A 72089-nucleotide genomic window follows, 5' to 3' on the forward strand; every position below is an offset into this window, starting at 1 on the left:
TGCAGGACTGTGCTCTTTGCAAACAGCGTTGTTGTTGCCAGAGAACTGTGGACCTCAAAAAAGGCTGCCAGGGGGTTCATTAACAACAGCTGAAGCCGCCTGAGCCACACCTCTGGCCAACACAAGCAGAGCAGAGTGATGAGAGAAGAGCTCGGCCAGATGTGACCCAACAATCACGGTGACACTCTCCATTCCGGACTCCCGGCCATCAGACATGATTACAGCTCTCTGCGTTATTCCAGCGCCTGTCTCGGCCCACACCTTTGATTTCTCATGATTCTCTCCTGCAGACAGAGTAATCGAAGCAGATGCTGAGCTCAGAGATGGGTTTAACCCCATTTTCGGGAAAGTTATGCAGCAAGCAATCTGTGAAATATCTTCTACTTAGTTAAAAAAGTGAGTGACAACTTTTCACCAGGTGCTTCATTTACTCCAGCCATATTTTAGTGCTGACTAAAGGCGGCTCGCTCAGCCAGGTATATTTATCTGTTGGGACACGGTTAACGATCTACACTCACTAGCTATGGTCTAAAGGCAGGCAGGCAGTGTGTGAGTCAGGTTCTATTTTAAGCCCGATGTGGCAGTTACTGATGTGCCTTTCGAGGGAGACCACAAAGTCATGACCAGGTTTCCTTCAAATTCACAGCACAGCTACCTGCACATTTCTGCATCTCTCAACATCTTGTGGCTGTATTGTTCTTTATTGGAAATCGTCAATAGGATACCCAGAGGTAATGTTCGATAAAAGCACCTTCGTCATTAAACGTGCGGTTTGAGTAAATTCATTAACTTTTACACTCTCTGCTTTGCATAATAGCCAGTCAGAGCAGTACCTGGATTTAAGAAAGTAAAGCAATTTAATGACATCAAAAACACCAATTAACATTTGTAACATGCAAAGGCTGAAACTTTACAAAACATCGCAATTTGTCTGATTATGATGCTAATGTTACTGAACAACATGATGGTGGCAGAGTCGCAATACGCATACGTGTATACGTCATCGATCGGGATTACCATGCAACCAGATTACAACACTCTGGCTACAAATAAAGTCATAGTCCATTACAGTTACTATAAAACACTAATCTGATACATTTAAATCTTAAAAGCTAAGGGAACATTTGGACAAAGGTTCCTCAAAATTTGTGACGTTAGTGGTAACTGTAATAACATTTGTTGGACTATAAATTGTAATAAACTGTAATATCTATTTGGCTTTCTAATTAAAATTCTTCTGTACATTTTGACAAAAGTGAAATTGTTGCAAAGCACAATGATTTGCATGGCACGTAAACAGATACACAATATTCTGTCGTGGATTCTATTAAAAGATCTGCACCAAATATGGATTGTAATATTGTATTGATGTGTAATGAGCCATTACAGAAAGCACATACTGATTATCACGATGTATAATGTCAAATGGTTTCAAAAACATGGCATAATATTGAAAAATGTTGTCTTCCAACATCACAGAATATACATTTATAATATGTGAAGATATCTAAGCTCCCTTGTTATTATGTCAGGTATAAAACCACTGGAAAAAAAAATAAGTTAATAAGCAACCTTTATACACATCTTACAACAATGCATTTCAAATATAAAAGTCAGTAATATTTGCTGCAGTTGCAAAATATCAACTTGATATCTCCACATACTGTATTCATGAACTGTTACAAGAGACAAAACTGGATACGATGTCGTGCAATGCATGATGTTTATGTCTTCTGACATTTTTTACTAAATGTACTGCGGCTGAATTTACAAAAGAAAAAAAAAAAAGTCCAAGCCCTCCAAATTTCAATTCTTTTGTGATAATAAAAAACACTCGGCACATACAATATACACTCTATATACACAGTATTTAGTAATGCTCAGTCTGCAACCTGATCAAACAGTGCTTTATAAAATGAAGATGGCAGTGTGCAGTTGACAGTGACGCATTACACTTGACACAAAACTTGTCCTCACTATGGATAATGTCTCTTTCCTCCTTTATTTGTTCCTCCCAGCAGGTTTAATGAAAACTGTGTCCAGGAAGGATGGAAGGCAGGTACGCTCCTCATGCCGGGGTCTGAGCGGAGGCTTTGATCTCGGCGGACACCCTCTTCTCCTTTCGTGCGGCGTACTCTCCGATAAAGGAGCCGTCCTCGTTGAACTGTGCATCCTCGTCACCGTAGTCCACCAGGCTGTCCCCGCTGTCCCCGGCTTTGATCTCTCTGCTCAGTGAGCGCTGGCTGCCCTTCAGTGGCTTCTCATCGTTGTCGCTGCAACGACACAGCGGAGGCTCAGTGGATTTAGAATCACCTTATTTCACCCATGGCTTCACTCTATCGCTTATAGGCAAGGGCATGGTCCAGGCCCGGACTATCAGAGTCTCCGTGATGAGACTCTGTCACTGGCATTACCATTTGCCTCCATTTGACCAGTGGAAAATAATCACACAGTGCACAAGTCAAGACAATTCTAATTGTTGTCCTATTCGTGCATCAATGCAATGGACAAAGCAACGCTGGAGAAATGAGACTTTGAGGAGGACATGAAACTCATGCTGCACATGCTGCAGTCCTGCAATGCATTTTAATTGTGAGCCCATTAAATGGGACGGATGATGCTTAGGGCTACTTACCCTCACATACATATTATATCATATTTAATACTGTAATAGGGGAAAATGTGTCGGAATACGAGCTTCACACCTATAGAAATGCATCCAGGACAAACACATCGGTTCTGTTCTGTTTTCGCATGTAGACATCAGTCTGTAGTAGAAGCAAACTGACATGCCGATAAAGTATGAGGCTAGCTAGAAAGTGTCTCAGGAATATTGTCTTGGTAGTCAGTGTGCATAGCAGTGCTGCAGCAAGCAAGTGGATTGATGTTTTTTGTCACATTAAGGCAAGTCAAACCTGATGCCTTAATGAATCGATAATAAAATCTCAAATACGATCAATCATAACAGGTTAGCAGCAATAAGACAATAATAATGAAAGTGTTGCGTATATTTTTTACACATAGAATTTTCCCACCCTGGAATAAACACTGCACAGTATAAATCCTGTCACACTGAGACATTTCCCCACGTCATCACTTTTGTGCCGTGCAGATTTCAGCAATTGGAGAACAACACTGGGAGTCATACTGCTGTCGACTGTTATGAATTGGACCACTAAAGGATTAATGAAACGTGCCCAGATATTACTGCCCTGGAGATGAGCTGCTTTCAATTACACTGATTGGTTTTAGCCTCCCGCTGCGTTGCTGGACAGCCTTCATTTAGCTCCATCCGGAAAAAGAAAAACCGGCGACATCTGAACAATGAGGCGGCTCGGTTTAGTTCCAATGCAAACAGCAAAAAAAACACCAACACAACACCAGCAGCTGACACTACAAAGGGACAACACCGGCGTTTTTTTTAAACAGCAACACCTGGGACGGTCGTTGCTGTTTCGCACATACGTTTTACTCCGCTCATCAAAAGTCTCGAAGCGGGGGTGTGTGTGCGTCCGTGTGAACCTGATGCATGCTGGGTTGTCTTTTCAGTAAAGGGGAAGAGAGGCAGACAGGAATGCTGAGAGAGAGAATAAGGTGGAAAATACTGCGAAGGGTAATAATTCACACTCTTACACGTGAATTGCATTGGAGGTGGTGCAATAGTGCTCCGAGGGCTGAGCTCACCTGTATTCACAAAACGTGTCGTCATTCATTCCCTGGGACTCCACGTCTGGGTGAAGGTCTTCTTTTTCTTTCACTGCTCACAAAACAAGAGAGATCATATCAGTGATTTCCTCAGGAGACGGCTGCTGCCAATGAAAGTCATCATGTCCCCTCGGTTGTTAAGTTGTTTGAATAAGTTCTAGCCTCAGTCCCCGATTGCCCTTTTTCAGTCGGAATAAAAGTCAAGTGAAGGCCTCAGAAATAATTTGTTGAGAATCTTCCGAACGATTCATTAAAAAAAAAGAGGCAAGTGGACGCGTTTCTATGCAGGTCCTTTAGTGTTACATGATGTTAAACAAGTGCAAACGCCAATCTCAAATGAGAGAAAGGGTCATTGGAGGTGACAGTGATAATGAGAATTTAATGAGAGGAGAAAAACGGAAGGACAAAGCTGTGTTTTGGTCCTTTTTTTCCGCTGACGAGTGAAGTGATAGCTGCCCAGACGACAACCTGATGGCCATTAGCCGCGAATAATAAAGCTGATAAGGACTCTCATGTCCCTAGTAAGTGGAATAACATTAAGATAGCACAAAGCTCATGTCATCAGTCCCTGTGCGGCCGTCCTGTGCTGTATTTGCATATTGTCTCGGTGTGGGCGACGGCTGCGTGTCGGAATCGTGCAAAATTCAAATGCTAGAAATAGAAACGTGCACTTTCCAATCAAAACACAAACCCATTTCAAGCGTGAATTTGCATTCAAATAATTGTGTGGCGCCGCGCCTGTTTGTCTAAAATAACATATCAGTTTACGCGGAGCTGTAATAGCTTCCACCATCAAAATATGGGAAAGTAAATAGAATGGCGCTGGGAGCGGCAATTAGTATTCAGGCCAGGGTGATGTTTGTGTGCTTGTACGTGAACACCTACCGGAATACTTCCCTCCTTTATTTCTGTTGACAAAGCAGGCGATCAACACAATGAGTATGAGGAGAGCGATGGCGCACATCAGGCCGATAAACCAGCCCTGGGTGGATATTCCTCCATGGATGCTGGCAAGACCTGAGGAGAACAATACCCAGTGACTTTGACTCGCCTTGGCCTTTTCATCGGGACACTTGATTGAGTGTTTACATCGACAAAGCCTATCTGATGCAGAGGCGGAGGTGGCAGAGGGAACGCTGTGATGGAAGCGTTCCAATATTAATATTAAACAGCTAATCCGCTTGTCTAATTAATCAAGTAAGGAACGCTGTACAAATGTAATTCCTCCCGGCGCGTCCGCGAAGCTAAATCAAATCCTGGTGACACGGGAGAGGAGCCTGTGTGTGTGTGTGTGTGTGTGTGTGTGTGTATGTGTGTGTGCTTCTCTCCTGTGTCACTATCTTGAGTCAAGGACATACTGGGCGCACCTCCAACTCTGTTACATGACAAGTCACGTAGCTGTTCGGCTTTGCTTTCTTGGAGTTTCTTACTTAGTTTTTAATGCGACCTCATATAGTCTTTAAAGACATTATCAAATTATAATCCCAGCTGTTTGTCATAAAGCACACAGGTCATATACATGCACTACATATTCACGAGTATTACTGGACCTCACTGCGATTAAAGGCCCAATGAGGGAAAGTACTTATGATGGAGACTTTACGTGCCTTCATAAATCGAGGTCTGTTCAGCGTTCTCCAATTAATGCCCGTTTCAATGGCAATAACAATTACAATGTACAAACGCCCATTTATTTCCTTGATTTCAAGTGCGTCCAAACGTACTGAGTGACATCAAAGGTCAAAGTTTACATCTACCTCATAGGCCTTGAGCCTATGAAGGGGTGTTTTCATGGTTTAAACGTCAAATAATGGGAGAAAAGAAGGATTATAAGGTTTGCTGTGTCTTGGATGTGAGGTATTGATCACTGCTACTTCTGTTCTCAAGGATTTCTGGACACTACGCATATCTGATGTGCCTTATTTGAGAAATAAAGAAATCTCCTGCACCTGGTGTTGTAAATGTGACATAAAAAGAGAAGACGAGCTGGGATAACTTCCTGTAACCTTTCCCTCCGCAGAGGATGAATGATCAGGATTAACATTGAAGAGAACACGGATATTTCATATTATTTATGAATGGAATGAGCTCAGACAGAGACACAAGGTTACAGATGTTAGATGTTTCACCTACAGCATGCGGGTAGCTTTGAAACAGAATCACACTGTCCAGAAACTGACAGGAAAAAGGCAACACGAGCTGTCCATACATGCAATCTAAGCCTCCTGGTGCTCGGCCCCCAGACACCCCGCCGATATTTTGCATAGCTGTCACGAAAAGACGAGCTAAAATTCAAACAGGGCAGGGGTTTTTTTGGGAAAAACATGAATATGAGGGAGAAGGGGAAAATTGCCAGTAAAGGGTTAGTAAAGGACAAAGCAGACCAAAGCAAGCAGTTAGGGGTGTGTTGTCATGTAACACAGGATGCGTCTCTTCATCTCCTGTGAAAGAGGCGAGCACGCTCCTCTGTTCCCTCACACTATACTACAAGGAGACATCAGTTATATTTGACAGCAGAGACATCAGGTGAATCTCTCAACAGCACGCATGGCAAGAGTAATGTGGGTATGGAAATGGAATCACAGGTGGTGCCTGCAAAGCTAAATGAAAATCTAGAGGAGAGAGTTGAACGACAGTAAAGTGTGAAAGCGATGGCTACGTTTCAGTGTTTCATATCATTTTTATGTTGCTGTATTGTAATATCACACAGGTATCGCTCTTTTTTCATTTATATATATATATAGAAGAACATGTTTGACCTTGTAAGTATCAGATAAATATTAGGGTAGTCACATTAGCGAAAGTCTGACTTGTTTTCACCTGCACAGATCTTTATTTCAGCTCACTCAGCCTTTAAAGTAGCTTGCCGATAACCGGAACGGATAAATAAAGAACAATAGTGAATAGTGGTTTGTAGTGTGTGTGTGTGCAAAGTACACACTGACAGCAGCTGTGTGAGCTGGTCAACAAAGTGCAATCCACTTCATTTCCCCACGGCAAACATGCAAATCTTCTGCTGTGTCTCCAGCTCAGGTGTACTATTTGCTCTGGTGATAATTCAGTACACAAGGACACCTGCGTCCGCACCGCCCAGCCCAACCTCTGCAGGTGACACTCTCCAGCTAATGTTGATGGATTAGTCTGCACTATGGTAATTCCCATCATTGGAAGTGTGCAGCGACTTCCCAGTGACACAAAGCCCCGATGTAAAAATACCCCAAGGCTGGCTGCTGGTGTTTGTGTCCCTTCACTCCTCAGACTGCTATTAAGCGCTGCTGCAGAAGGCAGATGCTCTCACAGCGGGGAGCCGTTGCCCTGGAAGCCGCCCCTTCAAAGTCAGGAGGCTTTTTCAAAAGGAGTGGCCAGAAAATATTCTGCTATAGGAGCTTTCAACAGCTTCCACTTATCCACTTATCTCAGTGTCCTGTAAATATCACTCTCCCGGTAGGAGCGCCCACCTCCCTGGCGCGCTTCCTCCTCAGGATTTTGTCTCGGCTCAAATGCCGCTGTGGACGACTCCTTGTCCCCCGAGCTGCACGCTGTTTACCCAGCAGAAGATTACATGGAAATGTCAGGTGACTGTTGGGTCAATACGCTGTCGTGTGCAGGAGGGAGCCGGGCCCAACAAATCAATCCCTGACAATTAGACATATTTGTCCCATTCCAATGACTGCACTCTATAGCTCGCACTGTCGGCGTGGGATGTATGGATCTGGTATCCCGGCTTTCCCAGAGGTGCGACAGGGAAATTAAAACAAGCTATTTCATCAGTATGCACTTGTCTTACACCGAGCAACGCAATGCATCCACTTTTAGATGGTTTCATTTTGTCGACATAAATGGCATTTTCATGTTTCGACCGTCGCCATTGGAAACAAACTTTAACAGAGAAATCTGGCTAATCGACCTATAATCACACCCGGATCCTTGCATGACTGTCATTTAAATCATTTCATAGTTTGGTTGACTGTTGTTTTCTGTGTGGTTGAATGTGCTGCGGCTCTACCTATGGCTGAACGAGTGGGTTTGGCCCTTGGGGACTTTGTGGTGCTTGGAGGTGAGGGGGAAGCTGACTTGCCTGAAAAGAGAGACAGATCTCATGGTTATCAATGTGGAGAGGTCTTGGGGAGCTACGATCTATCCACTCTAGTGGGGAGAGGTTTGAGTGTTAGCACGTATAATAGCTCTACGATTAGTAACTCTTCTAAAGGACTACATGTCTACAAAAGTACAACAATTAAAATGATGTCTCACCAGTAAAACTGATTTTTCTTATCACGTGTGTATAAAGCAATGTGAGATGTTGTGATTGCTTAAAAATCTGACTTCATTTTGCACATAATTAAATGGAAGATGGCGGGTGTGTGTCTATGTCTGTCGCTCCGCCAGGCGTTGGCTCTCCAAGCATCATTTGTTACCGCCGCTCGAGTCATACATGTTGCACCAAGTCTGCTGTTGCTAGGATAAAAGTCAATATTCATTTAGGGAGACGCTAATGAGCCACGATTAATATGAATTCGTAATTAGGTTGCTCATTACCATTGCTACAGCGGAAAGGCCCAAACTTTATCCAAAAGGAGGTTGACATTTTTCTAATGAAAGGAGGCATCAAGAGTGCTCTGTGCTGACGGCAAGGGCAAACAGCAGACAAGGTCAATTATGTACAGATGAGTGTTTGGCGTTTACTTATTCATTTTGGAACTCTGCATTACACAACACAATGGCATTGACAGTTCCTGCATTTCTAAATCTAGCCATGCACTCAAAACATAGCAACTGTTAGTATGTCATAGCACCATATACCAGTAATGTTCAGTAGATTCAGAAAGCATTAAAGGGGACATACTGTACAGATTTCCATGTGAATATTTTCATTCAGGGGTCTGTTTTTAAACCTTAGCAATGCTTTAATCTGCAGATCAACATTCTGGCTAGTATAAGTGAGGCGTGTGTGAGAAAAGGACACATCAAAAACAAAGCTTTTTGGGAAGTTCAGGATGAATAAGTTTGTCTTCAGGATGAAAGATTTGGGTGGAGACGAAAGTTAAAAATCATGATGAAATTTGGACTTATCTGTGCAAAACTTTGATCCTACATGAGACGCATCCAAATTGGAGCGATTATGAGCTTATATAACCAAAATCTCACAACTTGATGGAATGAAACCGCCATTTTTTTTGCCTGCATAAATGTTTTCCTTCTTGGTTTGTGAAATTTGACATCCCACACGAAGTTCCACAAGCAGTCCACTTCACTTGTCAGTGAGGAGCGCTGCTTGTGGGAGGTGGAAGAAAAACACAATATGTCCCCTTTAACATCCAAGCAAGCTGTTAGGGCCACTTGCAATGTTGTGAACGCAGAGTTAGAAAAAACTGAGAAAATCCAAATTGAAGAGCGAGGATAAAAAGAAAGGAGGGAAAAACAAGGCGAGGCAGAAGAGAAGAAGCAAAAGGAAATCAGGCACATATCAGTGACACGAGCATGCACGTACACACACACACACACACACACAGAGCAGTGTGTGATCAAAGACGGCGCTTAAAGCACGACACGTTTTAGGAGCATAAGAGAACCTGGGGAGAGAACAAACAATTGATGCAACAGTGCATCACACATGAATGGAGATAGAACAGTTATCAAGCTAAATATTCATGTTCAAGTCTCACACACAGACGCACACACATGGTATCACAACTTAACAAATTTCCTGTTCCATACATACTAATGAGTCTGTCTCCCAGTAATCACTCGCAGGAGCGCTTCAGCTTGCAAATAAATACGCCCTAAGAGCCAATTAAGTTTCTTGATACGATTTGTGCAAAATCCAGTAAACATGGAATAATTGTTCCCATATCCAGCAGCTGCAGTTATCAACCTACGCATTGTGCTTTGACATTTGCATACCAAACCTTAAACAGCGCGCTGTGTTAAGTTTAGATGATACCCGGAGTGTGTTCACTAACACTCGCCACACGTGGTAAATCCACGCGCGGCCTCCAGTCGAGATTTTCAACAGTAATCATTCACACCACAGGTTACAACCTCACAGATACTTGACTTGAGTTTCAAGCCAGTTTGAAATATAGGATACATTCCTGGACGGATGATATGTAATTGAAAATAAAAGATTACGTGCTAGGAGCAGGCTCATTATGATGACTTACCTACCGACTCTTTTGTGATTACAAAATTCAATACCAAAACCTTCAGTTTCCCCCTGCTCAAAGCAATTTTCTTTCTTAGCTGATTGTTTCATAGCTGGCGCTCTCCGTCCAATCAATAAGCACTTGCTCTCTCATGACAGTGACAAATGAAAACTCCACTACACCCATATGAAATTGTTTATCCACAAAAATTACTTACATGGATATGAAAAGCTTGGCCGCCCAGGCATACATCATATCCCCCCCCAGTTCAATGCTATTTTCAAATGCCAAAATGTTTTTTGTCACCCACTTCACTCTGGGCTGAATTCTGCCAAGCCAATTCTGTACCTCAGCCCCCATTTGTGTTCCTATTGTCTCACCCATAAGTCAGCACACCCACCCATGCACTCACACACCAATCCAGACGTACACAACAGAGTCAATTGCTTTCAGGGCCCCCCGACCCGATCACTCACTTGCTTCTAGCGTAGTGGTGCACTCCTCGCTGACGACGGGGCCACATCCCACCGTGGTGCAGGAGCGCAGGTAGAGCTTGTACTTGCTCACGGGATCCAGCTCGCGCACGACCCACTTGGTGGTGGCCGGGTTGGTGATGTCGACCGTCTGCAGCGCTCCCACCTCATCAGTGTCATTGACTAAATATATAAGTATGACAACACAGAGAGATTACGAGTGGAAATCCATCTGTATACATACTGAAATTCTCCACAATAAAAACCTCTTTTCAGCCTCCACTCTGGAACTATTATGCCAAAAATAACAAATGTCAGACGTCATTTGAGTTTTTGTGTCCTTTATTTGCTTTGGCTTGAGACGAGGACAATTATCATTTGCCTTTCTGGCTTAATACCCTTTCAAAGTGTTATTTTGCAGTTGATATGCAGCCTGGTATTGAGCAGTGTTGCAACAACTGAGGTTTGGAGTAGAATATATTTGTGTTCCTGCTGTCTGGATTCTGTCCACATTGTGATTACATGCCATTTCTCACTATGTAAAAAGAGATTGTTAGGCGTTTGTGTGACGTTTATGCTGATTGGAACAGACACACAAACACAACAGGTGTAAGGTGACCTTTGTGTGAAAGAGGTGCTCTGTAGTCGAGGACGTCTCCGTAGAAGAAAGCAACAGAAACGGTGACGAGAGTATATTGGTCCGCTTCTCCAGCGACTGTCCAATTTTTGCCTGTGCTGTGCTGTCAGCAGCCACTGTTATCAGACATCTCATTTTATGTATTATTTCTTGGGAGGGGAGCGGTCTATTTTTGGTAAATGATGTGATGGTGGCAGGGTGGTACAGCGAGGAGGGCACCAGGATCATGTTTCTACACTGTGGATGGATGCTTCCTCACTTAGGCCTGACAGCTTGTGAACCAGCTCAAGGCTGCAGAATCTGACTCTTCCAGGAAATTTCACCAGCGTGTCGGTGGCTCGTGTCGAATCAAGCTGTCCCAAGATTCTACAGTAGAGAAATCTGAGAATAACCTGCGCAGCGTCTGTGTTAGTTTAGCTTAATGGAGAAGAGCGGCTTAATGAATTACAGCCTTTAATCTACTCTCATATATGGAGATTTATTCTATATCAGCAAATCTATGTGTGAAGATGCAAATGCAAATGAAGTTTAAAAATCTAAAACATTGTAAAGTTTGTTGAAGTACTCTGTGCAAATAGGAATATTATAAGAATACAGTGTAGTTCACTCTTAGTATTCTTAAGAAGGATTTGAATCTTGAATTTAGCCTCTACAAGCTCAACAAGGCAAGGCACAGCTCATGGGGACTAATCAATAGTGAAGGAAACTATAGATTTCATTTAAATTTAAAGTTAGGGAATTCAAAAATATATATAATAATAATAAATGGCAAACTGTAAGAGATCATTTCTGAAAGTGTAGATAAATGCTGCTTGTGTGCATGTGTTTGTGTGTGTGATATCCCAGTCTACAATAGATTCTAATAGGAGTGGATGTGAATGGGTCCTTGTTTAGCATGGAGAAGGATCATCTGATGTAACGGCAATTGAGTTGAGAGCAGTTTCAGTCATCGTCCACAGGGACGACTTGATATGACGATCAAAGCGCTTTCCACCAGCACGGTTGCCATTTCAAAGCAGGTTAGTTTTACCATTTCCACGTACGGGCATTCCTGATGTTACAGCGCATCCTCCTAAGAAACTTGTGAGATGCAACGCTATTAAAGGCTGTTTGTGAAGAAGGGCCGTTGCTCAGTCGACAGCTGTGTTGCACTTTAAGATTCGACTCATGTCACTGATGCCATGCTGGCAGCTGGCTGCATTATCCTCAACATTTCGCACATGAGTTCCTTTAAGGGGACTTGAAAAAAAGAAGTCACACTTCAAAGAGTCTATCGGCTTTATTGCGGCGGCGCAGTGAAAACGTCCTCTCATGAAATATTGTGCGACATTCACACCTCTTGTGCAGTCGCCAAATCAAACTTAATTAGCTGGAAAATGCAGCACGGAGGTGTTTGCAGGAAGCTGGTCATTAGCCTCATTATGACTTTTGTTTAAGGACACCATCTTCTAGGTCTGTGGAGAAGATGGCCCCCGTGGACATGGTGGGGTCAGTACCACCGCACTATAACGGGCTGTGACAGAGTAGCCTTGGTCAGCAGTAGCCGAGCGGTCACGACACACCGGCCTGTGGACATAACCCTGACATGTCTCCTATACACACACTCTCACCTCAGCGTGACCGCCCCCCCTCCCCCTCCCTATTAGAGTGAGACAATGATTCCCTCTTCCTTGCTGAGGATCACAGTGAACAGCCACGTCTTTGCTTTGCCCGGTTCACCCCTGAAGAACGGCGCACGCTCGCCTCTTTCATATACAATGAGGGTTAATGTAATGCCACACATTATTAATATTACTGACGTCTTGCATGAGGCGCACTGACACGTACTTAGCTGATACTCCAAAAGATATCTGGTGAGAATCCCATTAGGCTCCAGCGGTGGGGCCCAGGCCACAGACACGGAATGCTTTTGTACATCTGTGACCCTGAAAACAGGATTTTTCTCCGGGACTGCAGGGGGGGGCGAAAAGGTGACACGCACAAAGTAAGCAGTCAAATTCTACAACCCAGTTTCCTCCAGCTATTATTAGGTTTTCTCTTCAGTAGTTGTGAATCAATACACCCCATGCTGTTTCTTTCTAACAGTCCTACCTCCCTCGGGGGTTTTGAAGTGAACGGGATGGCTGCCGGGTCCGTTGCCTCGCCCGTTGAAGGTCATGACGGTGAGGCTGTACTCCGAGAAGGGCGTTAATCCTGGTACCAAGCCGTGGTTCCGGTCCCCGGGGATGGCCAGAGCGTGCTTGTCGCCGTGGCTTTTCTTTGAATCTACCAGACTCCGCATACGCCACCAGTTTATCTGCGCCAGAAAAAAGACACACAGATCAAACTTAGCCATTGCGTACATCATGATCATGTGTGTTTGCTTCCTGGTAATTGAGGAGAAAGTGCAGCTGACAAAGGAAGAGGGCGACACAGTGGGGTGAGGGAGGCCAGCGGTGAGAGTGAGGTCATGGTCATTCCTTTTAAACTGTGACTTAAACCCAAGGTGTGAGATATTTGGAGGTATTACCCTGTAGCCTCCCAGATGTCCGTGTAACTTGTCCTTGTGTACACGAGTCCAGCTAACCTGGACCACGGAGCTGTTCATCACCTCCACACCGACATCATCAGGTGCAGCGGAGGGAACTGCACATGCAAATACACACAATTAGAGTCAACACAATGCTAGTGAGCCGAGGACAAAGACATGACTCATCTTGATAATGACTTGTGTGGAATATGTACAGTCATGTTCAGATATAAACAAAACATCAGATATAAACTTCACATAGAATTACATATACATACCAACAAAGCTATAGCACCTGTCTATATCTATAAGGGAGCCTGAACACTACCTACAGTCACAAAATCACACCAACAAACTAAAGGGAATAAATGTATTCTATCGTCACATCTAAGTGTGGACAACAAGAGGATTAGGAGTTATGACCTGACATGACCTCTTGGGAGCAGATCCAGAAGAAAGCTACACAAAGGACATAGAGTAAACACCTCTACATCTTGATTTTCTCTTTCTTAAAAGATCTGTAACTATTACCACATTTGAGAAAAATCATAAAATGTAGTAGAGAACCTGAGTTTAACAATCAGACAAAGTCACAGCATGTTTTTCATTCAGTGTGCGCAAAGGTGGACCACCAAAAAAAAGACAAAACGTGGATCTCTGTTTTGGGACACAAAAGCATTGCACAGTTAGACCCCTGAGTGCAAATAAAAACCTTGCAAACCGACTCCTTTAAACACAATATTTTACCAGTCCCCCATGAAAACAACAACATAACGTGTCACAGTTAAGCAGAAAGAAATGTGTGATTAAAGCTCAACCTTTTACACTACAAGCTTTTGTCCTGACAGCCGACAGCTTTTTGCTTTGGCAGTTTCAGCTTTCAGCAATCGGTGACCATTGCCAAACTTTAACATGCTTTTACACCAAAAGGACACCGAGAACTAAGACATGTGCACACGTTTGACTACTTACAGTCCTCTCCTGAGTAGCCAGTCAATATTCTGGGCTCGGGGCCCCAGCCTTCGCTGTTCTTGGCTTGGATCTTGATGTGGTAGGGTACAAAAGTGGGCGTGTCTTTCACCACAAAGGAGTGCCTCTTCACCATGTGTTCCTTCCAGTCCTCATCCACATCCTGGCGCCTGTAGCTGACCTTATACTCCAGACCGGGGCCGTTGTGTTCAATGGGTAACAAGGGCTAAATGATAGAAGGCAAACGAGGTTACAAAATAAGACCAACAATGTTAAAAGATTTCACCGAGACTCACGCAATTGCATGAGGCAGTTTTTTTTTTTGTGTATTTCAGCAATTCAGTGTCGCTCTTTCGGCGGGATTAGGAAAAGCTCAGTCAGTGAACTCCTTGGAACACTGACAGCGTCTTATCCTGCCATCTAGTAAAACAATGAAACAATTGACTGGGTTCAACAGTGAGGCTTTTCTTTGATACAGGGGTTTACTCAGACAGCATTGATGAAAACATTCCTCTCCTCACAGAAGTCTGACCATGAGAAATAGGAGGAGAAACCATTATCCACAAGGCAAATCATTAACAGTGTGGGAAGCTCATGAATCCAGGGGCTGGAGCTACATTACCATGACAGGGCCACCAGATAATAAGTGAAGGAAAGATTCATCTTTCAACTAGAACCCAGAAAATATTAATGTACGTGTTGAAAAATTTTTTTTCTCCTCTTCACAGCCTCTCTTTTCTCTTTCTAATCAAAGCAGCAATATGGGCAGCTTTCATTGGAAACTCATTCAGAGTGATCCCACAAAATAGCTTTTCTAAAGACGTGAACCACAGAATGAAATATCAAAAGTGGGTCATTTCCATTTGGTGAATTCACATTGATAACTGCATATGAAGCATTGATAAGAGGTTTTTTTTCTGTTCCGTCAGAGAGAAATTCTTTGATTTAGGAAAAAAATCTGTATCAGATGTGAATAATTCACTATCTCGGGTTAGGTGACATTACAGAATTTGCAATAAAGGGATAATAAAGCCTCATGCTGTATTTCTTACCTCCCAGTTGATATCCATTTCATGTGGTAAATGACCTTCGATTTTGATATTTTCAGGGTTCTTGTCGGGGGCTGTGGAGGAGAAGCAATATAGATTTTGTCAGCATTGTTAGTGAAATAAATCTTCAGTGAAAGCGACACACAGGAGACCTGGTTTTCAACAAGAATGGAATCAATTATGTACCAGGTCTGAGTGTTTTAAAGTTCACAGCAGCGGCAGCGGCGGCTCAAGTGGTCTGGAGGAGCTTATCAAAAACCTGAACAAACAATGAAAGAAGGAAGCCTCCAACCTGCCGCCGGGGTTTTGTATCTCTCCGTGGGCTCGCTGGGAGGTCCCATGCCCACGGCGTTGACGGCGGACGCGCGGAAACGGTAGTCGACGTGGCTGTGAAGCTTCAGGACAGCCGAACCGTGGTTGCCGGGCACTCTGATCAGCTCTTTCCAGTTTCCCGGCTCCCGCTGGCTTTCCTCGTACTCAATAATAAACTCTGTTGACAGGCAGAGAGACATCAGAGCAAACATCCACCACGAAGGTTCTTGCTTATCTAACCAGCAGCTGTGCAGGAAGCCCCTCAGACCCTGCTATGGGCTCAAGAAATATCATTATATATTCCAGGATAAATCAACAATACATAGATTTAATCCAAACTATATGGCATAGAAGCTGCTATGGTGTAAGAACACACACTCAGATGCCCCTTTTACCTGTGACAGTGCTGTTATGATCGTCCCCGGGGACCCATTTTGCTTTCACACTTTTGTTCCTGTGTTCAGAAAGGACCAGGCTCTCCGGCGCATCAGGGACGTCTGAAAACCATCACAACATAGTTTAAAGAAGCAGAGATGCATCAATGTCTGGGACAGAGGGGACAAGGAAACAATGTCAAATGTAATCATCTTGAGAGACGGAAAATGTGAAGCGAGTTGCATCAGCGCGTGGCTCTGCACCAGGCCGTACTGTCGACAATAACAATACGTTACAGCGGCTACAGGCCTGCATGTTGATCACATATTGATCGCCCATAAATTTGTCAGGCTTCACCGTATCCCCAAGGTTCCTGGAGACCTTAAAACCCGAGCAGCCATGTTGTTCATATGTTCGCTCACCTAACACCATGAGCAGCGCTGAGGCCGTGTCTTGGTCCACTGGAGTTCTCGCCACACAACTATACACGCCCTGGTCCCTGTGGCTGACTTGGACAATCTGAAGGATACCGTCTTCCACAACGTATCTGTTGACGGCAAAATGAAGATGTATGTAGTATCGAGTTACAGAAACCGAAGAAGGGGAACGGAATTTCCAGCAGGGATTAACGGGGTGCTGCGTCCTACCTCTCTGTGTCGTTGAAGGCTATCTCCTCGCCATCTTTCCCCCACAGGAGCTCAAAGTCATCGCTGAAGGACTTGTCGTACTCTGCCAGGCATGAGAGCTGGGCCGTGGTACCCATTACGATCTGCATGTCCTCCGGGGCCGCCACAATTCTGGTGGGATCTTCCATAGACAGAACCGTATTAGTTACATTTCAAGGACCGAAAGCCACCGCAAACACACCTCGTCAGCCGGAACACTGTTTACCTTTCACGTAGAGCGTGGCGTCGATGGCAGACGTTCCCTCTGTGTTAATGGCGAAACACGTGTACTGCCCTGCGTCGCCTTTCTCCACAGTATTGATCTCCAGCGATCCATTGTCGTGAACAGTGAACCTCGGGCCTTCCACAGGTTCTGAAGATTCATCTTTGCTCCTGTACAGAAAAAGAAACAGACAAAGCTATTAAAGCCAAAGTTCTCTGGGGTCAAATTAAAAAAAGGAACACTGCAGCAGACTAAACAAGTAAACTCTACACCCTGGCAGGAAGAGAGAAATAAAAGTTGCTGAATAGAACATTAGGGTTGAGTGACGGTCTTACTTTTCTTTTGTTTTTCAAGAAACAGCAAGTCTGAGGCACAGACAAGAGGATGGCGAGCACCGACCCGCTGCTGTCTAGTGCCCTCTGCTGGCGCACGAGAGAACACTTACCAAGTGATGGTGGGAGGAGGCGAGCTGAAGACCTTGCAGTGCATGACGACTCCCTTCCCCTCCACGGCGGAGTAATCCTCGCCTTCGGCCGTCAGGATCATGGGGGCCAGATCTGGAAGACAGAGACGTAAAACGTCAGGTGGAGGTTTGTACAGAGGTGCGGTCGCTACAGAGAGAGACGTCTGATTTTGAGCCCAGATGAGACAGGAGGTAAATAACGGTGGGGAAATTAAAGTGATGTGGCTCCCGCTCGGGCCTTCCTTCTGTATTAATTGCGAGCTTCTTTGTGTAAAAATGATTCAGCTGTCAGGCTGTCAAAAATGTGTAAATGAGATCAAAGAAGGAAGAAAGGAATAATGAGTTAGCTGAACGAATGCACCTTATCAGTTTGTAGCCAAAGCCTCCCGTTACAATGGCCTGTCTCTTCTAATTGTTTACAAAGGCAGCAGCTGGGGCCCTTTGCATTCAGTGACTGTCCAGCTTTATTAACTCCTGTGTCACCGCGGAACAAACCCCCCCTCGTTTTGTGCAAAGCATCAGAGAGAAACATCCTTCCTTTTCGTCTCTTTTTTTTCTTCCTTTCCTTCTCTTTTTAATCTGTGTTTGTAAAAGCAGCACATGTTTGTCTTGTGCCACTGAAATCAGCACAGAACTGGAGGAACTTGTTAGCATATAAATGGCGGGGAACAAGCTTGTTGCTCCGCGGGGAAAACAGCCAGACTGAATAAAGGAGTATGACGGCTCGACGGCCCTCCTCCTCCTCCTCCTCCTCCTCGCAGCTCCTCTGTGCTTCCTGGGCGTTCGCCAGCAGCGGCACCGGCTCCCTCGCTTGGTAGATCATTAAGGAGTCTCCCGATTACTCATTCCACTGTCTGTCAAGTCACAAACAAATGTATCCCGCCAAGGCCGCTGAACAATTACCCCCCAAAGAAACCCCATTGCCTTCATTTTTTACTCTACATTCCAAAGTTTTGAGTGTTGACTCTTAATGACATTCCTGACCAGTCGCGAAGAAGAAACAGGTGTGACTCACTCATGATCATGATGTTGGCATTGGACAGAAGGGTTCCGTGTGTGTTGTTGGCCTCGCACTGATACACAGCGCTGTCGGACGGCTGAGCGTTGTGCAATATGATGGTGTCGTCGGTCTGCTTCCTGTTGGCTGCTGGGACCTCTGCAATCAACAACCAAAGAAACACATGCATGAAGCAGCCATATTGAATGAGTCGCACATTTTGACTTCCTTCAACTTTCCTCCCACATTACCCTGCCTTCCTCTGTGCTTCCCGATACATCTTAATCGACGCCTGCGCCCGTTATGAAACAGACATCATCTACTCTAGTCTGACCCTCCCTTCCCTACAATAACCTGAGCCTGAGCTTCTCCCCATTCTCACCTCTCTCCCATCACACTCCCTTGCTTCCCCATTATCCCTGCATATCCCCGTCCCCACACCCCCACAACACATGATGTTGTTGCTGTGATATACAGATACAAGACAGGCCCATCGGTCCTAAACCGCCCTGAAAGCTTTGTGATGTCAACATGTAACACACATGGTTAGACAGGCCCGTAAAGTGTGAGGCGAGTGAGTGTTTGGCTGCCGTCCACCGTGTTGCAGCTGGACTCTCAAACCCCGAGCAGGCTTTTTTTTGGTGAGGGACCTTAATGATACACTCGCTGCAACAGCCTGCGCTTTGCAAAGGTTTCAAAATAGACACCAACAACACAATAACACCATAGCAATATGTAAATGTGCCATTTGCATTGTTTTCACAGCAGCCAGAATGAGCTGCTTTATTTACTATTTATGCATAAATACACGCATTGTATCTGCACTTATTCAAAGTGTTTGCTGAATCCCCAAGTTCCTTTTCACTCTCTTTCAAAACAGTCATAAAAAAGGAAATGTTTTTGTCATATTTGAACCCAAAATGAATCATATTTGAACTAAATTACAGAAAGCCGCATCTCATTAGTTCTTACAACTTCACAACACCGAGTGCAGAGGCAGTGCAGCAGATAGAAATAGATATTTTATCGTCAGTGTTCTTGTTCTGAGACACTGTGGTTGTATCTCTGTTGATGGAATTCCAAGTATGACAGCTTAAGGTTACATTCAAAGCGTACCACAGTGCATTGTGTCACCATCTACGGCATGAGCTTCAGCGCCTTTCCTTCTGAAAATACCCTCCTGGTGTTATACACGCTATAACGTCCCACTAGAATAATAAGATGACACCAAAATATGATAAAACTGTCTGACCATCAATGGGTTTAAATAAAGAGCGTCCGGCGGCGTGGGGACTTACGTTCCAGCGCTACGCCGTTCACCCTCCATGTTACAATCGGCTGGGGAATCCCTGTGGCGGAACACTTGATGACCACCTCTGAGCCGATCATATGGATCTGACTCTCAGGCTCAAACACCCACTCTGGAGGCTCTGCGAAGACAGTGAGATCATTGTTATCAGAACTGATGTGGCTGCAGTCCCAGTATCAGCAAACAGACATGGAGGAGTGAAAGAGTGAGCAGAATAACAGGAAAGTACGTTTGGAGTGTTTGAGTTTTCATGTGTTAGTGGGTGATGTTTACCTTCCACCATGACTGTGAAGTAATGGACAGTTTCCCCGTGGGAATTCTTTGCCTTGCACATATACTTCCCATCGTCCTCCTGTTCAACTCGAGGTACAATCAGTAATTTCCCATGATGCCCCACGTTGGCTTTATTGGGAAGTTTACTGCCCATCTTCACCCACTCTACCTGTGGAGTTGGACTAATGGAGAGAAGATAAATGTTTAGTCTATAAATAACTGCTGTGTCAGTCAAATTATGCAATCATGTAACAATGATGATACCTTTATGTCATTGTTTCTGACTGTATACATACTCATACTTATTTACAGTTTGAAAGCAAATCTAATGAATCAGCTTTGCATGAATGCCACTTTACAAACTGTGCAGGTTTGACTTGAATGTATAAAAGAATTTAAAAGATTTGAAGTTACTTACAATCCCTCAGCAATGCACTCCAACTTCAAGTCCTCTCCTTTGACAATCCGTGTCTCTGACTTGACACCAGAGGGCGTCATAAGAGAGGGTCTTCGCGCCAGCATAGCATTAGCTGATGAAGTAAAAACAAATATGGACTGTGTAAGCAAGAGATTTCGTTTTTTAACTGCAGTTTCCCAAAGGCGAGACTAGAGCTTTACAGAATTATATTTATTCAATCACACACTTGCATTGTGCACATGGCGGTTTAAACGTGCAGCGCTGCACACATGCACCGCACAAGTGTGTGTTTCCCTATGTTTTCACTCACCATTGTAAGGACTCATGTCACTGTTTTCTGAAATGGAGGTTGATGAGACAAGAAAATAAAGAAAATAAGGAACATGAGGACAATGTTGATGCATCACGACAAGTATCACTTTTGAGATCAAACGTCAACAACATAAAAGGGGACGACGCGTCATACGAGCATGTGTGACATAACGAGACATTGTGACACCTGGATGGCCTTTGATGTGTGTGATTGTGAATGTGATGTGCGACAACACTGTGCTTTGAAAGCAAATAAGGCCTGGCATCATGCGGCAATACAGTTGAGGTGCCACCTACTGGTCTTCACGGTGACAGACATGGGAGTCTTCTGTACGATGGTGCGTATTCGAGGGAAGACGGCAGAGCAGCAGTAGTCTTTCCTGCTGTCTTTCTTAATGGCATGGGAGAAGTAGAGGTCTCCATTCAAACCCGTGGACATCCTCTCATCCTGTTCTATATGCTGTAAATCTGAGTACAGAAACATGACATGTCGAGTTCATCACAGCTTGACCTGGGAGCTACATAGATACTGAGCCACGCACTTGAATGAATTGGTATAAACCAAGGCTGTCACTTACTGGTATTCATCCAATAGATCTGCAGGGGTGGGAGTCCTTTAGGTGGGTCACACTGTAAAACAAAAGCCTGGCCTTCTTCAACCACCACGGGTTCCAGTTTCTCTTTGGGGAACTTTGGAACTTCTAGCAAAGGGACAAAACACACAGAGATGATTTAATGAAATATGTCATGGAAGATGTAGTTCTCTTTATATCCAGTAGATGGCAGTGATATCATTCTTGAATTCTCAGCTTGTTTGCACTACGTGGGACATGAATCGTTCTATGGATTTTGGCTTTTCAGGAGAAATAGACGTCACTACTACTATTGTGCAGCCTGTCAACACTACTGAATCGTTGAAGCTCAGCCAAATTTGGTCACAGTTTCCCTTGGAGGGGATTTCTGTGAGAATTGATGTACTATGCGTTGAAACTAAATGAAAAATGTACTGGGGGAAATGATGGAGAGGCCGGATCACATCCAGTGTTTTCTCCAATACTGAGATACAGATGAGATGCTGCATGGGGACGGCGTGCTCAGGAGGCTCAATGACTTTCTGCCACGTCCAATATAATGAAAAGCTCACAATGGAGAGGTGGAGTCATTACATGGGACTCCAGCCCCTGAATCACTCTGAGAGGAGTGTAACAGAGCACCACTCACACACAGATGTATGTTACTCACGGGGCACAATGAACTCAATCTCCTTCGATATGGCGGTCCCCAGTTTATTTGAGGCGTAGCAGCGATAGGTTCCCTGGTAGTCAGTGAGGTTCCCATTATTGGGTATTCCAAATGTGCCAGAATTCTCCTCTTTCATCAGCCGGAGGTCTACAAAGGGGTCAAATTCCTGTCCGTTCTTTGTCCATCGGAATCTATGCAAAAGAAAAAATAGGCCGATACAAAACATAATTAAGCACCAACTTATTACACCGGGAATACATCAAGCTCAAAAGTATCCATGTGCTTAAAGTCAAAAACACAAAACAGAAAAAGTGAAGCGGTGTGAATCGGTACTCACTCTGGCTCGGGGTTCCCTTTGGCCTCACACGTCATGGTGAAGCTCTCGTCGTAGGAGAAGGCGATGAGAGGGCTGACTGACTGAGCTGTGATGGTGGGAAGCTGCTCAACTGTGCAACAAGCAAACGACAGGGAAGGAAACGTGAGAAACGCACAACAGGGCCTCAACGTTGCTCCATGTCCAAAAGCATCTCCCATTCAACGTGATGCTTGTGCTTTAGGTTCTGTTTGGTGATGTTATAGAAGTGCAACATCATGATTCATTTTGTTTTACATTAGTGTGCATCATCTAATAAGACATTCTAGGATGTTCTGTTATCTCAAGATAAGAATGTTTCATTTCCGCCAGACCTGGGGAAAATGATTCCATTATTCATTATTACTAAATCTTCTGTGAGTCATTCATTTGCTTTCATTTCATTCCTTTTTCTCTCTAATTGTACTTTTGTTGAAATAAGTAAGGTTTCTTTGAGAATTTTGACATAAGATTCTTTACATGATCTCATATGATTGCAGTTCTCACTATGCTAAAGATTTAACATGTGTTAAGAATGAAAGAAAAACCTAATTAGAATCACTGGTGTGATTTTTATTTGAATCCTACACTCAGAAGCATCAGTATTGAGTCATGGGTGATGACACATGAGATTTAGATCCAACACATGAGGTCGTGCTCAACACTGAGCCAGGGGATTACGAGAGGCAAGCTGAGCTCACTGACACCGACCAGAAACACGACAGTGTTGACTTACTGTTTAGTTGATCTAAAACAAGCAAATCCAAAGCAGCAGGAGTGAAACAAGCAAAACATAAACAGTCAGCTGTTTTAATCCCCTTTTGTTACAGTTGCTCCCCAAACACATACGCAAGTAGAGAAAAAAGGATGACTACAAAAAATATGTTTCAACAGCAGTCAGCCAGAATATGCATCATGCAATATGTAAAAAGAAACTGTTTGGAATGTTTTAGATGAAGCCCTTAAGAGATATTAGTGAATAATTTAGTGAAAGAGGTCTGATATGTGTGTTTCCAAGGAAACTGGGATATACAGCGAACCCGCATGAATGAATAAATGAACCTGATTCAAACTAGAAAATGGTTTTGAAAGTTTTTTCTTATGATGATTGCACTTCAAGTTAAAGGAGCGCTATACACAAATAAGAACTTTGAAATTTGTTTATGTCCCATTGAAATCAAAGTTTTATGAAGACGAACCCAGACAATCTTAAGGGCAACAGCATTCTGTACTACTTTGCTCTGTTATAATGCAGTACTCACCCTCCAGTGGGATGTCAATGGCAGTCGCCCATTGAAAGGCACAAACGCAGGTGACCACACACAGCAGGGTCTCCAAGCCTGGGCTCCTCTGTAACCTCATGGTTTGACGGCAGACGGCAGATCTCAAAAGCTCCGGAGTTCCAATAGAAACAAGTGCTCTCCTCTAAGTCCTCAGTTCATTTCTGTGGCACGGTGAAGATGAGGGACCTGTAAAAAAGCACAGACAGCGAAGGCCCCATGAATCCACCCACGCACCAGCAGACGGAAAGGCAAACCCCCAACACAACAAATCCCCCGTGACTGGGAGCCTGACTCCTCTGCGCTCAGCCAGGCATAACCAGGCACAACACACACTTCTAGCACAGCAGCCGTTGCATCAACAGGGACTCCGTTCTGTGCTCACACAAAATTTTTGCTGTTCCAAAGAAATTCTCACATTAAAGCTTCCCTATCATCCCTCCTCTTGGGACGCGTGTTGTTTTGCACTTTGATGTCTGCACAAGTGTGTGGCAGAAAGTGTATCTTCCATGCGCACACTGTACAACAACAATGGCGATGAATAAACCAAAGAACCCGCCTGTGGATTTATTCATGCACGGCACACGTTTAATATTCAACTGAGTAAAAAGGTATCCGTGCCAAAACTCGGGCCAAGATTGAAATCAACATCAAAACTAACAGTAAAATTGTGATATTGTGCCGTTCTGATCTGTGCCTGTGTGTTTCTGATAACAATAAATGAATGAGATTAACAGATGAGCTGCACTTTTATCTGTAATGGCGCAGAATACGACCCGTCTGGAGGGTCTGGAGCACAAAATAGCGCAGGTAGTTAACAGTCAAACAGAGTAACCTGTCTGTTCTCTGACAGGCGGAAGAGTACAGCGCACCGGATCATTCTCCAGCTAACAGAGCAGAGGTTAGACCATAATGAGCACAGGATCGGTCCAGAGTGCAGAGCTGCAGGAGGGGAGGGGAGGGGGGGGAGGAAGAACGGAAAAGGGCAAAGCATAGGAATTTCTGTGTCTGTAGTATTGTTCTGTAAAACCTCTGGGGTGTCACGTCATCTGTCTTCTTCACGTTGGCCCCCAGCTCCGGGTCGTAAGGTCACGCTGGTGTAATGAGCTCATTAACAGAACGCAAACAGAAGCGAAAAAATGGAATCGGACAATTCTGAGGAATGTGAAATTATAAAGCCGCATCTCGACACGCAAAGAGGAAGTCCAGTCCAAGAAGTCCGGAGATTGAGGTGGATGTGTTTGTGTTGAAACAGAATAATTGTTGTCCAAAATACACCTTTGTGTATCATTAGGCATTCATTTCAACAGGTGAGCAAGACAGAATATGAAAGCAGTGTGAACTCCTCCCTTGTTAGCTTAGAAAGACTCCTTAGAAAAAAAGTTGCTATTCTCAAGGGGGCTTGTCCCCACACTCCTCTTTTCTCATTTCATTGCCGGCTTCACAAATTCAATAGGAAACACTGAGGTCAAACTCCAGTTCATGCAATGTAGATGAATAATTGACCAGAGTACAAAAGAGTCGATTTCATTTATTTTGTGCAGGCCTGTTTTCAGATTAACATGCAGCCTGAGCGTTTCAGTCATTGCTTCATGCAAATGATATTAACTCCGTCTTCAGGGGGGTTTACGACTCAATATCGGCCATTTTGACCCGAGGTGTGACCCCTCCTGTTGTCCTGCCTTCTACCCACCACATCACCCAAAAAAAACCCTTAGTGTATCCACTACTCTCCATCACAATTCAGACCTATTGACTTCCCTACCAATGGAGATCGGTGCTATAAGTCATTCAGAGAATAAAACATGCCCTCAGGCTTACTATTGTTATGGTCTCATTTAAGTCTTTCCCACACACTTTGATTTATGTTACCAAACCCAAATTAAAATCAAAAGGTAAAGACTTGGTGCTAATTGGCTTGTGCTTTGTTGGTAAGATCAGACAGTTGTAGAGGGGAAGCCGGAGGGTTACAATCCCCACAAGACGACGTGTTCTCTTTGCCCTATTGTGTTGACCGGAATCCTTCACCAACCTTAACACCACTTAGATGGATTACACTTTGTTCAAACTGTGCTTGATGATTTGCCATCTGATTTAATTTGTTCCCCGCCCGTTAAACATTTATTGTGAACCAACTCTGTGAGCCATCTGGTTGAGGGAGGTGGGCTGAGGGCTTAACTGCTGGGAGCGATGATGTCCGCGTCGGCGTCCTAGGGTATAGTTCCTATTGGGCCTATATGATGCACAGGCGGGGGCCCCTCAGGCAAGCCTGATTTAAGACTGCGGGCTGTTCCTAATCCCCACCCCTTTCACCAGCAATCACTCCAGCCTGAGATTGATGAAGCTGGCAGGAGGTTAAAAGCTGCTCACTGTGGGAAGGCCAATATCAACCCTAACCTTGCTTAGCCAAGACTCGGAGAGGACAGAGGCTTTGTGAGAGGGCATGAAGAGGGAAATGAACCAATGTGGGCCAAGTGAAATCTCCCCTCCACGCTTTAAAACTCTCTCTGAGTGACAGATACTGAGCGCCCTGGCTTAAACTTTCTCCCCATCCAACTAGGGCAAATCGATCGTTTAAACAGTTTGGTGCAATATCGCGGCAATTTCCACCGTGTGGCTCGTCCTCTTCCACCATCTAAACTCCCCGGTGCCGATCTGCGTTACCTCCCAGAAGTCATAAGCGATTTAAGCAAATCGAAAACATAAGGACGGCATTACCACAGTCTGTACAAAAGTTTTTCAGACAGTAGGTAAGAATGTGAACACAGGGAACCATTAGGACTGACAGAGAGGTTTATGTGCATATTACCGTAATATGGGCCTCCAATCAGACTGCTGTGGCTCTGCTGTTTTCCCAGAGTAAAAATAAAGTCGGTCATTTTGCCAGGGTCCAAACTTTCAACTCTCCCACTTCAATTAGATTTTGTCACGAGCCAGTTGCAGACATAAATATTCCACCTCAAGGGTTCTTGTTGGTGTGTTTGATTTGGAAGGTTTATGTTTTTTTGTTGCTCACCTTAATGTACAGTTTATCTCTCATAAGCCTACACAGTCTCTCATGTCTACTTTATCCTAATGTAACATTTCTGGAAAACTGCTGCTTGTGACAAACTCTTGTTTCTTTATGCCTTTGACCTTGAGACACATTCACACACACACACACACACACACACACACACATTTACAAAGGTGCCAGACACTGTAGGGACTGAGTAATATTTCAGGAAAAACACAAAACCCTATGTTTTGCTGAATTTGCAGAGGTTTTAATTACAGGGTGGTGGTCCGAGAGCCACAATTTAACATTCCCTACAGTAAGGTTCTTAAACTGGAACCATCTGCTGCTTTCACACACAAAAACCAACCGGCGGCAAAAGTGTGTGCCTACTGTAGTTTAATGAGCAACCCTGTAATGGGATTAAGCAGATCCTCGTCTTGTCAGCCTGGATTAAAATATTCTCTCCGCTAAAGACCTGTGACGGAAAGACGGCAGCTCCACGCTCCTCTCTCACATTCCTGATAATGCCTCCACACTCGTTCCCATTTGATCTTTCAAGAACAATTAAAACAACTGCTGCGCTGATTAGAACTAAGTAGCGATTGGCAGGGTTCGCCTGTGATGTGTGTAATGACTGCACTGCTTCTGTTTTCTGTTTAGTTCTGTTGGCCCAATCAACTGCTCATTTAGTGTGCAAATGTGTTACAGACCTCCTCCTCCTGGTTTGGCGAGGGCTCATGCAAATTTGAAAATGGACAAGTTATGCTTTTTCGTAATGGTTCATTATTTTGATTGTGTTTTATGAAGGGAATATGGGTTCGACATTGAGGTTTGCACCTCCTGAAAAGCATCCAGTGAGACAAACACTGGATGCCTGAACTTTCCAGAAAATTTGCCAATTTTTGATTCATCCTTAACTTCAGTAACATGTTGACATTAATAAGTAACACATGTCAATTTGCCCTCCAAGCACACACACATTACTTGTGTACTCCTGATGCACACCTGGCAGTTTGTAAGGAAGAAAAGGTAGTTCCTTAAAGAGGTGTTGGCCTGTGAAGCCCTTTGGAAACATTGTTTGTGATATTGAGCTTAACAAATAAACTTGACTCGAGGCGCGGCACTAATGAGCAGGTGTTGGCTTGGCCTCGGTGCATGTGTCGCATCGGGCTGTGTGTGCTCCAGGCTCACCAAACAGAACCTAAAACGACCCGCCTACACTCTGTGTTCTGACAAGGATTGCATGTTTAACATTTCCAAACGACCTCTACAGGAACATAGAAACACAAGGGCATGAGTTTAAAGCTATTCCGGTGTGAGTGCAACAGGATTTTGTCTTTTGAGACGCCCCACACTCCCCTCCAGCCCACCCCCACCCATTAGATCGTACTCTGAGCTTTGTTATTCATACGCACTATCAGCGTTCTACAACAGGCTTGGCCCTGCTTTTCATTCATTATTAAAACATTAGTCGCAGGAGGAGAAGAGAAAAAAGAAACAAGACGCTAAATGAGATTAGGAATGGGGGGCAATATTAAATAATATCCTTCCCTAATTGAGATTTGGCTCAATTTCACAGCACTTCAGCGAGCCTGACAGTTCAATTATCGCACCATTAATATTTCAGCAGTCTGTAGGCTAAAGACGACTGGGATTGGCGCTACGCCGGGAATGCCAGCGAGGAGGATGGAGGAGAAACAGATGAGGTGAGGGGCCAAGCAGAATGAGGTCAAGGACTCAAGAGTGGAAGAATGAGCGTGTGAGGTCCGTGACCCCCTGTGTTCAACATGTCCTCAAGAAAAATGTCCCACCTGACCTCACAGGAACGTCCACGATCGGGGAGAGAGTGGATCACAATATATACAGTACATCAAGAATCGACCCTGTGCGGCTTTATGTCACTGTGGCAGTGTGATGAGCATGTGCAAAATAGTCAACAAGAGGTTTTCACAGAGTAACACCTTTATCTGCTCACTAATCTACATTTTAAAAACCCGTGTGTGAAGTGTGAAGGTTTTCCCATCTGCTCATAAATTGCTCCTCCCTACCGCAAACTGTATCTCTCAGCAAAATTCGATCCAGCCTATGTTGTATAATTTATGTCCTAAATGAGAACGCTTTAATTTAAACTGTTCATCAGAGCGTGTTACATGAGACAGTGATAGATCATGTAGAATCTATGTATTATGTACGGCAGCTGCTAGAGGGCTCTCCACTTTGGATCGGTTACTACAATAAAAGGAGAAGGTAAAACAAGGGTTTGAAAACGTCCACTGCACTTGTGAGCATCACACCTTACAGGTTTTTGCACATTTCCTTTGATTTCCTCCCTTTGAAGTCTCACAGGAGGGCCCCCCCCTTCCCCAGGACAATAATCACATTACTCTGTGATCCTCGCTGAGTAACCGGCAGCCAGATGAATTCACAAGTCAGACCGCAGGGGCTGGAATATTATTTTGTGTGGACTAACACAGCCGCGCTCGTCTCCACGTTCATTCACTCCGACTGACTGATGCTGGCAATTTCCCCAGATGAAACTGTGCCACGGCAGGACATGATCGATGGCTCTTATATCCTAAATCCTCACCTCCATCAGACCCTGAAGCAATTTATTTCTGCCATGAACTGAGAATTTCTGATGTCCCATGGCACACGCTGAATAGTAGTGAAACCTGATTTTTTTGGGGGGGAAGAAATACCTCTGCTTCCTAATCGGGTTTTAACCCCTTCAGGACTCTAATTTACGATGAAATTCACATTTTCAGCCTGTGAGACACAATGTTCTATGCAGACAGTAATTCAGTTCTATCAACTTCCTGTTCTGTGATAGAGTGGAGCGTCTGGATAGTGTAGGTGGTAAAGCTGTTTGACACATTTGTCGGATGTGGCCCAGTTACTGTGACTCTCCATCCTTTGGCAGGATCCCGGTGAGGTTGTGTTAAGACTAACAAGGAGATGAAAGGCTGGGAAACAATGGTCGATACTGTGATCGTTTCTACTGTTTTTACTGCTGATTTAAGCAATAATATCTCAATAGGATGCACATTCAACTTGAATCCAATTGTAGGGGGCATTGAACTTCTCACAAAATGAATCCAAGCCAGCAAACAAAACAAAATAAGGAAAAATTGGTTAGATTCATAGTGACACAAGCTTAGACCCAATGGCAAGATATGTTCATAAACACAATATGCAAATGCTGTACGCACGTGTGGTTACAAACGGTAAATGGACATATTCTTCTTGCAAAATGAAAAATAGGTAACAGAAACACACTGAAGGTAACTTATGTAACACCCATATGCGAATCACTACCTGTAAAAGCACAGACACCGTTGATTTAAACTCTATTTCATCTGAAAAACCTGAACAATTCACAGTAAATGAATAATATTGTGAGCACTGTTCGGAGACGATAAAGGTCAACTTTTGTTAAGGAAGTGAAAGTCAATAACATTACTGTTAATGGTGTTTCTGGCTCTTAAATGGCACTTGCTCTTTAAGGTGAACAATGACACCTGACAAGATGACATAGATTACTAATTAATAATCTATAAACCATTGCCCTGACTTGACATGTTGAAAAATAGATGAGTTTTAGATTTTATCAATGAACTGGTGCAACTGGCAGACCCGACTGATTCATTTATTATTTGCCAAAACACGTTAAAATGGTTTCTTTAATCTCTTCAGAAGTATCGGATGTATTGTTAATGTACACAGTCCAGTCAAATCTTAAGAAATGGGCACAGTTTCATACTCATACATATATCTCTATTCAAATAAGATTTCATTTTCAGTCACAATTATATGGAATATTTAAATGATGAAGAGTTTTGTCCACCAATGTAGCAGATTTGGCCCTGGCTTCATCATCATAGACTAATAAATACAACAGGCTGATAGTGTTTTTTTTATGCTCATGCCTCAGCTATTTGATCACTAATGACCATTTCTCACAACTAACTACAGCTGTCCAATTTGCATGACCACTCACTCGTGCATTCCTTTTGCTATGCAGGCAAACACGCTCTCATCTAAAAATCACCCACCACATGAATCACCATGACTTGGATTTTCCTCTAAAGGGAAACATTTTTTACCGAACGCCTCCCAGTGTGGCTCCTGCATGTGGTAAGCGTAGAATATGTTCATCGCAGATGGGTCCTATAACAGCTTAAGACGTGTCCTCAGATAGGATACTTACAGGATTCTGCTTCATTCCCAGCTCTGGTCCCCATGAGAGGAGTGACTACTTCTGCCCAGGTAATAACATCCGTAAAAAAGAGGAAACCACCAGTTAGGAGAGAAGATTTGAGCAAAAACAAAATTGAAGAGAACTGGAGTTATCCGTGTCTGCTCTGTGTTGTGTCATACAGGCTGAGGACAGAGACACACAGAGGGACTGTAGCCACATATGTTGCCAAAGCCTCTAGCTTGGCAAAGGCGCTCATTAAGCCACTGACAATCACACCCACAAAGCCTGATCTAAAGGCTATTCACTTGGTGTGTACAAAGGAGAGTGGAGGAATGCAAGTTCTATCTCGCCTCCCTCTGCGTCATGAAAGATGTTTGCTGCACCTGAAGACTCAATGAAAAGTGTTTATTTACAATAATCACTTGAAGGAGAAAAAAGGAAAGAACGGCGCACCAGGTGGGAGTACAGAACACCTACTGAGTGAAAATCTGTTGAGATTTGCTCCTGCTGCACACACACGGCAATCTTCTTTTGTCAGACGGGGATAATCTCCTTAATTGCTAATACTGCTAAAGATTCTTGTCAGCCGTTCGTCCAGCCGGCTTCGATCTTTGAAGCGCGGAAACGCTGATCTGCTTATGCTCAACGGATAATTGTTTGTTTTTTTGCTAAACCAATAAACCTATTTCCATTTTGAAATGATGTGGTTTGTAGCTGCCGTGCGAGAGTGGGGGAGACTGATTGTTACCCGCTGGTGAACAGAGACGTGACTCCATGCCTATATACAGCTGGGGTGAGCGGAGGCTGGGTGACCTGTCAGGGGGGGAGAGCTCAGTGCTGAGACTGTGGATAAGAGCCTTCCACCGTCCAACAAAAACCCGCAGTCTCTCTCCCACGACGGACTGACGGGAGGGGTGGGGGGAGGGAGAGGAAGCACCCCAGTCGGGATGATGTATGGCGCGGACCCTCGCCTCAGACCTGGGCTTTAACAAGGGGGAAGGCTGAAAATGAAAGGGGGGAGGAGGGTCATGCTTGAATTATGCTGATGCGGGTCGTTACCGCGGCAAGTAAAACCAACGGATAGCGCGGCGGCTTGAAATGAACTTGTAGCCGCAAATAACAAGGTTATTATCACTCAGTGCTGATGAATGCTGACAGCTGGGAAATGGTGGAGGGGAGATTTCATACCTATATAAGGAGATAGACCTACTTATTAATTAGGTTGCTTGTTATGGCCTCAATGCACAGTAAATACATGAGTTGCACCAGAAATGACTGCTAATTATCTTTTTCATATGCTTGATGCTCTGATGCAACAGTAAATGTGTGGCAGTTTTGCATTTATAGTAGGTTAAAGTTGAAAACATGCCTGTTTTATTTGCATCTGTGCTGCCTTTGCTGTCGAGCTTCGGGGTTAAACTGGCAAATGCAGTTTAAAAGGCTAAAGAGGGACACGATTAAGAAAGTGTTAATTTTGAAAGCTGAGATTCGGAGCTGTCTGGGGACCTTGAGCTTTTCATAATGAGAGTCGGCTGCCAAAGTCAGCCACTGAGAACACTCACGCGCCTTTGCAGCTCCAGCGCCAGGCCCTCAGAGCTCATAAGCACTCTTTGAGCTACAGCAGGATGGAGCTGCCATTATGGCCACATAAACAGAGGGAAGCCTTATGAACTTTACACAAATGCTTAGTGCTCCGTGCTGGACGACGCTGGAAGCCAGGGGGAGATGGGTAGGTACCGGGGGCGGCCTGCCAGTTCCGAAAAGCTTAGTGTTCATGCACTCAGGCCAGACAAACCTGACATTGTCCTGGGCACTGCCCCGGGGACAGCCTCTTCCTCTTTGTCTACTCTACCCTGGCTCATTCACACTTCAAGCTCAGTTGATTCAATGATTTGGACATGACTTAAGAGAGGCAAAAGGCAAACATTTAGTCAGTCTTTGAAGCAATTGTTAACGCGCCATAAAGGAAGTCGGGGAGGACCACGTAAATGTTAAATGTAAGCCGACTTTCTGTACCTACTGTAGTTTCTGTGCCACCTGGTTTCTCTTTTGTCACACCTCTCAGTCTGAAATGGTTTCGAGTCTTGCCTGATTTCACTCGGGTATACAATATAAAATGCGATTTAACCGACTGCTCTCTGGGAAAACGAAAATGTTTACAACGTCTTTAATTTATGACTCGGCCTCTTATCTCCCTCAAGCAGCAATCGCAAAATGTTATCTGCCCACTACAAGATGGAGGTCTGGTGGCCGTATCGTGTCAGTGGAATTAAAATAATGCTCTCTTGACCTGCAACTCCCCCCTCGGGCGAGGCAGAGCAAATGAGAGAGGAAAGCCGAACAACACCGAGCCCATTCAGAGCGAGCGCTGTGTGTTGCTCCCCTACTGGTTTATTCTTCCAGGGCACAGAAAGAGAAATGCAGGTGGCAACACTTGCAGTTCATGACCTTAGCAAAATCTCTAAGTGGAGGCGGCCCGACGCGATAACACAACTCCTCATATCTCCTTCAGCCTGCCAGGTCGGGATAAATGTTATTGCATCCAATTGAATTATGTTAAAACAGATCGATCAAGAACTCTGAAGGTCAACCAGACTGCACTAATAAGGGTGCTAGACACTCTTTTCCAACTTTTGGCAAATATTCTGCCTATACCCAGTATGAGGTTTTTAATTGAGCTTTGGGCAAAAAGCCTGTATCACCAAAAACTCGTCTGTTACTCAGTCTGTCCAAAACGGTCAATAATCCTCTAACCTGGCAGTCACAGACATACACACAGCAACCTGTCTGTGGCTGATACCGTTATTTATCCTTTTTGCAATGAAACAATGAGAAAAGCTGATCCATATGAATGTATGAATAAGTTCTTTTTATCTGTGATAACTCCTGCTTCTATCTTTAAATGAATCTCATGCGAATTGATCAAAAGTGTCTCAGGGTCAATGCAGTGTGGGGCTGTCCACTGCGACCATGTTTGGACTTTTATTTTATAGTAGGAAGTGTCAGGCCTGTGCTGGTGTGTGAGCTGCCATGTACTAAAGGTCAAGAGATCGATTTCACTGTACCAAAATGTGAAAAACAGGAAGTGTTGTCAACTGCCACATGGCAAGATAAGGAAGGCTCTTGTGAAGAATCCGATACCCGACGAGATAGGGAGATGTTCAACCAGGTCCACACGCATGTAGAGTGTGTGTCAGTCTACTATTTCAGCTCACAGTTTGGAATTTCCACTAAAAACAACTTGCACCTCAGTTTGAACTGGTGCATTTTTGAGAGAGCTCCGACTCGTACTGTGTGTGACCCACGAGTCCAAATGAAAAACAGGCCAATTTCCAACAATAAAATTACCCACATTTGTGTACAATTCTCCATTATCCGTGGCACTTTAACAGTCTCCTCAATTACTTCCAGATCCAGGTCGACAGCTGATTTATTCAGTGCGGCACAGTACAAAGGAAGTCTGATCCAACAAGAGGCATACCTGACGCGGATAAATCAAGAGACATCCAAGAGAGGCCCGTACACAATCTATGGTTCATTTGGGTTACACAAAATGTATAATGTCGCACTAATGCCGTAGTGGTGTCTGCTGCGCTTGTGTTAAGCAGTTCCAGATTGAGGCAAAAACAGTAGGCGAGTCTTTAAACTAGACCTCCAAGAGGAAACAGGGAGAGCGACAGAGGAGAGACAGCACCAGACTGTTACCCGCCAAACTCAGCCGGGCTCCTGGCCGTCAGACGGACACAGATGGTGCGCTCAGTGATCATGACAGTGATCACGAGATCTCTGCTCCTGATTAGCACACCTACTGAACACAATGTGCACAACAACGTCTGTTCCACATGCATCTCTGCCCGTACGACACCTACAGGAGCTGGAGGAGTTTCACTGCAAGCAAACATGACAATACAAGCGATGAAACCACAGCTGTACACATAATCATGCATTTAAAACCAGAAAAATCCTAAATACTTGTTTGGGAGTAACACATTTAATGGCATAAATAGGGAAATAGTAGAACCGGAACCTGGACAAAAGACGATAGGTTCTACTTTCTCATCTTCTCTTCTGTGGACAACTTCAGATGAAGTGTCCACTTAGAACTCAATTTAATCATGTTTTCCACTAGAATCAATAAACTATTTCCCACAGGTCACTCACAACAATGGAGAGGGCTTCTGGTCCAGAGCTATTTAGAGTGTGTACACAGCTGAGAGAGGATGCAGGGCAAACATACGCTTGATAATGAATGCATTAAAATAAACAGGGTCTCTTAATAACATGTGTAGGCATGGCAACCATGCTGCACACAGGGCCCTCACAAATGGTTGCAGGGATCAGCATAGCACACATTGGCACACATACAAACACACACACACACTTACTTTCACACATGCACAGATCTGTTCGCACAAAATGAACACTCTGGCCTGAATCAAATCCCCTTTCTCCAGAGAGAGGGTGGCTCCGTTGTAATTTAATGTAAAGCTCCTACGGGCAGGAAGCTGAACTGAGATGATGATGGCAATCTCTTTGCAGGCAGCTGCCAGAAGTGGCAGCGCCACCTGACTGAAAGAAGAGATCTCTGAGGAAATGCTCGAGGCCTTATCACTTTGACCAAAGAAACCTTGTTCTCCTCACAATATGATTTAGCCAACAAGGAGGATTAATTATTTCCGGAAAACAGGCTTTTTGTTCCCATAGTGCTATGACAAGAGAAAGCAGGGCAGATAATTTGGTAGCACGCCCACCCGTGATAAGCAGTATATGGATCTAATAGCCTTTTAAGGAGTGTCCTGCTGGCCCTGTCACACACACATCTTGAGGTCAGCCACTGAGGCAGAGCAGCCGCCGTGCTACACGGTTAATCCTTTGGCGGAAAATGTCTGTGGGATCCGTCTCACTTGAACGCTCTGCGAGAGATGAGGAGGCAGAATTAAAGATGTTTGCATGGGTGTGTGTGCAGGGTAGGGGGTGTTAGGGTGGGGGCCTCGCCTGTGTGTGTGTGTTTTTACGCTGACATGCTCATCAATAGGCTGGCTTTCAGGAGTTTTCAGGCCTCATCTTCATGGCCATTCACCAAGCACAGAAAAAGAGTTAAAGAGTGTGTGTGGTCTGAAAATATTGTCTAGACTTTATTCTGATGTTACACGTTAACTTGAGGAACCCTGGGAGATGCCTCTGTCTAATCTTAACCTTTAACTCTGTCCATTTATGACAACATACAACATACAGACTCTCTCTTATTTACCAATTGTGTCCACGGGCTGCATGAAACGGTGGGAAACCTGTAATTTTATTATTCTCAGAGCATCTCTTGGTTAGCCAATTAGCCCATGTCAGGTAAAGCAGCCCACAGGCACAAATAAAGCACACCAGGAACTGTGCTGCCATGCAGATCTCCCTCCTGGCTTGATTCGATAGGCTGTACTTATCAGTGTCTTGTTCCTATTTTTTTTTTATTTGACATATGTTTAAGGGGGAAAATGAAGAACCGCATAGGAAACTTAGGCTTCTTTGCCTGAAGCCTTGTGAAACTTTCAAAAATCAATATGAATTATGCACCGTGTCTGGAGGCTCCAGTTGAGGAAGTTGGAGTACTTAACGTTAGCCTACAGCCCCATGACTGACATGGGGAGTTAATAATGTATGGGGCACCCGTGACATTTACAGATGAGTGTAAAACTGCACCTGCAAACCAATTCCTGGCAATCCAGAGCAAACAGGTCTCAGGTCTGATATTGAGTTACCAGTCTTAATAAACAGGCATCATTATATGATTGTTTATGTGCACCAGTGGTCAATTAAAGTGATATACTAAGGACCAACTTTCTACCAATTTATTGTATGACGGATGTTGAGCGTTGCACTACATCAATATAATGTTGCACACAGTTTCTCTGGTTGTGTGTAACTTTAATGGGTCCTTGAACAAATGACTCACCGGGCGCACCTACAAGGTTTGCTTTTCCCTCACTTGAAAGGCCACCCAGAGCAAAAAAGGTCCAGTGAAAGGGGTTTGAAAGTCACTCAGAGCTTTGTCAGGCTCACATCAAACGCTCTGCCTGAAGAGACAATACCGCTTTGTCTTTTGTGTGTGTGTGTGGGTGGTGGTCTGCACTTGCTGTACTCACAGTAGAATGTACTGCAGCTTTTTGGATTTGTTTTTTGTACGCATAAGGATTTATCATTTAGCTGTTTTGTTTAATAGAGCTATTTTCAAGGAGGACGTTTTAATCAGTATTCCAGCCTCATTATTGGAAACAGTGTAACAGGTAATCCCTGTTCAATTGCGGAATTTCAAACGGACTGATTATGTTCCGATTTTCCAGTCGAATGCACAACAACACAAACCTGTCCTGGTTTCATGAAACCATTTAGCAATTAGTAAAACAATATCAGTAAAATCTTCTCACTGTCACCTGTGCTTTCAAGAATGAGGGCGTTCCAATGACAAACAGCATCAGATTGTTCCATTTGATCAGTATCAGCTACATTGTGCCAGCGGCATTTCCAATCATTTCTTCTAATGCGAGACATTTTCACTCCAGACATAGCAGCTGCCAAAATGCCCCATTGTGCTCGTGTCCTTGAAACTAATGAAGCCGTTCTTAACACACAGCAAGGTGGGAGAATGAACAGCGACCAGCCATTACAATGAGTGATATTCACGCTGACAGAGTGCTGGCCAAAACAGTAGCTTTGCATGTATTTCAGCTATACACACACACACATACAGTACCTGTAGGAGGTTCTATGATGTATGATGAGCTGTGATGACATTGTGGCTGAGTTTTAAAGATCTGGATTAAGCTCTTTTGTTCATTGGATGCACTGATAAAAGAGTTCTTTTGTCACAGCCAGTTGCCGTGCCAGGCGTTCAAACAAAACCTTGCTTGCATTGCTTTTATTTGCTCAAAACCAATTTTGAGGTTTTGGAGTATTGTTAAAAAAAAACTTGGTAAAATATGTATTCGGTCTCAATGGATACATGCAAGTGTGTGAGTGTTACTATGGGAGAACTGAGAGTGTGTAATGATGAAAGGCTTTACAATTCAAATGAGCAAAGAGGAAGTTCAGCCAGGTCTCAAGAGCGATCAAGTGGTTCATACAAGAGGAGACCGAGCTTGTTAGATTCTGAGTGTATGTTCATGTATTGATGCAGGGAGAGTATTTGGCTGCTTTAGTTGTGTTCTAACATTTGTATTGAGTGGGGTACAATCCAATTTGCCTAATGATAAAATCACACAACAGATCAGGGTGAAGGGAGGAAATGGAAACAAAATCATTTGTATTGAAATGCAATTTAAATTTGTGTGTGTAATTCTACCGCTAACACTGATGGCATAAAGATTTTTTCTCCGTTTTCCAGCTTCATTTTGGAATCGTACCTAAAGCTGTTCCTATTAGCTCCATCTGGTGTCAAACGCTACCTGCATTACACTGATGGCTGAGCAAACGTCATTGTGTCCTCCATATGAAGCCATCTAAATGCAAACAAGAGTGCAGAGTAAAAGGCGGCGGCAAACCTTTTGATGCACATGTCAAAGATAAAACGCATGAGTGATACGAAAATGGATGTGAGCACTAAACACAAAATACACAACAGGGGTAAAAAGAACCGTGGGAAGAATAACAACAAAGGTAGCCCATCATAAAGAGAGGATCCATAAGTAAGCAGAGGTGCAGTGAGTTGTCTTTGTCCTGCTCTGAACACTGAACTGGCTGAGCACATGAGCTCACCGTAGAATGTCTTTACTTTCAACAGAAGCCTTTAGGAGCAGCAGGTAATAAACTTAAACAATACAATGAAGAATGCCATTAAAATAGAAATAAAACACACAGAAATCGTTTTACGCATTCCAATGTTTGTTGATGTGAAACATTTAACTCGTATGTGTTGTTAAGCTGTTTGACTTTACTTAACAGTGACGGTGCTCAGGGACATACTGTACATGAAAAGCACCATCCACACGTGCACCAATTCATTTGAATGATATAGTGGCATCTGTGGCAGCTTGGTACTTTGTTGCTCCAACGCCACCTGGTCCATTTACACTAATGTTTAAAGTGCTCTACTATGGAAACATCAATAGTCTTAGGAGACCTCGTCGCATCCTCTGAATAGTTCGATAATGTCAGTCCATCCCTACTATTGTAGACACGTCTTTTAAACTGATTGGATGCTTCGGGTCATGAAATGCTGTATTGAAAAGGGAATCAAGAGTTCAGAGAAAAGTTGGATATGTGTTGTTGTGTAATTATTCCCAGTAATCAATACAACGTTGAGCCTGCTCCACAGGTTGATGGGAATGTCACTTGAGGAATTCCATGTGTGCAGTTGACAGCACATCAATAAGAACAAACCCAGCACCCATGCAGATAAGGAGTCATTATTTTGCCTTGTAATCACTAAACTCTGCTTGTCCTTTACTCATTACTTAGAGTAGTCTCTCAGATACAGAGTGTTCCCATCATTTACGCACAGTACAGATCATTCAATACCACCCACAGGAATGTTGCAATCACAGTATCTAATGGTCCCCTATGGGCTCTTGACCATAGGGGGCCATTAGGTGCCAGTAGAAGACACACAGAACACGAGTCCAGCACTGACAAGGCCATCATGCTGCGTTACACAACTTGAATGGCTACATAAGAGGGCTTCTATGTTTATAAACGTCCTTATCAGCTTCAATGTTATCCACAAGTATCACATAGCGTATAGTAACAAAAGCATGACTTACACTGAGTGCTTGCAGGTTACTTAGTGTCTAGGATGGTGTCAAATTACATTTACAGCGTTCAACCAGTACAGACCTTTATGGATATAAATTTTGGGAAACGGGTGCTTCATTTGGGTAGAGATCCATAGCTGAGGTATACAGTCAATTTGATAAAAACCAGGACTACATGGACATGTGCGTTGTCATGGTAACAAATCCACACAATACTAATAACGTTTCATAGATTTTAAATGTCACAGCCCAGTCTCCTTTCTCTACCAAACAGAGGCTTGAGTGATGGAGGACGCCGAGAAGAAAGAAGCCTCAGTGTGATAGAACGTTGTTGCGTGCATGGCCCAATAGGAAAACAGGGGATTCAAATTGCTACTTTCCACAGGAAACTAGCTGTATTGTTGTCATATTTGTCATGTTCTGTCATGTTTCAGGCTTTTTCATGCAGGCCCAAACCACAGCCGCCATCAGGGTGGACTATGCCATGTCGTGACATGGGAACCCCTATAAACGCGTTAAGAGCTGGAGGCATTAGCATTTTGGACGCCACTGAATGGAGCCATTTGTTCCTCTTCCTGTGCCTCCCTGAAAGACTCTATTAAAGGGAGGTTTAGGAATTGCTCTGTTTTGGACATATTAAAGCTGGGGCTGCGTGGAGAGAATGTTTGTTCGTAAAGTACATTTTCTTTTTAAAAAGAAATTATTTCCATTACTAATATTAGAATTTACTGCCTTTACTAATGCCCTACTTCTAGACTAAAAGAAATACAAAAACATTACTCATCAAAACTCATCAACAATCAATGTTCTTCCTTTGCAGTGAAATTTATGAGAGCCAGATATGATTTCATTGCCCGTGCCTGTCAGAGTTTGAAAGCAACTATTGTCAAATACAAATGCTGAATACAAACACGACACGCTCAGTATGGTTTAGCCTTATAGAAGGTTATGTGTGACGGAAGGGGGTTTAGATTTAACTGTCAAAAACAATAAGTCAATTAAAGCAGGCAGGGCCTAATCCATGACCTTTCCTACCCTAACAGAGGACACCATCGACTCCATCTGCTCTTAACAGGGCCCAAACACTGAGCACTTACACTTCCATTTGTTATCTACATCTACCTTTTATTCACATTACCAAGGATTTCAGGCGTCATAAAGATGGAAGGGCGCTTAATGGATTCTATTTTTTTCCTTTTTGGGAGACTGGTAATAGACTGAGAAGCCACTGCTGACTCCATTAACGCAGGCTTTGATTGATCTCTGGATCTATCTGGTGTTGTAGTCACAGCAGGATGTTTGGTCACGGTGTCACTGGACCATCCTGTAGCTCCGTCAGCCAGGCTCTCATCTCAATGGAGGACGGCTCTGTATCACCGGAGTGTGTCCGTAGCAGCTCATCCAGAATGAGGTTATTGAAAAACAAAATTGATCAAAATGCAAGTGAACTACATACTGGATATCAAACTGTCAAACTAGCTCACTTCCATTTTGTTTCCATTCTATTAGGGTGGACGTCTGTGGCATTTTTCTATTTTACTATAGGAAGATTAAATGACGATACATGTACCCTGTGGATTCAGGGAGAAGAAAGCACAGTCATTAGATAGCACGGGGAGGGGCAGGTGCCTTTTATCTGTTATCTGTACCAGAAGAATACAATCAGCCGCAGAACCGCCATCTACCTTTCGTTTAATCCTCTAGCAACATCCAGTTCTATCACGTACAGTCGTTGCGACAGTGAACGTGTAGCTGTGAATTACTAACACGGCCGCAGCAAAGCCCCGAAATTTCATCTGTAGCTTGGCAACCATTTTGAGTCTGCACGTGTGAATATCAATGCAAGATAAAAAAGGCCTCTGAAAGAACGTGCTGTGGTAGAAAGTGTGAGGAATGTTTTATCTTGTTTTATCATTTCCATATGCAATCCCATGAATGGCCAGCTGCATGAGATTACATTCAGTGTCCAGGAATTAAGGATAATGTAATTAAAAGCAAAATTAGAGTGAGGGCTGATATCATCATCCAATATTGCCTTAATAAAGGCATATCAGTGCTGAAGTACACCCGGAATGTCATGGATGATGATGCTGGCAGGCGTAATGCTGTATACTTAGGCATTACCATAACACTTTGATAGGCAAAATTAAGGAGATGAAATGATTTATCATCCTCAGAATTCGGTTTTCATCCAAATGTCATCATTGACCTCTATTTGGATATATATGATACAAAATATGATGATCTTCAGGCCGGTTAGGGGCCTGAAGTAGTAGTAACATCTTCAGAATGCTACAACAAAATATAATGTGAAAAACAGTGACATAGTCGGGACATGAATGCCCTGATAATCATTAATTGTGTTCAATTTTCGATATCTATATATATATCTATATATATATATCACTTTCAGTCCCAGAGTTCCAACCACGGTGCCGTACCCTCCGTCACAGCCTCACTCTCACTCTCACCACCTCTCATTTTAGGGACTGATACCATGATTTACGACTTTTGATTAGCACCTGTCAGGACGAGGCACTGCATTGGGTTCATCCTATTTCACAGAAAGAAATTGCATTTGATTCAGAGTCCTTATGAACTAAGATAAAGCAAACAGAAACTCTTTTTTATTTCTGCCTCGCAGCTGTACAAACGCTGCTACTGACTCATGCAGAATGAAACCAAATCTATGAGGTCAAGACAGCACTCTTTACACCGAGAAATGAATTAACAAGCCTTCTCAGCAGCGATGACAGTGGGCTACTATCGCCGCGACCAAACCACACCGATTCACCCGACATACCTATGGAATGCAGTTAATTTACCGCAAGCTCTCAGGGGCAGACAGAGATAAATTTCAGTGAAAGGTTATTGATTTGTAAAGTGCACATCTGGGGGAGGGAGTGATCGGGTTGGAAGCCAGGGAAAGAGCCGTGCGCAATGACTGCAGGCTCTTCGGCCAACGGTTTATTTGGATGGCTGAAAATCTATATGGCCGCAGCCGAAAGGACAGAAAGGGGGTGAGACTGGGGCCGCTTTAGCATGTAATTGGAGAAGGATGACCATGTAAAGCCTTTCTCTGTGTCTACAGGAATAATCAAACTTGATGAATGTTCCTTGTCACAACCCTGTATTGATTTTCAAATATTGCATTTAACACTTTCTTGAGAAATGAAGCCAATAAATCTTCACTTTGCCCTAATATGCATGTGGAGATTCACTCGCTCGCCGCTTGATTGTGGAATGTTTTCAGATTAAAGATGCTTATATTGCCATTTCAGATATTAGAGCGTAATTAGGAGCCGAGGGATACAACATCCATAGCACATTCATTTCACGAGCCCCATCCCCCAATTCAACACTGCCACCACTGTTTGTCCCTCCTCCTCCTCCTCCCCCTCCTCCCCACTCCCCCCCTTCTCAATATTGAAACCAGTAAACAATCTTTTCCAGTCTTTAAATGAAGACAAACGAGGACAAATGCCCCCAATTTGCCTCCTTTGATGATTCAAGGGTGCGGTTGAAAGAGGAAACTACCACTGATGCACTTGTATTGAGCGCCGGTTGAAACGGCTCCTTCATCCTGCCTCTTCTTCTTTTTCTTTTTTCCTCCCCTTCGTATTTTTTTACATCAAAGCAGCAATGGCGAATTTGTCTCATTTGTAATAATTCACAGCCTCAAGTCTCAGCAGAGCCCCCGTGAATGTGCCGAGGCAGCAGAACGGGGACGGCCATTAGTGTCCACAGCAGCACAGCTCTAATGATGATGGCTGCGGACTTGCTGCGCTGTGCATTCTGGGGACTCTACAGCTCTCAGCCGTGGTCAGAAGGGGGAAGAATCCCCATCACGCAGTCCTCCGGGGTAGCACAGAATATACCGGGCCAAGGCGGTAGCATTTACAACCACGCCCCCTAGATGTGTTGAAGCATTGAAGCTCACATTTTTGACCGAACCTGTTTCTCCTCTGCGTTAATTGATAATCACTGTTTGCTTGGACACTCGCCTGATAAAGCCGCGTTGGAAGAGTGCAAACTACACACACTGTTTTCCTAAAAAGCACCTGAAATCCACAAAATGAGGAACAAACTAGCACAGCTGCCAACGCGGCACCTTCAGCCTGGATGCCGTTTACTGACAGTGACAGAGGAGCATCATTCCACTATCAATTCAATGGGCCCACCACCTGCTTCAACTAAGCCACAGGAAACCGGAGGCACGCGGATTTATAAATTAGCCGCTGTGTGGGGGAAGAACCATTTTAAAAGCATTTTATCTCATAGTGAGCAAAAAACAAACCCCCCTCTGGTTCCTGTCAGAGCCCAGTGTGCGGTCCCCTCAGGCTGAACGCTTTTACAGTACAGACCCCCCGCCCCACACCCTCATCTAGAGCCATGCTTACAGTTGGTTTGATCAGCACTCGGCCCCCATTTCAGATTTCAGGAATTCAGAGGAAAACTGATGTGATTCCACTTGCAATAAACAAAGAATCCCTGCTCTCTCTGACAGTTTGTCTGAAGTAAAGTTATTCCACCCACTTACATGAACTGCCATACAGAAGGTTTCTATGGATGCGTGTTCATTACTTGTGCCACATATTCTGTGCTTTCATACCTCTTCAGGCTACTCAACTCTATGTGCAGGGTTAAAGTGAAAAGAATATTATAAACATGGACTTTCTCTGTGTTGGTACTTTGGATTCTTGCATCTGCCCTCCCAGCTGGCACACACTGTATATGCAACACAGTGTTTAGTTTGTTTGTTTTATTCATCACCTCCACATTCTTATGCAGTTATTCCATTCAGGGGATTTGTAATAGGGTAAAATAAGAGATGTAATGATAATAAAAGGTTTGGGGTTTGGTGGAAGGGGTTGGAGGCTCCTGGAGGTTTGGGCTCAACTAGAGCATGAAATGTACCAGGACCTCTTCTGCTCTGTATGTATGATTCTCATTAAAGAATGTTTGGAAATGTAATATGTGTAAGTCGTATCAATGACCTGTACTTCACCTTTATTTCAGAGGTGCAAAACTAACCTCACTGAGCATTCGATCATGCCTGAGACGACTATTCAAGTGGAATAACTGTATATTAAGGAACTATAGAACACTATAGCTATTTCGGAAGCCTGTGTGACTTAGTTTCACATATACTTTGCTGGTGTTAAATACAGATTTTTACTTTTTTATTGCCTTTGATGAACTTCCGACAGTTTCACTCTGGAGAGATGTTCTCTTTAGATTCATAAAAACACTACTTTACAGATTTAGTAAGAAAAAGCATGTCATCTCACAGCTTAGCTCTCAGTTCCCACATGCTTCACGGTAAATTACAACTCCTTGACACCGCCGATCCGCAATGACTGGATTAACAAAACACTCCTGAAAGCAGGAAAATCCACCGTTCTTCACTGCTAACACGCGCACTCACCTTAGACAGCTGCTTAGATGAGCATCCGTCTCCCTCTGTTTAGGCAAGATGCAGCGCACACACACACTCACACTGAAGAAGATTCAGTGTTTTTCAGTCTATTTGAAGTAACACTGTGTGAATGTTGTCCTTGAGGGGGGAGGGGCTGAGGTGTTGTTTACTTCATGGTTGGGGCGGTTGAGACCATTGCCAAGGAGGAGCACGTCTGGGGTTGAAATGTGAGGGGTGTTTATAAGAGAAGAAAAGACTGTCCACTGTGACAGAATCTGCAAGAAAGTTCATTGAGAACCTGAGCAAACTCTGTCCGTGCGCTCTCTCCTAGGGAATGCAGTGTGTGCTGTTATGAATGGGGGAAGAGTTTGCCAGTAGAGTGCCCTTCATACACTGCTAGAATACACAGGGTTAATCGCAGTGCTGCTGGCACACTTTGGACTCCGGCAAAAATCCCACACCCGCCCTGCAGGTGGTAAAGGAAAAGAGGGGCTCAATTGTTAAAGAGGCCTCTGGTGTTAGTAATGACATTGGACACGGAATGAAGGAGGAAGACCTGCTTGTGACCTTTATGCTCTCGACACCTCTTGTACCGGCGAACCACAGGAAGGAGCGAGCCATCTGTAACTTTGGTTTGCCTGCTAATGGGGAACCAGGGACTGCTAGGGGGATATGATCCAAATGTTAAAACGGCAGGTGAGTTATACAAGACGGCAGATCCGAGGGCCCAGAGAAACACTGGTGGAGCACAAAGGCATACACGCCCCGAGGGGCATCAGAGCTGTGGACAGATTTGAATGGGGGCAGGTTTGGCCCGGTGCTTCAGACACGTCAGACTCCGAGGAGGCTCATCGCAAATCCATGACACAGACAGCAAACGGTGGCTCAGCTGGGGCCAAAGGCAGTTAGAGGAAGGGGATTACCGAGGTGTAAAATGGTTTAAAAACAGGGGGTGTGAATCTGTTACCTACAAGAGGCACATTTTAATGCATCAACTGTCACAAAACTGACAGACCTCAAGACTCATGGTGTCAATTATATTTGATTTTCGAGGTAATCTCTGTGAACATCCTTTGTCAAACTGTCACCCTGAGAGCACCGCCGCTCCCTAAATTACCACGACCCCCTGCAGAGCTGGCAAGTCTCGAGTATTTGTGCGAGGTGGCTGCACAATCATGTAAACATTTACGGTTTATTCTTTTGCGTAACACCAGAGCTGCAGGGGAAACTAATTTTAGCATCAGAGTGCTTATAAAACTGTACAAGATCATAAATCGGGCTGCTTTACAAATCAATTCTGCAACAGAGTGTCAATCTATTTAGTTACAGCGCTGTTGCAATGAAGCAGTTACCTCCATTTGAGAAGATAAGAACAAAATGTTGATATTTTAATACTAAACTAATTTACTGAGGTTATGATGAATCACTATGAAGAATATAATGTACAATCCAAGAAACATTTGTGTGATAACAAGCAGGATGCAATATGTGACGAGTAGATTCTTAAACAAAGCTTGACTCGGTTTTGCACTGAATGATGATGGTGCATCTGTTTTCTTACACAGGGCAGATGCAAGAGAATTAGAGGCAGAACCGCTGGCAAAACTCTATTACTTCACTTGAGGAATAAATCAAGACCGTAGGAAGTCAATTTATATGCAAATGTCATCATTTCAGACAACAAAACAACTAGACTTTCTCACCGAGCTGCGGTCCTGCAGATGAATCAAATTACAGATCACCGTCCTGTCATCTTTACTGGAAGAGATGACACACACAGCCTGCCTGGTGAAACACTACAGGAAACAGCAAGGGTCAGAGGGAAGCCACAGAGAAGGGGGCATTCATCAAACCACAAGCGGGCGCCTTACGCGTCACCTGAAGACTGATGAAAGCATTTCCAGGCTGATGCCCCTGATATCAAAGTGGGATTTCACTGGAATCACATCTATTGATCTGTTTTTCCTTCTTCAAAATCACTGCGTTAAAGCCTTTAAGCCATTTGAAATTGGCAGAGGCACTCGTATTGAGATAGTGCGAGATCGGCTCGTACAGACTTCTGACGGAAATTAACCCAAACCTGATTAAACACATATTTTGATCATGTCATGCATGTATCATAATGCGTGCTGTTACAGTATTACACAGCACACACAGATACAACAATAATTCCAACACATTCCATCCCATACCTCAGATGTTCCCTGAGAGCGGCTGACCCAAGCTGAACCAGTTGGGTCGGCTCAGGTTACAGCTCAGTTCCATTAGACTTTTGAGAGCTCTGAGGAAAATTGCTTATGAAACACTCTTGCTTTATCAATGTCTGCGTGCGAAGAAACAATCGATGGAAGTGGTTCATAAAGACAGTTTGACACGGTGGAGATTACGTCACCAGAGTGCAACCAAGTGAGAAACAGCAGGCAGCAGTAGAAGTAACAGCATGACAGCATTGCTAAAGGCCGAGACAACTGGCACCAAACGGAGACTGTCCAAAACTGTGCACTGTGTGTAAGAAATAAATTAACTTCTGAGTGGATATCAGTGAATTATAATAGCACTGTCGAGATTAAAGACGCCATATGACAAAATCCAGAATTTAGGGCCGATATCTCACTATCTGACTGCAGCAATGACTCATGTCTGCAAACCAAATGGACCACAAGTGCACGACATGTTTCTGGCCACAAAGTATTTTTCCTGCTTGTCACAGTGCTGTGATTCACCAGGCACCAGGTTCGTTGATAGAAAGACTGTCACACTCAACAAGTGTCTGCAATGCGGCTACACTGAGGAGGCGTTGCATAATGGCACAAGGTTACAGGACTGACAAAGCGGCTGAACGTCACCGCTTCTTCATCATCTTCATCTATTAAATATGACTAGCATAAGACTGTGTGGAATGAACCAGAACGTATGAAACACAGAGTGAAATCAAATGAAACAATATTTTCACAGGTGTAGCGTATGTATGCCGTGTTGGTCTACCTGCACATGTTGGTCTACCTGCATATGTTGGTCTACCTGCACATGTTGGTCTACCTGCACCTGCACCTGCATGCTCACCGACTAATAAAGTATACAATTGTATTTCAAAAGTGAAATAACAACTACAACAAGTCATAATATGGAATGGTAGAGTTGAATTAATCACATCTTAATTGAGCTTGGTCTCCATTGTTTATAAGTGTATATATAAAGCCCATGTTTTGAAAATCAATACTGTCTTAGGTACAGTAATGCAGGCCAATCTCTATGACAACTCTCCTGCAGGCAAACCCAAACAACTAATTACACAGCTACAGGACACTATTTTATTGTCTAGAATATAGATTTCTTTATCTTAATCTAAACAAGATTAATCAGACACAAGCATCCATTTCTTTCACCCTGACATATCTGTATTTCCCAATCGGCTGTTAATCACACAGTACCATCATTATCTTCTCAGGCGCCTCCCTTTTATAGATTTCCTTCATCTGAGGTTTTGCATTTTTCTCCACTAGTTTTTTTTTAAAACACACATATCTTGCATTTGTCTGTCTTTGTAAAGCAGACGAACTTCAGTTGTGTTTCACTCCCACTCGTGGGATTGTGGCCAAACGAACCCTCTAGCAGCAAGTCTGCGTAGGAACAAAGTGCAGATGTTATTTTGAGACTAACTTTCAAACAAGCTTAGTGAGACACTGTGGGATCAGTGCAACATGTGGGCCAGTAAACACACATTGGAATGTATTCTACTATGCTACAGGAGAGGAATAAGGTTCACATCAAGTATGTTGTTTTGCAATGTTTAGAGAAAATATTTAAGTACTTTTTCTTAATCTATGAAGTTGTACTATTCTTGAAAAGAGAAACAGGTTCAATCGACAATTCATTATTCTCAGTGCTTGAAAGCTGCAGTATATTAAAGGAGGAAGAGACCTGCAGTACATTGAAGGGAAGCCATTGTAATTACAGCAGTGGCTAAACTAGTTGGCAAACCATAATGAATACGAGATTCAGAATTAGTCTTAGTCCAGTGATTGTGCGCTGAAAGCCTGCATCACACAGCTTAGCTAAGACAATTAAAGCGTATTAATCACTACCACTATCCTAAATGTCTTAGTAATTTAAAATCAAGCCATTTTGTTTAAGCCTAAACGTCATTATGGCTTCACGTAAGCAGAGTAACACTTCAATTCCGGTGACTTTCTCATAAACTCGTCCCCTGGTTCTCATTAGAATGCCCTGTAAACCACAGAAAATGTTATGAGGTGCGATTGTTCGCAATCCGATACGCTGCCCCATAAATGCACGTTCTTGCGAGGCGCGCTGGTTTCTACCCAAAAATCTAGAGCCTGTAAAAATAATGAGGTCAAGAGGGTCTCGGGTTCATTGTTGGTGGTCTGTGGGTCGCACTTGTAAAAATGGAGAGTGCAGCTCCCCCAAGCCGATGAATTCATTTGGATTTGTACCAGCTTGGCAAGATTCTAGCACTCAACATTGGCTCTGTCTTGGGGTGAGAACATTAAGAAATGGACGTGCTGTGTTCTGGCTCTAAGCAGAAGAGCCCCCAGGGACAAATGCAAGAATGTTCTCGAAAATTTTCGAACATTCTGTATCCAGGCAGATCTTTAGCTCGGGGGGGGTGGCGATCAAGCAGACTCATCATTTCAATTTAACTTCATTTAATTTAATACTAATCTCCAAAACCAGAACAAAGCTCTGTCTCGGAATTCAAGGTTTAATAATCCAAATCAAGATCGGCAAAACCTTGTATGCCTCTTTAGCGTGCAAAGATTAGTCCATTTATTAGTCTGCACACCAACTTTCCAACTAAATTTAAGCTTTAATGATCATAACGAAGGACAACAGAAGCGGCTCACAGATCTTGTCCGTGTGATGGCCCAGCAAGGCCTCTTTGTTTCCCCATTCCAGTCATGCTTTAATCTGTCCTCTAATCTTCCATTTGGAGGACAGCTAATGTGTTTTGACTCCAGTCTTCACCGGGGCCAGTAAACAGCCTCTTACTATGCAGAGCAGACGCCTGGGCTCGCATGTTCACACCAAATCAACACACGTGGAACTTCACCGACTCGGGCTCCCAGTCGTCCACTTACAGCACCCAGCAGACCCCAACAACATGTAATGAGATCCCAGGGGAAGTCCGGTACCTCGGACCTGCTACACAGACCTATATTACTCACCCATTCCATGACAGAAGAAACAATTAAATATAGATTTTGCTGTGTACTTTATTACCAATTTGGCCAATTACGTCAACTAAGACAACATTGTATAAAACTAATGTTAGGTTGCCATTGAGATGCCATTTGAGATTTGACAAAACATCGGAATATCTGTACTGTACATAAACACATATATGTTGACAAATCAGCACAATGAGATGTCCACCTTGATGCATATCCATGCTGTCAGTCAACTAGGCAATCGTCCCAACAGCCCGATACCGCTAATTGCGTTTCAATTCTGCCCTTGCGTCCTCTACTGATCATGTATGTCCTTCCTCGTCCTCAGTGCCCTTCGCCTCCGTGTCCCTTGGGTCCCCTTGTAACCTTATCCATGCAAGCCCACACAATACCCTTCATGGTACACAAAGCCAATGCTTCCGTGGTCCTCCGCTCCATTCTCTACATTTGTCACTTTTATTTCTATGTTCTTTGTTCGTTTTGCCTCTGTATGCATGAGCTATCCCAAATTGGAACCACAATTGAAATGGAAATCACCCCTATGTCCTGGTGACTTAAAGGCTATAACTTCCTACTCTTTGAGGCAGAGCCGTCATGTTGGTTGTTCCTCGGAGATTCTTACGGCAATGTTTCCCTTTTCACGACACATCAGCGTTACTAGAGAATATGTACACTATGACTCAACAAAGGCGGTATAAATCTGAGCCGGCGTGCCAGAATTACAACAATAAGATGGGGGAAATGGGTTCTAAGCTGACAGGAAAGCACAATAGGATTATAATTTCTCCCAAAAAACATTGTCTTTTTGGTTCGTCACACTGTGTATTGTTTCCAAGAGAGCACAATCTCAATTGATTAATTAAACATAAAAGCTGTAATTTTCTAAAGCCATATGAGGCAGAATAACTATTGGATCACCAAATCCAATAGCAGGAGGGTAGGGGGAGAATACCCATTAAAAAAAATACACACACAATCACAATCCAAAACAGCCTGGAGGAGAAGGATAAAACACGTGAAAGATGTGTGTACATGTGTAAACGCCGTTGCGTCGACACAGCAATAACCAGACATTTTTTACGACAAGTAAATAGAGGACAATATGAAAGACGTGAAAAGCTTGCACACTTTGCTCCTGGCAGCAAATAACAATAATGTCTGGTAAAAATGTTCTCTCTCTCTCTACCTCCCTCGCCGTCTCTCTCCCTCTCCCTCTCCCTCTCTCCCTCGTAGCTGTGTGAAGCTCAGAAGGATGACGCCGGGCCAAACTACACCTTCAGGCAGGCAGCTGTGCACAGAACCGCACCAGTGTTGGCAGCTCACCTCTTATCCACTCCTACTGGGAAAAGGAGCGCTGAACATACCAGATAACATTGACCTCACTGCAGGTTTGTCCTTCAGTATTAACTTTACTGATTAATTGTCCGTGCAGCAGGAGGAGCCATTGATCATGTTCGTCCAGTGGCCCAATGATGCGCCGGCCTGTTAAATGAGAAAAACGCTGATTCCCTGTGATCAGCGCCTCTCATCTTCTGTGCATCCCGCGCTCTCCTTCCTCCGCCTTCTCTCTCTCCCATCACAGGCAACAGGGAGAGCATCCTTTCCAACACTTGCCTATCTCCCCTCTCAAATCGGCATGGGTATCATAAAAAAGGGAGATAAATATTCACATTTCCAGGGAGCAGGCAGGGATGGTGGGGACGAATGAATATTTCATGTAACCAAACACATTTCCAGAACATACAGGCTAGACGGTGCCTTTTCCAGCTGTCACAGGGTGACAAACATGAAAGAGTAGTGCTCAGGTATGGAGCTGCAGCACTCTCAACCATGCCTGCAGCACAGGGAGCAGTGGTCGTCACTATAATTGCTTGTACCGCTGGAGCCTGAGCTGAACCTCAATTAGAGCCACGGGTACTTGCTAGGCTCCACGCCTTTCCCAGCATGTCTGCCAGCCACTCTGGAAAGCGCACTAACATCTCAACATCAGCTGCTATCTGTGCTATGTCCGTCTTAATCAGAGCTCAGGTTTTTACTTTGCATCAATGGATTTGTGCGGCTTTTTACACGACTGTAAGCCAGAATCATCCTAGAAATCTCGGTTTGCATCAACGCAGTCATCGCGTTGCAGAAAGATAACACGGCAGAAAAAATGGATAATTCACTGTTCACTGTCTCAGACTGCTTGTTTGTAATCTTCAATAACCATTTGATACTCTACACTCTATCAACAGACCGAATTGTGCCTTGTGACAGTCAGATGGAGATAGAAGGTGGATGTATTAGAGTACTGCATCTTCATCGTCACCAAGCAAAAGAAACCATCAAAACCTCCTTAAAGGAAGGATTAGAAATAGAATTTACCAAATAAAATATGGAAAATTCAGGTTCCGGGCTTTCTTGGCTCAATTTACACCCGTGAATGGCAGTGGCTGGGGGCCCGGGGCCACACTGAATCTGGGCATATACTGTATACATCTTTCAGTCTGTCCTGGGATTGAAAGACCAGGTGGATACCGCCCAGCCACAAAGAAAGGGGCCTCTGTGTCCCTGAGCTTTTTCAGTCTCATTCTCAGCCCCCCATTTTCTCATGCATCACACAGTACAATGCGGCGTCCGCGCATGCACACACCGACCCGCAGTACACATGCGTATCGGAGCAGAAACACACCATCAGTGTGACAAGTAGTCAATCACGTCTTCAACACACATCCTGCCTCAAAATGTGTTGCCGGGATGATATATTTGTGATGCAATAGATCAAAAAACAGCTGCAACCCAGGCAACAGCTCAGGTGCTTTCAGGCCGGTGTGGTTGAGTTTCATGGCGTGTCAAAGAGAGTGATGCTGTACGGCGTCAAGCATCTGTCATGTGCAGGTGTGGTTCGGAACAGCTCAACATAACTGCACATATTTGACACATGAACCGACTCTGGGTATAAATTCGCAACCAAATGGTGACGCCGATTACACAAGCGAGGGATGAATGGGCTCTTCCGCAGCCACAAAGGCCGTTCTGTTTTCTGCATTTTGTCATCTAAACGATTAAAAGGGGGAAAGGGGTCCATGAAATGTGTCAGGTTAGAGCTGCATATTAAGTGGTGTGAGGCAGTGTTGACATGGACCTGCTGGGAGATGGTCGCCACTTTGCTTGTCCAATTACTGGCTCCGGTTCAAATTGTTTGGTGAGAAGGATTCGACCTACTTCTGGACAAAGCAACACTGCCCTGAATACAGAGAGGCTTGGGACCACGTGTGTTGACAAGTGCCATTAGAGGCTCTTGTCTTTGGCCTAGAAATTAAAATCAGACATCTTTGCTGACATGCTGTAATTTGTGTCTATGAATAGCAGCTTCCGGATCGCTTTTTGGATAAGGTTTGGCACACACACGGGCGTCCAGTTGCATCATTTCAAATTAGGTTACAAAAAAGTGAAAACACAATTTCAGTGTTCTGATTGCAAAGGTCTGCTGGCCGGACAGGTGAAAAACAGGCCAAAGTGATTTGTTCCCTTCTGAAAGAGCAGCTTTAAATGAGTTTAGTCACTTACGACGGTCTGACCCGCAGATGGCCTGTGTGTTTAACGCTGTTAGAAGGAGCAGGTGTATCAATAATAGGATTATCAGAAGTACAAGTACTGCCAGGAACTGTGGTGCAAGTAAGGAGACGGTACGTGTAGGAAACAGGAGATAGAATGTTTAAGAGAATCAGTGGTGACGTGTTTATCATGATAGATCTCTACTTCTCTACAAAATAGGCCAATATGATAGCAGTGTGAACAATAAAAGGAAAGAGACATCAAAAGGAGCACAAATATCACATTATGAGAGAAATAAGAAACATTTCCTGGAATTCCCTCGCTACCGTTATCTATCATGAGACACACAACAGTGAATACAAATCACTCTTTGAGTTCAGTGCATTTCCACACAGTGATAGTGTGATCAATTTGCATACCTTTAAATATTCATACTGAGGATTCCACAATTAAATAAGTGAGATATATAGGCTACAGTCGATCCTCTCTTACCATATAGCACAACTGTTCTTTCCACCACCCCATCAATTACCAAACCTATAGGTTACAACAACAACAACATCAACACCACCAATCTTCTCATTTGAATGTCACCATAATGTGAATTTAATCACACTCATTATAGTCCAATCAGTCACTCTAATCCGGTGCCATGTGTGTTACACATGAAGCTCTTGTGCTGAGCAACAGCAACGCATGTAATGGAGAGAAAATTCATTCAATGTGGAGAGGAGGTCAAGAATCTTGGGCTATTTCGATCATTTTCCACTTTGAAATGCAATGTTGGTGCTTCGTCAGCAGCCTCATACAATCACAGACGACACAAACACAAGTATCATGTGCAATCCTCAGAGGCCTGGAAAAGAAATCAAAATGTCTGTGTTTCATATCTCTGGAGTTTTACGGTGTGAGGCAGTTTCAGGTGGCACATGACACCACTTACCTTCCTGCTGCACATGTATGAATCTGCTGATATGCACTTTTTCCTACAATCAAACCTGAGCGCAAAACACTATTTCACTCAGGTTTCATGTACTGTATCAGCAAGTCTTGGGCAGAGATGAACCTGCTCCTGCGTTAAGTGCATATATACAATATATCATTTGCAAAATCCTATATCCAGTAGGTGCCAAGAAAATGCCATGAATAGGATAATTCTGTTATATTGCAGACTCAGGATGTAGTTTGGAGACATTGGCAAATAAAAATGAGACAGATTCTGATCCAAACTGTCATAAATAACAAGAACGCTTATAAATAGAGAACAATCGACTCAGCGAGGTGTTACTTTATACTTTTCAACTCCCATAATCGTTCACCATATTCCAGATTTTGCGCGTCTACTTCTTATTCCATTGATAAATGAATGGCGATGACAGCAAAAAGAGCAATCGGTGCAACGCTCACGTTCCCTTTCCTGCTTTATTTGACTACACAGTGATTTCCATGCAGCCACATGTCTCGCAGAGCGGCACAGGTGCTGAGAGCTCCAAATCTAACAAGTGCACCAGCTGAGAGAAATCACGATCTGATTTATATAAATAGATGAGTCTCGATATGGGGGAGAAAAAGAGACGCGGATAGAAACGGAGCGCTTACCTTCAGGTGCGGCTCATGTCGCGGAAGGAAAAGTTGAATTTTCCTCCACCGCTGGATGAGGAGCAGGGGGGGAGGCTGATCGCGGCGGTCTGAGCTCAGAGTCCCTCCTCCTCTTTTCCTGGATGGATGCTACTATCGTTCACCCCCCGCCCTCCTCCAACCAAACTGCCTCTGTAAAAAAAAAAAAAAGTAATAGCGCTTTCTTCCTCCTCCTCCTCCTCCTCCTCCTGTCCACAAAGACGCGCTCAGAGAGAGAAGGGACCCTGTCGCAGTCAATAGAGAAATCCCATGGCAACGAGGGGTAAAACCTTGCGCAACTTCCCCACGTTGTGACCGGGTTAAAGCCCCCTCCTCACTCCCCCCCTTAAAAAAAACAGTGACAGCAACATTATTCCCAAGCTTAGAATGGAAATGTTTCTGAAGAGGAGGAGGAAGAAGAGGAGGAGGAGGAAGAAAGAGAGGAAGGGGCAAAGACTACTAGTGAGGATGCTGTTGAAATATGGATGAGACAAGTTAGAATATAGATTTTGGTTTGTAGCTTGTGGTTTACTGCAGTATTTGGTTCCAATAAACTCACTAATGACTTACTAAGTTTATGGTTTACTTCTGTGTATTTCCACTTATAAAAAGCCTGAATATGCCTCTACACACTTTCCGCACAAACCTGGAACTCACTATCAATACGGGAGGCAGCATATGTTAAAATCCAAATGATTTCCCAGCCGTTTTTTAAAGTTACATCAGCAAACTTGATGTTATACAGTGTGACACGTAGTCCAACTGAAATTCAATTACTGCCGATCTCTCACTGCTTCCTGTTACTGCACAGATTGCGTTTTCCAGCACGCTAAGAGTGCAGGGATAAGAGGGCCACAAGTTACGACCTCGTGCGACCTCCTGGGGGCAACTGCAGGAGGCAAGAACGCGTGAAATATGGTAAACATCTCTGCAGACGGGGGGCGGGGGAAAGATGTAATTGCTATCCCGCCTTATTTGATGGTGTAATATATTGGGAGCATGTGTTATTGTTGAGGCTTTACAACAGAACAAGCACCCACGAATACTAAGACTAACCCCTATGGCCTGAGATGCCCTGGATACTTTGTTTAGTCATTTACTTTACACAGGCCTAATGTAGTCTGAGTAGGAAATGAGGCAGCCGCTTCTAATTTGGTCCCCAGTGATCCGTTCCAACTGAATTTAGGTTGTGGCCAGGCCGACTGTAATTTCCGACCCGGCGGATGCATTTTACAGCTGACATTTTGACATTTGTAAATGAAAGAAAAGCTCAGGTGTAACTAATCAGGTTAATGATGGGAAACTTTTTCTTTAATCTGTGCCAGTGAGGCAGCGTGCACAAATGAATTCCAGGGTTCTGGTACCAGCGCACGTGAAATGGAATTCAGCCATCGCTCATGTTATTAGTGGCACCTGGCAAAATGTCTGTAATGACTATTTTGAACTCTTGAGAAGTTGTTGGTTGTTATTAACCTCAGAGTTGCAGCTGGGAGTTAAAGCTGGGATAAGTGATTTTTTAAACCCATATTGCTGAGGGACTTTGACTCTCAGACAAACAGTTAAAGCAGTAAAATAGTATTAAAATATGTCGCTCTACATGGCTGTTTCATCAGTCATCCGTAATATATTCACTTTGGCAGGTAGCTTCCAGTTATTTAACTGAATATTACAAGATTTATCATATCATATCAGGATTTAAAATATTTTAATCATTAACTCAACCCAAAGGTTCACTTTTGCATGAATGTGACATTCAAAAAACATTGTTTAGTGCATCTTTAAATGCCTGATTGATCATGATAATAGGTTTATTCTCCACCTGTTTAAACAATAGGCTACTGTTTTGACTAAGGTTTAGGCTGCATGTTTGTAAGATAACTGCATCTCAAAACCCCAAAACAAGGATGACCTTTAAAAAATCCCAGAATTAAATAAATATCAAAACAAAGCCTCATTGATCATAACATTTTTAGACGTCAGAGATCTCAAAATGTATCATATCGCTTTCTGACGTCTTTACATTTCAACCTTTGTGAATAGCAGCACTATAATGAGCAGAATGTGTTGCACAGGTTGCCGTGTGTGCATCAACAGTGTTCATTCCTTTGATCAGGAATATGGGGCCGTGCGCTGAGGAGTAATATCCTCTTCAGGGATGTGTGATATCAGCACCTCTGACAGAATGGGATCATTAAGAACTCCACGTGTCGGAGCAGCGGGCAGTAAAGGTCAGCCGAAAATCAATTGATCAAATAAGCTCAAACCAATGGACGGCACTGAACAGGATTTTCTGCCAGTAAATGAGGATGATGACGATGATGCTTTCCACCATTAGCCTGAAATGTTAAGAGGGTAGCTTTCCGTTATCTCTGACTCAGAGTCTGTCGTATTTCTGTTTGCAATCAAAGCACTGAACCTTTATCAAGCTACCGGATTCAATGTAAGACAGACAATACAAAACAGTGTGAGAGGCGACTTGTGTGGATGCCTCTGCCTTCTATTTCTTCTTTGTGTTCACTTCCTTCCCCTCTATTACACCCCTGTGACAAAATGACTGAATACCAATTTTCAGCAGACACCTGTCACTTGTGCGGTGGTCATAGGTGACGAGTTACAATAAGGGCCCAACATCTGAAACCTGTCCAACCTTTTTTTCCCCCTGTCAGAGTTCCGTCAGTCACAGGTCAGGTACTACACCCAAGTAATTACGTGTCCAGACTATTATATTCTTTATGTACAGCAGCTTCGGTTAGGTAGGAGATAGTTCCGTAAATACACAGTAGCCCTGGCGAGAGCTTTGTAATTATAATTCTAAAAACAAGAGGAACTGGGGGCTCGTTTGTCTTCATCTCTACATAACATGCGTCTTGCATGTTATGTAGAGATGAAGACAAACGTGAAGAGGAAAATGCCAAAAGACCTGTTAATAGTGTATTGGCTGGTGGATTCCTCTAAATCTAACTGGCACCAAAGATGTATATTCAAGTGTGAATATACATGAACTGTGTTGCACAAAGAAGGGAAATGAACAGATTGACTTGAATCCAAATAACCTGATTTAGGGTATCATAATCACTCTGAATGGATTACACAATGGCTTGACTGGGCAATAAATGTAACAAGATACTTGAGCAGGGTGCTCCATGTTACAATGAGTGCTCTTATCAAATCAAATTAGATTCCTCAGATGCCCATGAACATCTGCTTCCTTTTTGGAGCAGGAACTGCCTCATCTCTAAGTGGTAAATGTGATACCTTAAGATACGCTTCTCAGCTGCCCGCACGGAGGCCCAGTGTTTAAGAAAAAATGAAATTTGTTGCTAAGTGAATTCTGAAATTACAGATGGTGCCTTCCTCACAAAAAGACTCCATTAAAGCAAAACATATTAAAACAAGCTATTGACGACTTCACAGCATGATATGCCCACTTTGTTGAAAAAGAGTTTAATCAAACCTCGTATATTTGTTGATACCTGCTCCAATAGAAGATCTTTCTAAAAGCAAAATATTGTGGGAAAACTGCTTAAATCACCATTTGCCATATTATCTTTGGTGAGGCTGTAACCATTCCTCTGTTGACATTTTAGCCCAGAATTAGAGCTTCAATGATTGGAAACAAGTAAACCCAAGTTGTTAAATCAGGGTATAGCTCTGCTTTGCCCAACAAGACAGGGCAGGGCCTCATTACGTGACAGTGAATGTGAAATTTCCATTGGAGACAGAGTGAAGGGGAAGAATGAGCTGGTGCAGTCAAAGTAGGGTTTGAAAACAGAGGGTACCTCTGTCAAAGGTGTCAAAGTTCATGGGCAGAGCATGAATGAATGCACCCCCTATCGCCCCGCTTCCGTCTTGTTTTTCTGATGTGTTACGTCTCCCTCTCTCTCTCTTTCTCTCTCTCTCTCGCTCTCTCTCTCTCTCTCTCTCTCCCTCTCTCTCTCTCTCCTTCTGTATCATAGAATATCACGGTGGGGCAGAAATCCCCTCATTGACGTCTGCAGGGCTGCATAATGAGAATAAATGAGCTGGAAGTAAATATGCAGGCTGTGTGCTGCTTGCTTCTATATAGCAGGCGGCCCATAGGCTTTCATCAAAAATTAAGATGGATTGTGTTGCCAAAAGCCCATAACAATGCTGCTCGGTGTTTTATTTATCTAAAGCTGGATTTATAGACCATTCAAAGGATTAAACATATATGTTTGTTCCAATGTGGAAATGTTTTATTTATCCCCTTGCTTGTGATATATGTTTTTAAATGAATAAAATGTCAGGATGATCTAATATATTTGATTACGTTTGCGCCCTGTCACTTTACGCCGGCGCACAGAGCAAACATGGCTTTTATCACATTTGAAAGGAAGTTGGAGTATTCAGCCTTGTGAAACAGTGGTGGTCCACTGGTGAATCACACACTCCTTTCAGTAGCTCCCCCCCACCCCACCCCCCCACCCCTCCCGCCCTATGTTTAGTGTGTAGCTCAGTTGGTGGCGGCATTTTATGTAAAACAGGCCACATAGGCATTTTTTAGATTCATCAGTAAAGGCGCAATCTCCTGAGAGAGCGAAGCCAAATGGGACAAATAAAGAAACTCCTCCACATACAGCACATAGGGCCGAACACGTATGAAGGGAAAACAGACGGGGGAAACGTGATTTACTGTTTTGACATTTGACGTTTGTTTCTCCATTAGTTTGATTGAGAATCGCACAAAAATGGATTCTGAGCATTTCCGTTGGGAAAACAAGGCAATGGCAAATGAGAAGGAAATAACAACTCCTCTTTCTTCAGTAAGCTGGATGAAACTCCTGCCTGTAGGCTTTGAAGCAACGGAAGGGGATAAAAATAAGAATTGTGGCCCCACCCTCACACACCAGGACATACTGAATATAAACAAATTTGTGTTAAAAAAAATTGTCAATGTGCAAAATGGGTCATTAAGTTTTGTGCGGCTTCTCTTTTGATGTTTTTCTTTCAAATCAAGGTGGCAAATTCTGTGCTGCTGCCATGTAAAACTGTCAGCAGGTTGCCCTTGATTTGTGTCTTGGCTTAGTTTAGTCATGTGCATCCATTCTGGTGTTGATTTTATGGTTTTGGTAACATTAAACTGACTTTAGACATTAAATTCAGTCAACTGTGTAGATGTGTTTGTTGGTGCAGTGGGATAACAGACCTGCGTAAACATGCATCGAATGGCTGTTTTATACCCAACGCCACACAAACAGGAAGTATGTGATGCCATAGAAGTCCGTTTAGAGGCAATTATGAGAACCTTTTAGCAAGCTTCACCCCCCATGTTTTCCAACACCAGTGCAAACTAACCACTGTGATGTCAATTTGTGTGTAAAGTTTGTTCCATCTATCTTTAAAGTCCTGTGAAAAGTTTGACCCATACTGAAGTCTGCAGGCCACAAAACTATGGACCATACCCATATCTGCAAATATATTTAAATTCTGCATATCTCAGAGTCTGAAAATACTGCAATATTCTAAAAGTGCTCAGTCTGACTCATCCAGTAGCCCTTGAGCAACAGAAGATGCATCAGAATATAAACTGCATCGATCTGTCATGTTGTTGCAGCTTTACATAGATTACTTGTTTGATCTTGCAGGTAAACCCCAGTAGAACAACATGCAAAACTGCCCAATAAAAATAGCAAAGAGGTATCTGTATTCTGTTTGCACATATAAAAATCCCTCTGCAGGAACCAGTAGAGAAACTATTACGCATATAAGCTAAATCTTTTATTTCTGCTGAGGGCTATATTGCAGGAATACATCAACATGGGAGTAGCCATCGAAAAGTCTTTGAACGAACATATGCAGTTTGATCCTCAAGGACAGCAATGATTTATGGCACAAACTCTCCTCAGAGCCTCGGACAGATTTCTAGTGGCTCGGTTTTTACCAATCCACCTGCAGCAAAGACATTGGCATAAAATAGAGCATTTCTCTCTACCAGGAGAAGGTCTGCACAACATCTTCCCTGCGGCTGCTGATGAACAGCCTCACAGCCCCTCCCAGGGTTCCGCAGGATGTGCTGGAGGCGAAGCCATAATTTTCGATTCGTAATTAATATCAGCAGCAGGTTGGGAGAGGCAGATTGTACTGCGCGTAGGCGCTCTCCCTAGAGACCAAACACGCTCTGCCAGAGGAGCTCCAACATATGCTTTTGTGGAATCATTTAGTCTTTATGAGGGCGACAAGGAGCATCCTCTCACCCAATAAAAACTGGGAGATGCCGTGGTGTTTGGAAGAGAGCAGGAGGGGTCTGCACGGCATGGAAGCTGTTTCCATAGCAATCCAAATATTGCAGAGATTAAATTTGAGCTGAGATAGGAGACTGGTGCCAAAGACCGTCAATCATTTAACAAAGGAGGACACAGAGACAACGCATTCCCTCTGTTCCTAATAAAAGCATGTTCCACTGATAAAGATGAAGTGTTATTAGGTGTAAGAGCTTTTCTGTGTGTTGTAGCGCCATGATGAGACAATAGATTTGACTATAGGCCTATTACAGTGAACATTGCACACACTAGTACCAATAACAATAATCACAAAGCGGCATCCTGAGTGTGAAGTCTTCATGACTTGTATCTCACATGTCGAGTGTGTTATCTCTACACAGCTATGGACGCTGGGATTGGCCATGCTGTGCAGTGGAACATATGAGGCGCTGCAGCAAAGATGATGGACCAGAATCTCCACTCTGCTCCTCCTAGGAAATTTACCATTAGATAATTAAATTGCTCAGTGGTTGGAGGCAACATGGTGACTGTGTGATCATGCAAATAATTGCCTTTCCGCTTGTACTCAGGCAGAATGGTTGACAGGCCTGACCATATCGCATCTCTGAGAACACAAGCAAGACCTTGCAGTTACAGAGAGCAATGTTTGTACATGAATATATTATTGTGTTAATGGATGCTCAGTGTAAATATTGTGATCAGCTCTTGTAAGAAATATTCTGGCTTTATCAAAAAAGAAAAACATCTTGTCTACTTGGTCCTGGTTTGTACATTTTAAGATTTGAAAGTGTGAGAGATACAGCGATGTTAGGCATGGTTTAGTGCTTCACACTGCACTCTCGGCTCTCACAGTTCACTCTCAGGGGAGGTGCATAAGAAGGTAATAGAATTGGGCCCACGGGATAACAGGGGTGTTATTTTGTCTGTTTCAATTAAATGTCTTCTGAAGACATCAGAAGGGCGACGACGTGTTTTGGAGCGGGACAAACACTGCGCCCACAGGGGAGGCAGCAGGGATCAAGTAATAGCCACGAGAGTGGATTTAAAGGAGTCTACCAGCAAATCAATAAGTTTAGCTCAAGACCCCCATCTAATCAAGACCCAGGCCCTGGGGCTAATTAAAAAGAAACAATTGAAATCAATAGAAATAATCTTTGCTAAAATTTGCTTTGGTATCTTCACAGTTGCCCGTTGTTATCTGAAGCGTGGAGCCACAGTGTGTGTTCACGCTGTCTTCGGATTTCTGACATAATCACATAACACAACATAACATAACATAACACAACACATTGACATAAAGACAAAGTGATGCACGTTATGTTTGTTCAAATAACTGGGACCTCATCTTTCAACCCAGGCAACTGTGAGGTATCTCAGCACCAGGCTATTAGATAATGCACATGACATGACAAAGATCAATGTTATCAATGAGATCGAAGATAAGATTGAAGTGTGACAAGAAATGTGTATATTATACATTACATCATATAGTAGTGGAGCCCGTCCTTCCATCAGTTCTCTACAGCAGCATATCCTGTGCTGGATGGAGCTGGATCCTATCCCGACGTCCACACGGTAGGAGACAGGGAACACCCTGGATAGGTTGCCGATCATTACATTACATGCACATTATTCTCCCATTTCAGTCTGTACTATGATGAAGGCAGAAATGCAGAGTATGCAGTATACGTGGATGGAATTATACACGAGCGAATCAACGCGAGCTGTTGCTTCATCGTATTACAAAAGGAAATGGTGAGTAAATGCATGAGCAGAATACTTGTGCATGGTAGAATACATCAACGCCGTCTTATGCTGGTTTCGATCTGATTATAGTAACTCAATTTATTACCTTAATCGTATTAGAAACCAAAGTTTTACTGTAACTGTACGAGGAATTTCGATTTTCCAATTTGCGTATTTGGACTGAGGGAGGAAAACCGGAGCACCCAGGAGAAATTCCTGCAGACATGGCAAGAATGTGTAAAAGCCACACAAAGGGGCCCTCAGATGGATTCCAAACCATAATACTTCCCCATTTCTGTGCCAAAAGTTTCATGACCCCCGCAGATAACGATCTAGCATGTGCATTTGATTACATCACCTTCTGTGTTAAAAAGTGGTTAACAGCATGGCATTACCTGCAAATGGACAAGAGGTTATATCAATACGGGACATACGATTCATGAAGAAATGTCCTAATATGTAGTGAGGAATGCACATGTGATGTTACACGTGTGAGTTATATCGAGGCTGAAACAAGCTGGCAACAATCATTTCAACATTTGAAGTTGTTTTCTTTTGTCTAGCTTGGTCTAAACATGAATGCATTACTCTGGAACCCTGCTGACCTCTCTGATTGTGATGATGTTAAACACATGCAGCTGTAGAATGCTGATACAAAGTTAAAAGCGGTTATTCTCATTTAAATATTTAAAAACATAATGTCTTTAAAATTAGTTTGGGAGTTAGGAAGTTCAATCTCCAAAGCTCCAACCCCAATTTTAAGAAACACGGCCTTTGGATGCTCTGAAATGTAATATCACATGTTTACAGAGTCAAAGCAAAAACTGATGGTCTACATCCAACATAAGCAGAAGAATAGAAGTGTGTCTGCGCTTAGCAAACCAGAAACAAATCAAGAGTTTGTTTGGATCAGCCGGTGTCTGCTGCGTGTTCTCGCCGCAATTAAAGCACGTTGGAGTGAAGCTTATTTCCTGTGTCTCTGCAAGTTGGACGACACATCCTGGATCTTGTTACGCCGGGGCATGATCTGATCTATGGGGGGTCAGAGCGTGTAGCGAAGGCAGGGGTGGGGAGTGGGGAGTGGGGGGGTTCACACAGGCTCCAGCCGTGATGATTCAGGACTCGGCTGATGTCACTTTGACAGAGAACAGAGGAGGCCATGTTGGTGTCAGCGGGGAGCCAGACACTCCGACAAGCCCAGATCCTCTTCATCCTCCCCCCCGGCCCCCCTTGCGACCGCAGTCTCGCTCTCAATGGCTTCACCTCACAGCGTCTCTTTCTTTCCCTATGTTGCATTCTACATCTGAGTCATTAATACTCATTCTTCTACCAGATAGAATTTGTGTAATCATGTGTCGCATTGATTGAACCTCATTACTCCTTTAATGGCATTAGGAGCTAATAGCTTGGAATGAGCACAGGGTTAAAATGTAATCAGCGATGTATAATTCACAGACTGGAGCAGAGTCGAGTGAATGAAGGCCCCCTTTTTTTTGAAACTTCTGCTTTTTGCTCTGAAAAGAGATGGCTGGTTTAGTTGCCATGGAGATGTAGGCTACGTGGAATGCAGGAAGTCAATTAGCAATCTGGCTGCATCTCATTAAATGTTGTCTGGCAGCGGTGAGCCGTTGAGGTGGGGATTTATATTTATCTAGAAGAATTACTCTCTTTTAAGCATTCGTAGATGCTTTTTTATCCTGTGCTGTGCTTCAATGAGCAATGGCGAGTTAACAATCTGTGCATCTGTGACCTGTCACCAGTGTGAAGGTTGACGACTCTGGGCTCCTTTAAATGCTCTAATGCGGCTATTGTAGATCTCCAATGAGGTATAATCTGGATAGGCCACATGTGTTTGAATCTGCACCCTGTGTTCGAGTCAAAGGTGCTTGGAGGCCTGGGACGGTCACAAAGGCCCTGCTGATAAATCTGTCTGTTTAACAAAGTACACAAAGGACGGACACACACACACACACACACACACACACACACACACACACACACACACACACACACACACACACACACACACACACACACACACACACACACACACACACACACACACACACACATTCACATGCCTTGTGTGATTTGCATGAGCATCCAAAATTACTCTGAAGTTGGTTGCTTTTCTTTCTTGCACCTCTATTGTGTCTCTAAGAAGAAAGGGTGGAGCAGGAGCAGAAACAAGAGCAGGAGCAGGAGCAGGAGCAGGAGCAGGAGCAGGAGCAGGAGCAGGAGCAGGAGCAGGAGCAGAGACGCCGCCTCAGCCCCCTGACACATCGCAGAGCAACTCCAGATATGGCAATATGAATTTACAAGCAGCAACATGCCAGCTGTAATGAAAAGTGATATTGATTTACCAAAGGTGGTGATAAAAACCAGAGCTTATCATAACCACAAGCTATATCATAGGAAATATCAGGTCAGGAGTGTTTGAGGGAATACTAATGCACCATCTGCCCGTTATCGCTGCCTTGACCAGTTTCATTGTAGGGACCTGATGAATCCGCCAGCAGCCTCGGCTCATTTGCACGAGACTCCCGGCAAGCGGCAAGGCTTCCTGTCATTGTGTCTGACAGGCAGATGACATCAGCATGCCCTCAGGGTGCTCTGGGGATGTGGATCTCTTCCTCATCAAGCAAAATAAAGGAGGACTTTGATGGTATCATCTCGGAGTCACAGCCCCCACACAGTCACTGTCACACGACAGGAGACTTCCATTTCCCAGTAATCGAGTTTCCGTCTCGCCTCTTTGTGTTCAGATGAAGCTCTGATGAAGTCTCCCTCAAACCCCTCTCCCCCTCTCCTTATAGAATACTCCCCCTCCCCGTGTTTGTGCCGACTTATTTCCCACTTCAGTTCACATAATGAATATTTATTGCAAAGATTAACTGGGAAAATCTTTGTATGGCTATGTTGCTTTGAGAATCAGGTTTATTTCATCCGGTAATGGGTGTTGCTAACCTACATGTGGCAGTCAAAGTGTTTTCTTTTGAAGACATTTGCATCCCATGAAAGATGTATTCTTCTAAAATTCAAGGTTTGTGAGTTCTTTAAAGATCACAGATGAATCCAGTGGCAGAGCAGTGGCAGTGTCTGTGAAAGTAAATACAAGGGTCGACTGATAAGTTTTCAGTCTGACTCAAAAAAAGTGATTAGTAAGTGAGTAATTGAACTCCTGATTGCTCATGGAAGTATTAATTTAAACGCTCAGTTATATAAAATGAGGGCAACAAACTGAGCTAATTCAGCACCCACCCACCCTCCCTCACCTGCTTTGGGTGCCCTCTTGTTTCGTCAAGGATGGAGACATTATGGAGAAGTGGTTTAGAGTCAATGACACTACAATGAATGTCTCCTTCATCATTTTATTTCATCAGGTGGAAGGAGATCATTTTATAAAAACAGATGACCTCCTTGTACCATTAAGCGTTTCGCTTCCAAGCAGCAATATTTCTTGTATCTAATAATTTAAGAACCTGCAAAGTCCACCTAGTAAATTGTAAGATACAAGTAATAAAAAAACTACCAAATACTTTACTTGAATTTCCCTCTAGTGCAGTGAGGTGAAGTAGAAAGTGAAGGATAAAATATGTGCATCACTGCACTGTGACAGGCTTTGATGAGCTGTATTTGCATTTGTCTTGTGTTAATAGTTAGTGTGCCCTTGCATGAGTGTTATGATCATTGATGTGTTTTAAGGATTAATGTTTAGCAGCAATAATCATCCTAATCCCTATGAGATAATGATATTAATTATCAATTAATTATGAACTGTTTGATATGTGTGAGTGACTGACAAACTGATTCATAGACTCAAATCAAATTCTCTCTCAGTAATCCCCCCTCTATTCATGCAACAATGCAGTGTTTCTAAAATTGTCCTCTACTGCTCTCTGTCGGCTCAAAAAGGAATCACACCTATTTCAATTTAATATATTTTGCTCGTTCATGTTGTTGTCTCAGTCGCCCCCTTCTGGTCGAATATATACCAACATATGTGAGAGCAACCCAGCATCTCCACACCCATATTTCCTTTAATCATTCAGATATCACCATGCATTATCTCACTTTAATATTCCATCATGTTTGGTCAAATTCATGAAGATGGCAAAGAAAGAAATAGAAGCTGTTGAAAGGTGGAAGGGGAACATCGCGCCATCAAAGCTGTTATGTTTTTTTAATTCAATATTCTTTTCATGCTCGACTTTGAGTTCCCCTTGCCACTGGGGTATCCCATTATTTTCCCCCCATTTTGTCTTGAATATATAATTAAAGACCTTTTTTCTACTGTGTCAGCAGGGGGTATTACACAGGGTCAATAGCCTAGTGATTTACCACAGGGGAGATGAATCCAGAGAGTCGCTGTTTTCACGCCCTTGAGCAAGGTTCTTGTCCTTAATTGCCCCAGTAAAAATACATTTGTCCCAATGTGCTACTGTATATATAAAACACATCATATATTCAAAAGAGTTATGAGCTGGGATTGTTATTAATGAACTCCGGCAGCAGTATCATACTACTTTATAAGAGCAATAACATAAAGAAGACCATTTTCCCCAGCGCAGCTGTATGCAAAGTAGGGCTGGTCAGTGATTACTTAGTAATTCATCCTGTTATATATAAACTTCTGGCACACATTTAAGTCCAGAGGGAGAATGGGAGCATAAGAAGTACACATATAGCACTGTTTGGTAAAAAAAAAAAAGTATTTAACTTTCTTCCCCTGAGGTGCTGGAGCCACATCACTGCTTCTGTCGGAAGCTGAGCGTGTAATAGTGTAACACACTCACGTATGTAAATGTAATCTGCCTCCCCCTCAATGCGTGCACTAATTCCCACAGAGAAGATCTCCGAAATCCACACTCACCCACGGCAACTTGCACAGCACAGCCTCCCCGCCACGTGTCAGTGCCAGTCTAATCTCACACCCCACACCATCTGCCACCGGCCGCCCAATTTGGCATCTGATCCTCTGTGGGGAGAGGCCAAGCGTGCGATTCACGCCTCTGCACATATTGACCACTTTCACTGATGCTGACTGGGGCACACATGCCATCAACTTAGACACCGGCAGCTCTTCTCCCGCTTCCGTAAACACCATTCCACACTTACAGCAACCTTAACGTGATGGATTGTAGTTAGTGGTAGAGGCAGTGCTGTATGTCCTGACACATGCACGTTAGACAAATTATTGCAGCTTTTGAGGCTCAACTGCTCTTTAGTTTTATTTGAAGCTGTGCCTCTTCAACATAAGAAACAATCATGGACCCTAGAGGCTTCAGTGCCCTTTACCCGTCTTCCTCAAGAGAGCTCAATCGACCCACAAACATCACCATCCTCTTTCTCACAATACGCTCATGGAGCTGTCAGCTTGTTTGACGAGCCACCGTGTCCATGTTATCTTTAAAATGCTAATTAGAACACATTTCTTGCAGGTACTTTTTCAAACAATAACCATTCATATTACTCACATGCGTCTAGAAGCTGTTTTCCAATTGATTATAGTGAGCGATGCTTCTCCCGCACAAAAATAGAATAGACAGCAGAAGTCACAGCAGCATCACACTACATGTCTAATGTGAAGCGGAAGTGTCGGGTCGCCTAGGAGCTGTTAACACCAGCTCGTGGTGCATATGCATCTTGAAGAACATGACAGGAAAGGTAGATTATCTCAAGTTTAATTACATGGAATTATGATGATTATGTAGCCTGAGCCTATTGAATCCTGGGCTCGACTCCAGCCTGTTACGTTCCTGCACATGGATAAAGCGTATAAAGAATGCATGAATGTTTGTACCTTTAAACCAGGGGCATCACTTGGGGCTCAGCCTTCTCTCATCCTGTCTCCACAACCTCAAAGCCAGCCAATGCACTTGTCTCAGCAGTGGAGAAAATGTAACAGATATACTCAGAAATCCAGCAAAAACTATATTTGTAAATACAATATTTACTTTTACAGTCTGGCATTGTACTTAGGTCTATATTTCTCTATTCACCCTCACACATTTGAACATATATCATATTTCTACATCCCTGTTATTCTCTATAGTTTCCCCCTTTGCTTTATCTGGGGTGCATAATCCAACCACTTCATATGAGTGTGATTCTATGTGACAAATAGCCTTTGAATGTTGAAACTTTGAAATTTACCAGTCTGAGAGAAGTTACTTAAACTTCTACCACACTATGTAACACACCCACACAAGCTACGCACATCCTTTCAAAGACTGAGTCAAGCTGATTCTAACTATATTTCGTATCTGTTTGAATCACGACCTTAAACTATTTGTTCCAACAGAAATTCTCCTTACTCCTGCAGAGAAAAGTGCCAAACTCCACATGCATCGGTTTGTCCATTAAAGTCAAAGATCATAGAGAAGCAAAAGTAAGGAGCTTTTTTTTTTTATTCTTACAGTCCTTAAAAAGAACCCACCAAACACATCACTGACTTGTGATAAATAATTCATTAATAGATGGAATAGTAGACATTTATTCTGGCATGAGATTTACTTGCTTTTAAGTCTGGGCCATGTGATTATGAAAGCATCTGTTTGAGAACTAACTGAAACCAGCTTGTTGAGCCTGAAGGTCATTTATAAACTCTAAAATAAGTGGTGTCTAGCATGGAAAGTGGTTTTGAAAGTGCTATAACCATTTCAATTATTTTGAAATTTCCAATGCTTTTAGTTGTTACCAGCCCTGCTTCAGGATTGTCTGTTAGAGAACAAATCTTCTTTTTACACCCTGAAAGTGTGGATTAACTGCATCCTGACAAGAAAAAGGGATTACATAACAAACAGGAAAGCTTTTCACTTCCTTAATGGGCCTTTGAAGACAGGACCGAGCCGAAGGGCTTTGGGCTTTTTTATTCATTCCTAACATTGGAACGTTTAATGGCACTGCTCACTGATTGGCTCTGAGTGCTGATCGTACATGGCTGGTAAACTGCGACATTCAATCACTCCTGTAAAAAAAGAAAAAAAAGTGTTTGGAATGTTGATATTGCGGCAACATGATATGCACGTGGGTAATCATTGCTGCCGCTAATATTTAATTACACTACGTGAGTACATTCACTTCCCTTGCTAACAAGGCCAAGCCAGTTCCCAATTATTATACCCGTTAAGACCCCATCTCAAGGGCTGTAGGTTTTAAAAAATATGTGAAAATGAGCAGCAAAAGGCCTTATTTGATTAATCGGTGCAGCCAGTGTGAAGTGCGTGGCAGACCCAGAGGGAGCCGGACGGCGAGCGGGGAGAGAGCACCCCGGCCGGCTGGGGAAGCACTGGGGGTGGGGGGGGGGGGGCTGTTGACAGTCCCCCAGCCTCATTAGAGGGAGAGAGTGGGAGACTGCTTGTTGCGGTGCAGTCTGGTGGAATGTGTCTCCAACGAAACCCTGCAAAGGATCTGAAGCCTGCTGGTGCGTTGTAGCCATGTCAGCCCCAAAGCCGAGCCCAAGTCTGTTCGTAACGCTGCACTGTTTTGACATTAATTATCCCTCCATAGCCCAGAGGCCATCCAACACAGCCAGTTGCTGAGAACTCATTTTTACTGTTACATCTTTAATTTTGTTATGTTGGCTTAAAATAGGTTCTTTGGAAGTATTTTTCCCGCAAGAGCTAAGTAAGCATTTGTGTCGATCCTCAGATTTTTCTTCCCTTTCCTGTCAAAAAAAAAGAGAAATCCTTTGCGTTCGTCTTGCAGAAAAATCTTTTGAAATTGTACTATGATGTCGTTGTATTTCCACAAACCAAGAACAGGTCTTCCTCATCTTCTTGCAGAGACAGCCAATGTCTGAATAAAGCACACACACTCGCAGCTGTACTGTAGAACACTGGCCGGACTCCAGCGTCCCCAAACTGGGTTGAGACTCAGAGTCACCAGCGAGATCCTGCAGCTCAGGTAATGTGAGATAAACTGACAGAGCAATAACGCTCCAAGCATCCCTAAACGGCTGCGATGGGAGTGAGGTATATCCTGCCGAGCATATGGGGACGCGAACGCACCGCTTGTGTACTTATTTATCACAAGCTTCAATAAAATAGGTTAGAAAACAGCCAGTCCTGCCTCATATGCTTGGTTTAACTGGAGCAAAACAAATTAACACAGCTTTACCTGAGAGAACACAAATCACTAGTAAATAACCTGTTGCGGGGTAAAAGAAGTGTAAAACAGAGAGAACAAAGCATTCATTTTTTCCAAGTGAAAAATAGTGTTGTGATGCTCCCAGATTGCAGGAGTGAACACAACAATGCTTCAGCGCTCCCCGGAGAGGAAACATTACACTATTTACAGCCCCGCTCCGTCCCAAGAAGCAGCTTGAATAACAGCCTGTGTCACTCGCCGACGGGACGCGGGGGCCAAAGTGATTGCAAATGCGAGGTGCAATTATCAGAGCAGGCCCGACGTGTAAAAGGCAGCGCGGCTCCTGCGGGGAGCTGCTCTGAATGCTCTCTTCAGCAGCAGTGCAACAAGCAGAAGAAGCAGAAGCAGAAGAAGCAGCAGCAGCAGCAGAACGTCATCAAGGGTCTGAGTCAGGGATGCAGTGTGTGGGGGGATAAGAGGTTAGCAAACTCCAGCAACATGGAAAATATAGGCTATAATGTATAAACATATCAATCCCAACACTTATTCAAAAAGCAGGAGTTTATGAAGGCTTGTCCATGAGCATAAACTAGTAAAATAAAGAG

At 43.6% G+C, this 72089-nt stretch overlaps 1 protein-coding gene across 1 annotated transcript; it reads right to left on the reverse strand.

Annotated features, from left to right (window-relative positions):
• Positions 1–402: 402 nt before the first annotated feature.
• On the reverse strand, positions 403–55465 carry chl1b (cell adhesion molecule L1-like b). The gene is made up of 26 exons (XM_076141423.1): positions 55388–55465; positions 23692–23898; positions 22415–22523; positions 22078–22268; positions 21414–21536; positions 21133–21303; positions 20834–20860; positions 20524–20635; positions 20106–20287; positions 19822–19953; positions 18542–18682; positions 17509–17620; positions 17067–17233; positions 16823–16982; positions 16598–16722; positions 16196–16297; positions 15781–15978; positions 15492–15562; positions 14443–14665; positions 13471–13586; positions 13053–13257; positions 12789–12911; positions 10328–10507; positions 4591–4722; positions 3685–3757; positions 403–2273 (listed from the first exon to the last, which is right to left on the reverse strand). The coding sequence occupies exons 2-26, from the start codon at positions 23789–23791 to the stop codon at positions 2069–2071; spliced, it is 3480 nt and encodes a 1159-aa protein (XP_075997538.1). The 5' UTR covers positions 23792–23898; positions 55388–55465; the 3' UTR covers positions 403–2068.
• Between the last annotated feature and the right edge of the window lie 16624 nt (positions 55466–72089).

Source organism: Genypterus blacodes, unplaced genomic scaffold, assembly GCF_046128005.1.
Source record: "Genypterus blacodes isolate CSIRO-AG114 ecotype Tasmania unplaced genomic scaffold, CSIRO-AGI_Gbla_v1 ptg000017l_1, whole genome shotgun sequence".
Taxonomy (NCBI): Eukaryota; Metazoa; Chordata; class Actinopteri; order Ophidiiformes; family Ophidiidae; genus Genypterus; species Genypterus blacodes.

What these genes read in the sequence shown, in the direction of transcription:
- chl1b (XM_076141423.1), bottom strand. Translation starts at nt 23,791, where the DNA reads ATGAGGTTACAGAGGAGCCCAGGCTTGGAGACCCTGCTGTGTGTGGTC. An exon ending in GAGTGCATTGCTGAGGGATT is followed by an intron (nt 20,288 to 20,523) that starts GTAAGTAACTTC and finishes TCTCTCCATTAG; the next exon opens with TCCAACTCCACAGGTAGAGT. An exon ending in TCTTTTGGAGTATCAGCTAA is followed by an intron (nt 10,508 to 12,788) that starts GTACGTGTCAGT and finishes TTATATATTTAG; the next exon opens with TCAATGACACTGATGAGGTG.